General features: G+C 38.1%; 2 protein-coding genes across 4 annotated transcripts; both read left to right on the top strand.

The window, feature by feature from the left end:
• Positions 1–1963: 1963 nt before the first annotated feature.
• Positions 1964–21246, top strand: LOC104229111 (beta-amyrin synthase-like). 2 transcript variants are annotated; one of them, XM_009781689.2, is made up of 19 exons: positions 1964–1997; positions 2966–3197; positions 16066–16251; positions 16390–16479; positions 16661–16858; positions 17210–17294; positions 17475–17641; positions 17819–18007; positions 18106–18219; positions 18390–18509; positions 18586–18708; positions 18802–18900; positions 19111–19167; positions 19290–19336; positions 19434–19577; positions 19672–19849; positions 20086–20166; positions 20252–20335; positions 20924–21246. In XM_009781689.2, exons 2-19 carry the CDS (start codon positions 2997–2999, stop codon positions 21044–21046), a joined length of 2286 nt encoding a protein of 761 aa, XP_009779991.1. In that variant the 5' UTR covers positions 1964–1997; positions 2966–2996; the 3' UTR covers positions 21047–21246. The 2 variants fall into 2 exon arrangements, with proteins under 2 accessions (XP_009779991.1, XP_070003975.1); XM_070147874.1 differs by lacking the exon at positions 1964–1997 and adding an exon at positions 2373–2540.
• Positions 21247–41892: 20646 nt separating this feature from the next.
• On the top strand, positions 41893–50071 carry LOC104229110 (beta-amyrin synthase). 2 transcript variants are annotated; one of them, XM_009781686.2, is made up of 19 exons: positions 41893–42116; positions 42789–43027; positions 44414–44599; positions 45076–45165; positions 45355–45552; positions 46042–46126; positions 46250–46416; positions 46498–46686; positions 46775–46888; positions 47059–47178; positions 47281–47403; positions 47513–47611; positions 47740–47796; positions 47906–47952; positions 48037–48180; positions 48264–48441; positions 48842–48922; positions 49026–49109; positions 49703–50071. In XM_009781686.2, the coding sequence occupies exons 2-19, from the start codon at positions 42827–42829 to the stop codon at positions 49823–49825; spliced, it is 2286 nt and encodes a 761-aa protein (XP_009779988.1). In that variant the 5' UTR covers positions 41893–42116; positions 42789–42826; the 3' UTR covers positions 49826–50071. The 2 variants fall into 2 exon arrangements, with proteins under 2 accessions (XP_009779988.1, XP_009779990.1); XM_009781688.2 differs by lacking the exon at positions 41893–42116 and adding an exon at positions 42159–42651.
• Positions 50072–60948: the final 10877 nt, after the last annotated feature.

Below are 60948 nucleotides of genomic sequence, written 5' to 3'. Positions count from 1 at the left end.
ATAGGATATTCTCTTGAAGAATGTGATGTAACCGTTTCCTTTGACCTGAGATCGTCATAGTAATTGACAAGTTATTTATTGTGCTTTGATACTAGACACCTATGGCCCTAGGGCGATAGTTGAAAGGATATTGAGTATGATTAAATGCTTGTAGGATTAGTGATTGATCAAGATGGAATCTGTCAACTCTTGGTAATGAGTTTAAGCTCCATGTTGTCATGAAATATAAACAACCAAATTAAGACATTGGCCAGGGCAATTGAATGAAAGAAGAAATGAGTTTCTTAGGTCATTCAATGGTCGATTATATTTGACGTGAACACATAGTTGGTCGCCTATTAGGATTTGACAGTTGAACCATATCCTAGGGTGATCCAGAGTTATAAGGACAAAAGGAATTACTACATTATTCTTCTACTGGTTCTTGAGAGTAAATTGTATACTTTATATTATCCGGTTGTTAAGGAGTGTTGCTAGACGCCACCCTTGATTAGTATATTGATGTGGTCAATTTACTACCGGCTTAGTATTGAACCTATGGGGTCGCACACTAACGAGTGTTCTGATCTTTGCTAAAGGATTAATTAACTTATTATTTGATAATTAAATTAAGGAATTTAATTAGTCAAATACATTTAGTTGTTAGTCCAAATGAAATATTATTATATTCTTTGCTAGCACAGAGAATATAATTAATATTGTGAACAAATTGATGTTTTCTATTTGGAATAGAAAATTAAATTATATCTCTTGGTTGAAATATATATGTGATATATATTTGATACTCGTAATTATTATTTATATATAAAGGTTATATATTTAATATTAATTTATTCTTACAATCCAATTTTGAATTGGACATGAAATTCCATAAAGGTTTTCCTACGATTTCATTAAACATGGAAATTAAAGTCCATAAAAAGGACGTCTGACAACTCAAACGTGCTTTCTTGTTTACAATAGGAAAATTCCAATGTTTGGAATTGGACTTCATGGAAAGTCCATGATTCTCGGCAGTCACGTTACCCGTTGAGAATGGGATTGCGAATTTTCATACAAAATCCCATAAAGTTTATTTTGGAAAAAACTTTTACCCTAAGTAAATCATTACCTCAACCAAATAGGAAAAGAGTTTGTAGGTGATGCTATATAAAGGGTGATGGAGAAAATTTGCCGAATAATTTTTCCATGAGAAGAAAACCCACTTTGTGAAAGTGAGAGTGTAATACAAAGCCAAGAGAGAAAATACAATTGCAAGAAAAGTGTTTCTTGTTCTTCTAATTTGAGTTGAGATTTTTGAGAAAAATTTCAACACAATATTTTGTTCAATTTGTTCGCGGGTTTCATCGATCAAAGAGTTGATAGCAAGGATCAGTCTCAGTGTGGATACACATAGAGTCTTCGCACTATCGAAGAATTTGAAACAAGACTTTCTTCACCAGGTACGTCTTAGATCCGATCTATTGATATGTAAATAAATTTTAAACATGAAAAGATCTGCCTAGTTATTGTCTTCCGCTGCGTGTTACGAACACCTATACGCAATCCTTCATATTTTTCCGGATTTTGAACAGTATTTTCGTTCAGATTTATCTTTATATAAAAAGTGGCTAAACTTCTATTACTTTTGAAACTGTGACTATTTTTTTCATGACCACTTGTAAATCTGGCTATTTTTAAATTTCTCCCGAATAGGACTTCATACCCTATGCTAGGTTATCCACATATTCTCGTGGACGATATCTATGATTGTGAAATTCAAAAATAAATACTTGCAACAATGCATATATCACTCATTTTCCCTTAAGTTGAAATTCAAAATGTCCGCTGACTGCCCTTACTTTGTATAAATAGTTGCATATATCACTCATTTTGCCCTCACAAATTCATAATTTGTTTTCTTTCAAACCTACAAAACTTTATAGTCCTTTTTGTATTGCTTTCTTGCCATTCCTCCCCTCCCCCCCCCCCCCCACACACACACAAATAAAGACTTGGTGAGTCTTTGTTGAAATCTTTCCCTTCTTGAATAATATCTCTCTCCTTTTTTTTCTTCTTTTTTTTAATTCTTTTCACCATGCATTATTTTGATCACTTCATTTTCACTTTGCATGAAACCTTATTTAGACATGTATAGCCTGTTTGGCCAAGCTGCAAAAATCAGCTTATTTTGAGAAGTGTTTTTCTTAAAAGTAGATTTGGTGAAAAGTAATTTGTGTTTGGTTAATTAATTTGAAACGCACTTCTGAGTAACAATTAGTGTTTGGCCAAACTTTTAAAACTGCTTCTAATAAGTGTATTTTCTCAAAAGTACTTTCGGAGAGAAGCTACTTTTTTCTGCTGCTCCAAAACTGCTTCCGCTTCTCCTCAAAAGCATTTTTTTTTTCTTTCAAAAGCTTGATCAAACACTTCAACTTCGAAAAAAAATACTTTTTTGAAAAAAGAATACTTCTAGGATTGGAGAAGCTTGACGTAAGAGGTTATATATTAAAGCCTTTTCAATGACACTAATGGTTTGAATGAAAGGTGTTGTGCATGGGGTTAGTACGATCCTTTAAAAAAAATTATCTTTTTTCCATTACATAAGAGATCGTGGAAAAGGAAGGGGAAACGGGACAATGACAGTACCAGCGAGGCCAGAAATTTCATTAAACGTGTTCAAAATTTAATACATATGTAAAAACTAATATTCAATCTATATTTTCATATTTAACTGATCATTCTTCGCTGTCTACATCCTCTGCCACTGAATAATGAAAATTTAACTCATACCAATATTGTGCGAGATTCTCACCGATACCACAAAATTTTAAATTTTGGTGGTGTAAGATATTGTCTTGACATATTGTTAATTCGAAAAATCACCTACATTGTATGTGAGATTCTTACTGATACTATTAGACTGTAAGTTTTAATGGTGTAAGATATTGTCTTGACATATTCTTAATTATATATTTTTTCTCAGTAAGCTAGAAGGTTAGAAGAAGAAATTAAGAATGTGGAAATTGAAGATTGCACAGGGGCAAGATGGGCCATATTTGTACAGCACAAACAACTACGTTGGACGTCAAATATGGGCTTTTGATCCAAATGCTGGAAGCCCAGAAGAACGGGCCGAGATCGAAGAGGCCCGTCAACATTTTTGGAACAATCGCTATAAAATCAAGCCTAGTGGTGATCTTCTTTGGCGAATGCAGGTAAATAAACTTATTCATATCCGATGTTATATCAATCAAATAAATATATGACATATATTTTAACATATTTATCACGAATCATAGTTAATTATGTGTTGTATTTAAGTGCCCACGAAGTTCAAGAAAGTAATGTAAACTTTTGGATACGACGGTCTTAAATATAAGATATGAAACATTAGACTTAAAAGAGTTATTCCTTCCATTTTATTTTATGTGTCTTAGTTTGATTGTCTGCAGAATTTAAGAAAGTAAGGGTAACTTTGAATTTTTAAAAATGTGAATAAAAAACTATTTTTTTAATATTTTATCTATATACTATATTAAAAGTACTGAAGGTTATTAAATATTTCCTTATTGGACTAAGTAAGAAGTCCTAATTTTTAGACTTTGGCCATCATACCATATTAATAAATAAGAAAACGTGAGTTTCTTACCCCCAGTAGAATACTATTTAGGAAATAATTTTTACCTACAATAAAGGACTAAAATGTAAAACTAATATCTTTTCTTTTCATTTCAAACTTGGTCTTTATTACACAAAAATATATATTTTTTGAAGTCCTTTAATTTATGTTAAATATTATAAGAAACACTTCATTTAATTATTATTTTAAAATTTTAGAGCTTAAAATTAATTAAAATTTACTTATTAATTTGTTTCTTATTTGAAATATGAAGAAAGTTAAAATTTATTTTTTCTATTCATATCGAACTTTGTATAAGTCTTACACGTAAACTATATATAAATGATAAAATAAAGGAAAAATAAAAAAAATAAGAAAGAAGAGGTACGAGTTGTTGGACAATAACGTCGATAGTTCACTTTTTATAAATATACAAGGCAATTGCACTAATAATATAATTTAATATTATACTTTTAACTTTCAAAAGTTTTAAATGCACTGTTATAATTATGATCAATGTTGAGCAAAAAATAATAAAAGGCACAAAATTAACAAGATAATTTATGAGATTCTTTGATTTTTAATCCTTGATACATTTAATATGAGTGGGTGTATTAAAGCTTTCAATTGTACATTATATTACTAGCTTGCTTTTCTTTTTCTGTTTTTTTAATGTCTTTTTTTTGGTTTATTATAGCACTTTGATTTAGTGTTTATTTAAAGTTCATAGATTATTAGTTACCTGCTTACATGTTGTAAGTTGTATACTTCAAGATTATTTAGATTTTCAAAGTTCTTGCCCGCAAAATTAAAATTCTGAAATTATAAACTTGGAACAATTTTTAGGCTGAATTACTGATATTGAGGACTTCTAAGATAGTTTATTTAACTATTGAGTTAGTTATAAAAAATTAATATTTATGATCATATTTAGGAACTTACACTTTTATACTTTTATTTTATAATTTAATATTTTTTTGTCACGATCCCAAACTAACCCGGTCGTGATGGCGCCTATCGTGAAACTAGGTCAGCCAACTCATTTCCAAAAATAATCCGTATTTCATTTAAAAACTTAAGAAAAACCTTTTCAACTGAAATCCGATAAAGATATAAAAGCGAAAAAATACAAGCCCGACCTCGGGAGTCACTAAATCATGAGCAAAATACTACAATTGTTTGAAATAAAACAAGACTAACATAGTTTGAGAATAGCCAACAAATACACTAAGAGGAAGATAAGGAAGGAGAAAGGCGGGACTGCGATCGCCGGCAGCTACCTCGCTATCTCCAAGGAAAGTCCACAACTGAAATGATCAGCAACCGCTACTGTGGCCCGAGATACCTGGATCTGCACACAAGGTGCATGGGGTAATGTTGGTACACCAATTCAGTAAGTAATAAGTCCAAACTATGGACTGATAGGTAGTGACGAATCAAATCTCAGAAGGTAATACACTTAAACTGTACAAAAAAGTAGACATGCTTGCAGTTCAAGTAAAAACTCAACAATAAATAAATACAGTCTGAACAGTATGGAGTATAAAGCTCAGGAAAATCTCTATGTACCAATGCACAGATAGTATGATCAATGTTCCGTATACCTCCTCTCACAAGTTCTCAACCACTCGGTACTGTATATGGCTATCCGGTCCAGGGAAGATCCATCTCAGAATATATACACATCACTAACCGCAGTCATCCAGTACCGAGGAAGGCCATTCCAGCCTTATGGAGAAAATCCATCTCCAGGTATAAATACGTCGGATAAGATCCATGTCCAGGGAAGATCCTTCCCTCAATATCATAAACTACGCTCATTATGGGTGTGTTACAGACTATGGAGGGGCTCCTACAGCCCAAACACTATCATAATCATCAACATAACCGCTGTGGCGTGCAGTCCGATCCCATAACTGTTACTCACAATAAGGCTCTCAGCCTCACTTAGTCATCACTCTCCAGTCTTACACACACGGGCTCACAATGTCATGATACTAGCCCGAATAATGATATGATTTGCCAAATAATAATAATCGAGACTCATGCATGATATAAAATGCATGAACAAGACTGAGCACAGAATACCAATGAAGCTAATGATATAACAGCAAGAAACGACCTCTCGGGTCTCAACAGTATCGGCGTGAAGCCTTAACATGATAATTAGCATGATTTACAGCACATTAACTTAATCACATAATCACAACACAGATATCAGCAAGAAAGAGTCACTAAGCGGTGCCATGGAATGATCGCGGCCGTGATTCTCACGGTGCACGCCCACACGCCTGTCACTTGGCATTTGCGTCACCTCAATAGTAATCATAGAACACATAGTTTGGGGTTTCGAACCCTCAAAGCCAAGTTTAGAAGCGTTACTTACCTCAAACCAAGCCAAACTCTAGCCCGCAACGCCCTTGCCTCTTGATTCAGCCTCCAAATGCCCCGAATCTAACAAAAATGAGTATATTATCATCAATATACGCTAAAGGAATGAAACTCATACGAAATTATAAAATTTACTCAAAAATCCAGAAATTGGCCATACCCGACCCCCGGGCCACGTCTCGGAATCCAATAAAAATCACAAAACTGGAAAACCCATTCGCTCACGATTTTACCCATATCAAATTCATCAAAATCCATCGTCAAAAGGTTATCCAAATCCCAAAAATCAATTCTCCAAATTTTCTTCCATTTTCTCCAATTTTTACCCCAAATTCTCAAATTAAATGATAAGAATCAAGACATAATTATGGAATTTAACCCAAAACAAGTGAAGAACACTTACCCCAATCACTCCTCTGAAAATCCTCTCTAAATTCGTCTTCTCCCGAGCTCTCTAATGAATTTTTGAAAATATGAACTAAACCCTTATTTTGAACTTAAAGATTTTGCTCAGGTGCGCCCTTCTTCGCGAACGCGGTCAAAGACGCGTTCGCGAAGCACAAAAATCCACTGCTCAACTTTCCTCTATCGCGAACGCGAGTACCCTCTCGCGAACACGTAGCTTCACCTGCCAGACCCTTCGTGAACGCGTAGAAAAAATCCTAGGGGTCCAAATGCTCCATCTTTCCTCTTCGCAAACGCGTTCAACTCCTCACGTTCACGGTCCTTCACTGGCCATACCTTCGCGAATGCGAGCTCCCCTTCGTGAACGCAAAGAACAAATCTCTGCAACAAAAATACCAGAAAATCTGCTATCTTTCCAAAGTCTAAAATGATCTGTTAACCACACGAAACTCACCCGAGGCCCTCGGGACCTCAACCAAATATGTCAACACATCCCATAACATCATTCAAACTTGTTCCAACCTTCGGAACACTCAAACCTACATCAAAACCTCAAATCACTATCGGATTCAAGCCTTAGGATTTCCAAAATTCCGAATTCCGCAAATGATTTAAAAACCTAGCAAACCTCACCCGAATGACCTGAAATTTTGCATACATGTCACAAATGACACAACGGACCTACTCCAATTCCCGGGTTTCCATTCTGACCTCGATATCAAAATTTTCACTGCCGACCGGAAAACGCCAAAATTTCAATTTCGCCAATTCAAGTCTAAATCTACCACGAACCTCCAAAATATATTCCGGTCATGCTCCTAAGTTCCAAATCACCTGACGAAGCTTTCCAAACCATCAGAATTCACATCCGAAACCTTCTACTCATAAGTCAATATCCGGTTGACTTTTCCAACTTAAACTTACTCAAAATAGACTAAGTGTCTCATTTCTCTATAAAACCACTCCGAACCCGAACCAACCAACCCGATACCACATAATACAACTGAACAACACATAAAGAAGCAGAAATGGGGGAAACGGGACGGTAACTCATGAAACGACCGGCCGGGTCGTTATATCCTCCCCCTCTTAAACAAACGTTCATTCTTGAACGAGTCAAGAAACATACCTGAAGCCTCAAATAGGTGAGGATATCTGCTCCGCATCTCCCGCTTGGTCTCCCAGGTAGCCTCCTCTACGGTTTGACCTCTCCACTACACTTTCACTGAAGCTATATCCTTTGATCTCAACTTTCGGACTTGTCGCCCCAAAGTAGCCACTAGCTCCACATTATAAGTCAAATCACCGTCTAACTGAACCGTGCTAAAATCCAAGATATGAGACGGATCGCCAATATACTTCCGGAGCATAGAAATATGAAATACCGGGTGCACACTTGACAAACTAGGTGGCAAGGCAAGCTCATAAGCCACCTCCCCAATCCTCCGAAGCACCTCAAAATGCCCAATGAACCGAGGACTCAATTTACCCTTCTTCCCAAATCTCATAATGCCCTTCATGGGTGAAACCATCTGTAGAACCTTTTCCCCAACCATGTATGACACATCACGGACCTTCCTGTCAGCATAAATTTTTCGTCTTGACTGCGCTGTACGAAGCTGCTCCTGGATCACCTTCACCTTGTCCAAAGCATCCTGCACCAAGTCTGTACCCAAAAGCCTAGCCTCATCCTGCTCAAACCAACCAACTGGAGATCTATACTGTCTCCCATATAAAGCCTCATATGGAGCCATATGAATACTCGACTGAAAACTGTTGTTATATGCAAACTCTGTGAGCAGTAGAAACTGATCCCATGATCCCCCAAAATCAATGACACAAGCGCACAACATGTCCGCCAATATCTAAATAGTGCGTCTGGACTGCCCGTCCGTTTGAGGGTGAAAAGTTGTGCTCAACTCGACCTGAGTACCCAACTCTCGCTGCACGGCCCTCTAAAACTGCGAAGTGAACTGAGTACCTCTATCTGAAATGATGGAAATTGGGACACCATGCAAGCGAACAATCTTTCGGATATAAATCTCTGCTAATCGCTCTGAAGAATAGGTAGTACACACAGGACTGAAGTGCGCGGACTTGGTCAGCTGATCCACAATCACCCAAATAGCATCGAACTTCTTCAAAGTCCGTGGGAGACCAACTACAAAGTCCATGGGAATCCGCTCCCACTTCCACTCTGGAATATCTAACCGCTGAAGCAAGACACCCGGTATCTGATGCTCATATTTCACCTACTGACAATTGAGACACCGAGCTACAAATCCCACAATATTCTTCTTCATCCTCCTCCACCAATAATGCTGTCTCAAATCCTGATACATTTTCACAGTATCCGGATGGATGGAATACTACGAGCTATGGGCCTCCTCCAGAATCAACTCCCGAAGCCTATCTACATTGGGCACACATATTCGGCACTACATCCTCAATACCCCATCATCACCAATAGTCACATATTTGGCATCGTCGTGCTGAACTCTATCCTTAAGGACAAGCAAATGAGGGTCATCATATTGGCGCTCTCTGATGCGATCAAACAAGAAAGACCGAGAAACCACACAAGCTAAGACCCGATTGGGCTCCGAATTATCCAACCTCACAACCCGATTGGCCAGGGCCTGAACATCAACTACAAGAGGTCTCTCCCCAATAAGAATATACGCCAAACTGCCCATACTCACCGCCTTCCTACTCAAGGCATCGGCCACTACATTGGCCTTCCCCGGATGATACAAGATAGTGATATCATAATCCTTTAGCAGCTTCAACCATCTCCGTTGCCTCAAATTGAGATCCTTCTGCTTGAACAAGTGTTGGAGGCTACGATGATCAGTAAACACCTCACAAGACACACCATACATATAATGCCTCCAAATCTTTAACGCGTGAACAATGGTAGCCAACTCTAGATCATGAATAAGGTAGTTCTTCTCATGGGGCTTCAACTGACGAGAAGCATAAGCAATCACTCTACCCTCCTGCATCAACACACAACCAATACCAACTCTAGAAGCATCACAATACACTGTATATGAATCTGAAGCCGATGGCAAAACTAACACTGAAGTTATGGTCAAGGCAGTCTTGAGCTTCTGAAATCTCGCTTCACACTCATCCGACCACATGAAAGGCGCACCCATTTGATTCAACTTGGTCAAGGATGATGCTATAGATGAAAATCCCTTAACGAACCGACGGTAATAGCCCACCAAAACCTAAGGAAGCTGCGAGTCTCTATGGCTGAGGACGGTTTGGGCCAACTCAGAACCGCCTATGTCTTCTTCGGATCAACCTGAATACCCTCAATGGACACCACATGCCCCAAGAAATCCATTGAACTGAGCCAAAACTCACACTTGGAGAACTTTGCATAAAGCTTCTCCTCCCTAAACCGTTGCAATACCGCTCTCAGATGCTCCGCGTGCTCCTCCTGACTACGCGAGTATACTAGAATATCATCAATAAATACAATAACAAACGAGTCGAGATATGTTCGAATCACGATGTTCATCAAATGCATGAATGTTATTGGGGCATTGGTTAGCCCAAAAAACATCACAAGGAACTCATAATGACCATATCAGATCCTGAAAGTTGTCTTAAGAATGTCCGAGTCTCTGATCTTCAACTGGTGATACCCTGAATGGAGATCAATCTTAGAGAACACCCTTGCTCCTTGAAGCTGGTCAAATAAACCATCAATACGAGGCAAAGGATACTTGTTCTTGATTGTAAATTTGTTCAACTGCCTATAATCAGTGCACATCCTCATAGTGCCATCCTTCTTCTTCACAAATAGAACAGGCGCACCCCACGACAACACACTAAGCCGAATAAACCCCTTATCAAGGAGTTCCAGAAGTTGCTACTTCAAATCCTTCAACTCCGCCAGTGCCATATGATACGGTGGAATAGAAATGGTCTGAGTGCCCGGCACCAAATCAATACCAAAGTCAATATCCCTGTCCGGTGGCATGCCCGACAGGTCTGCAGGAAACACATCCGGAAAGTCCCTCACTACCGGAACTGAATCAATAGTAGGAGCCTCTGCACTGGCATCCCTCACGAAGGCTAAGTAAGAAAGATAATCCTTCCCAACCATCCGTTGGGCCTTCAAAAATGAAATTACTCTACTTGGAACATAATCCGTCGAACCTCACCACCCAATCCGTGGCACCCCCGGCATAGCCAATGTCACTATCTTAGCATGATAGTCCAAAATAGCACGACACGGAGATAACCAATCCATGCCCAATATCATATCAAAATCAACCATACTAAGCAACAAGAGATCCACTCGGGTATCCAAACCCCCAATAGTTACCATACACGACCGATATACACGATCCACAATAATAGTATTGCCAACCAGAGTAGAATGGATGAAATAAGATACTCGCGGGCCGTGTCCAAATAATAAGCAAAATATGATGACACATATGAAAAAGTAGAACCGGGGTCAAATAATACAGAGGCATCTCTGCGTCATACGAAGACAATACCTGTAATCACAACATCTGAAGCAATAACATTTGGTCTGGCTGGGAGGGCATAGAAATGGGTATGACCACCACCTAATCGACCTTCCCCTCTAGGGCGACCCTTAGCTGACTGACCTCTACCCCGAGCTGGCTGGGCGGGTGGGGAAGTAACTGGTGCTAAAGCCGAAGGCTGACTCCTTTGCTGGGATGAACCTCCCGTAAGACGAGGACAGAACCTCTTGATATGACCCAAATCTCCACACTCAAAGCAACCTCTCCCAGCAAATGGCGGTGGGGACTGAAGGGAGCCCCGAGCACCGAGATGCCCACTAGAAGAACTAGGCATGGATGAGCCTTGAACTGATGGTGCCTGAGTCAAACTCTGAGCTGGAAGGGCACTGAGAGATGAGTGACCCTGATGTGAACTATGATAACCATGGCCAGATAATCCATCACGGTAGCCCAAACGGGCTGGCTGAGCATGTTTGAATGGACGGCCTCTACCGTGCTGAAACTGACCTCCACAAGGAACACCACCAAAACTACCAGATCCCCGAGGCCTCTTGGCCTCCCTTTCAACTCGCTACTGGCAGCGAACCGACTCTATCTCTCGAGCAATGTCAGCCACCTCCTCAAAAGAAGCGCAGACACCCTCCTTCTGGTCATAAGAATCTATAGATGATAAGCGAGACCATCCACGAATCTCCTGATTCTCTCCCTGTCTGTAGGAACCAACCAAACAGTATGATGGGCTAACTTAGAAAACCTTATCTCATACTGCGTCATAGTCATATCATCCTGACATAACTGCTCGAACTGCCTGCGTAGCTCCTCTTTGCGGGACTACGACACATACTTATCCAAGAAGAGAGCGGAGAACTACTGCCAGGTAAGGGGCGCTGCACCAACAGGCCTATGCCTCTCATAAGCCTCCCACCAAGTCAAGGCAGCTCCAAAAAACTAAAAAGTAGTAAATGAGACCCCACTAGTCTCCAGAATACCCGCTGTATGTAACATCCTCTAACACTTGTCCAAGAAACCCTAGGCATCCTCGGCATCTGCACCACTAAGAGTCGGAGGCTGAAGTCTACCAAACCTCTCCAATCGACGTTGCTCATCATCAGGCATAACTGGAACCACATAATCCTGAGCAGGTTCAACCGGTTGGGCTGGTGGTGCCTTCGATGTCTGGAGTCCCTACACAACCTGCTCAGGTGTACGAGCGGCAGGAATCTGAGTGCCTCCCCCAGCCTGAGAAGTAGCTGTTGTAGTAGTAATTGCGATCGCCTGAGCAAAACTGGTGCACACGGTCAGAATCTGAGCCAAGGTCTTCTAGAGACCCGGAATAACAATAGGCACAGTCGGTGCCTGAACTGGTACTATTGGAGCATCCCCTGCTGAAGCCTGATCATGAACTGGGGCAGCTGGTAGATCTACAGGTGCGGCCCTAGCTGCTGTACGGGCTATACCCCTGCCCCTACCTCGTCCTCGGTCGTGTCCTCGGCCTTTAGTGGCCCTAACTGGTGGTACTGGTGGCCTTCTGTCCTGACCGGTAGCACGTGTCCTCACCATCCGTGAGAGAATAGAATAACAGAAGTTTAGTACTAGAATCAACAGATTCACACGACATGAATTCAAGAATGTGAAGTTTTTCCTAAAGGTTCTGTAGCCTCCCGAGGATAAGTGCAGACGTTTCTGTACCGATCCGCGAGACTCTACTAAACCTTCTCATAACTCGTGAGACCTATGTAACCTAAGCTCTGATACCAACTTGTCACGACCCCAAACCGACCTGGTCGTGATGGCGCCTATCGTGAAACTAAGCCAGCCAACTTATTTCAAAATATAATCCAAATTTCATTTAAAAACTTAAGGAAAACTATTTTTCAACTAAAATCCGATAAAGATATAAAGTTAAATTCAATAAATTGGAAAAATACAAGCCCGACCTCGGGTGTCACTAAGTCATGAGCAGAATACTACAACTGCTCGAAATAAAACAAAACTAACATAGTCTGAGAATAACCAACAAATACACTAAGAGGAAGATAAGGAAGGAGAAAGGCGGGACTACGATCGCCGGCAGCTACCTCGCTATCTCCAAGAAAAGTCCACAACTGAAATGATCAGCAACCGCTACCGTGGCTCGAGATACCTGGATCTGCAGATAAGGTACATGGGGGTAACGTGAGTATACCAACTCAGTAAGTAACAAGTCCAAACTATGGACTGATAGGTAGTGACGAACCAAACCTCATCAGGTAATACAATTAAACTGTACAGAAAAGTAGACATGCTTGCAGTTCAAGTAAAAACTCAACAGTAAATAAATACAGCCTGAACAGTACAGAGTATAAATCTTAGGAAAATCTCTATATACCAATGCACAGATAGCATGATTAATGTTTCGTGTACCTCCTCTCACAAGTGCTCAACCACTAGGTATTGTATATGGCCATCCGACCCAGGGAAGATCCATCCTGGCATATATACACATCACCTGACTGCAGTCATCCGGTACCGAGGAATGCCATTCCAGCCTTATGGAGAAGATCCATCTCCAGTATAAATACTTCGGACAAGATCTATGTCCAGGGAAGATACATCCCTCAATATCATCAACTGCGCTCATTGGGGGTGTGTTATAGACTCCGGAGGGGCTCCTACAGCCAAACCGCTATCATAATCATCAACATAACCGCTGCGGCATGCAGCCCGATCCCATAACTGTCACTCACAATTAGGCTCTCAGCCTCACTTAGTCATTACTCTCCAGTCTCACACACACGGGCTCACAATATCATGATACTATCCCGAACAATGATATGATGTGCCAAATAACAATAATCGATACTGTGGCATGATATAAAATGCATGAACATGACTGAGCACATAATATCAATGAAGCTAATGATATGATAGCAAGAAATGACCTCTCGGGTCTCAACAGTATCGGTGTGAAGCCTTAACATGATAATTAGCATGACTTACAGCTCATTAACTTAATCACATAATCACAACACATATATCAGCAAGAAAGAGTCACTAAGCGGTGCCATGGAATGATCCCGACCGCGATTCTCATGGTGCACGCCTATATGCCCGTCACTTGGAATTTGCGTCACCTCAATAGTAATCATAGAACACATAGTTCGGGGTTTCGAACCCTCAGAACCAAGTTTGGAAGCGTTACTTACCTCAAACCAAACCAAACTCTATCCCGCGACGCCCTTGCCTCTTGATTCGGCCTCCAAATTCCCCGAATCTAACAAAAATAAGTATATTATCATCAACATACGCTAAAGGAATGAAACCCATACGGAAATTATCAAAGTTACTCAAAAATTCCGACATTGGTCAAACCCGACCCTCGGGCCCACGTCTCGAAATCAAATAAAAATCACAAAATTGAATAACTTATTCACTCACGAGTCTACCCATATCAAATTCATCAAAATCCGACGTCAAAATGTCATCCAAATCCCAAAAATTCATTCTCTAAATTTTCTTGCATTTTCTCCAATTTTACCCCAAATTCTCAAATTAAATGTTAAGAATCAAGAAATAATTATGGAATTTAACCCAAAACAAGTGAAGGATACTTACCCCAATCATTCCTCTAAAAATCCTCTCTAAATTCGCCTTCTCCCGAGCTCTCTAATGAGTTTTTGAAAATATGAACTAAACCCTTATTTTTGAACTTAAAGATTCTGCCTAGGTGCGTCCTTCTTCGCGTTCGTGAAGCACAAAAATCCACTGCTCAACTTTCCTCTTTCGCAAACGCGAGTATCCTCTCACGAATGCATAGCTTCACCTGCCAGACCCTTCGCGAACGCGTAGAAGAAATCCTAGGGGTCCAGCTGCTCCATCTTTCCTCTTCGCGAACGCGTTCAACTCCTCGCGTTCGCGATCGTTCCATTGGCCATACCTTCGCGAACGCGAAGAACAAATCTCTGCAACAAAAATACCAAAAAAATTGCTATCTTTCCAAAGTCCAAAATGATCTGTTAACCACCCGAAACTCACCCGAGGCCCTCGGGACCTCAACCAAACATCCCAACACATCCCATAACATCATTCAAACTTGTTCCAACCTTCAGAACACTCAAAACAGCATCAAAACGTCAAATCACCATCGGATTCAAGCCTAAGGATTTCCAAACTTCTGAATTCCGCAAATGATGCAAAAACCTAGCAAATCTCACCCGAATGACCTGAAATTTTGCACACACGTCACAAATGACACAGTGGACCTACTCCAATTTTCGGATTCCATTTCGACCCCGATATCAAAATTTTCAGTGCCGACCGGAAAACGCCAAAATTTCAATTTCGCCAATTCAAGATTAAATCTACCACGGACCTCCAAAATACATTCCGATCATGCTCCTAAGTCCCAAATCTTCTGACGAAGCTATCCGAACAATCAGAATTCACATCCGAGACCTTCTACCCATAAGTCAACATCCGGTTGACTTTTCCAACTTAAGCTTACTCAAAAGTGGCTAAGTGTCTCATTTCTCTACAAAATCACTCCGAACCAACCAACCCGATACCACATAATACAACTGAACAACACATAAAGAAGCAGAAACGGGACGGTAACTCATGAAACGACTCGCCGAGTCGTTATATTTTTAAAATAAATTTATATTCATTGTGACAGAATTCACGCGCATCCTGCGTATACTAAAACTAGTAGTCTTAAATATGTCATGTGAGAGGTTGGAATTAAAGACTTACTACTAAATATAAAAAGTGAATATTCTTTGTAGGACGAGAAACATAAAGTATGACATATAAATTGAAGGCATAATACATAAATAAGCCCTCAAATTTGGCCTTAGTTGGCAAGTATACTATCCAACTTTGAGTGCGTACACGTAGACACCTCAACTTATATAAAGTTGAACACGTAACACAAATGCTGATGTGGCACTGACATGACACATAAATTTTGGAGGTATCTAGATGCTTATTTTGTAAGTTGGAATGTTCAACTGGCAAAATGGAGCTAAGTTGAGGTGCCTAATTGTGCATATCCAAAGTTGGAAGGCGTATTTGCAGTTATGGCCAAGTTTGAGGGCGTGTTTATGTATTATGCCTAAATCGAAAGAGAGTGAATTCTTGTTACATATAGCTTCTTAAATACACATATGGATGCAGTTTCTTGGAGAGAAGAATTTCAAACAGAAAATTCCAGCAGTAAAAGTAGAAGAAGGAGAAGAAATTACAGATGAAGTTGCCACAACTGCATTGCGTAGAGCTGTTCATTTCTTTTCAGCATTACAAGCTAGTGATGGTCATTGGCCTGCTGAAAATGGCGGTCCTTTATTCTTTCTTCCACCTCTTGTAAGTTTTTCATTTGTACTTAAATTATGTAATCAATTTTTATTCTTCAGATAGTGTTGTATTTTTACCTTTCTTTAATTGAACCATGGATATGCTAAAGCTAATTCTTTGCTCATTTTCTTGGGACCCAAAATTCAGGTTATATGTATGTACATCACCGGCCATCTTAATATTGTTTTCCCAGCTGAGCATCGTAGGGAGATTCTTCGATATATATATTGTCACCAGGTGCTTGACTTAATGTTTCAATGAGTATATCATTCTACCCAAGTTTGCTTTGCAAATTCCCATATAGTTTAAGTAAATATTTAACTTATATACGCTGATAATATAAATTTTTTTTACCTTTTAGATAGTATAGACTGTTAGTGCATAGAAGTTAAACTCATTTCTGAATTACTGACTTCAGAATGAAGATGGTGGATGGGGTTTGCACATAGAAGGTCACAGTACAATGTTCTGTACAGCTCTGAGTTATATTTGCATGAGGATCCTTGGAGAAGGACCAGATGGTGGTGAGAACAATGCTTGTGGTAGAGCAAGGAAATGGATTCTTGATCATGGTAGCGTCACTGTGATTCCTTCGTGGGGAAAAACATGGCTCTCGGTATGATTAAATACCCTAATGGAGTAATTGTTAGACGACTGTATATTATAGTAGGATATAAGTTATATACAGAAATTTTACTCTATCAGTGTGTATTAACTTGTTGGAGCAGGTAACCGATCTTATTTTCTACGTTACTAATCCCACTTATTTAAACTTATTGGTTATATGCTACATACGCCCCTGCACTTATTGTGGACAGTTACTTGTAGTTATCATTTAGGTGACCTAATTCTGTAAAAAATCCTTTTTATGGTTAGTGTATAATACTCAGTAAATTATAACATTTAAACCTTGTAGAGTTATGTTAATGCTTTCTTGTTGCTGATAAATCTTCCTTCTTTCATTCAGATTCTTGGAGTTTTTGAGTGGTTAGGAACTAATCCAATGCCACCCGAATTTTGGATTCTTCCATCCTTTCTTCCCATGCATCCAGGTTGGTCAATCTTTTTCTTTATTGCTCATGCATAAGTACACATCCTAAAATTTTCAGTTCATTTTATTGTAGATATTAATTTACAAGATTTGCTACGCAATGTTTTCTGGTGATGCCATTTTTTTTACAAGTGTCTATCAATCGATCTACCAAGTATCTTGATTCTTATATTTAATGTAGCAAAAATGTGGTGTTACACTCGAATGGTCTACATGCCGATGTCTTATCTCTATGGGAAGAGATTTGTTGGTCCAATCACACCTCTCGTTTTGCAATTGAGGGAAGAGTTATATGATCAACCATACCGTGAGATTAACTGGAAAAAAGTTCGCCATTTATGTGCAAAGGTATGACTATTAAGGGTCTTTGGTTACCGAGATTAGAAAAATAATCTCGAGATAGAATTTGATATTATTTATCCCTGTATAACTTTGTCTACGGACCAAATGAGTCCTCAGTGTTGAAGTTAGTGTCTACATTGTACCATCTTCTACAAATGCTCAAATACAAAGTTGTTTCTGTAGGAGGATCTCTATTACCCCCATCCATTGGTTCAAGATTTGATGTGGGACAGTCTCTACATATGTACCGAGCCTCTATTGACTCGTTGGCCTTTCAACAAGCTGAGAAATAAAGCTCTTGAAGTTACCATGAAACACATACATTATGAAGACGAGAGTAGTCGATACATCACAATCGGATGTGTGGAAAAAGTATGGAAACTAATTCATTTTGAACAGATTACAAAATTACCTGTATTTTGTTAATGACTTCAATTGTTAGACACTAATGTAACACTTGGATTGTGTAGGTATTATGCATGCTTGCTTGTTGGGTTGAGAATCCCAAAGGCGATTGTTTCAAAAAACATCTTGCTAGGATCCCAGATTATTTTTGGGTAGCTGAAGATGGAATGAAAATGCAGGTTGGTAGATCTGAATTGTATTATTTTACTAACCACAATGAGCTAAAAATAGGATCTCTTTTACACTTAACGTGTGTTCGTGAAATAAAAACTCCATCCCCCTTTTCCTATTTTGAAGTGATGCAAACAATTGTTATTGAAATTGGCGAGTATTTGTCATCGGATTGCAGGGTCTTGGTAGTCAACTATGGGATACTACCTTTGCTATTCAAGCACTATTGGCTAGTGAGATGAATCATGAGATATCAGATACTCTTAGAAAAGGACATGACTTTATAAAGAAATCTCAGGTTTGGATGTCTAAATCATGAGCATAACAACTCTTTCAAAATATGGACCTTATTAATGTATGTGACTTGTTTCTAGGTGAAGGACAACCCTTCTGGTGATTTTAGAGGGATGTATCGGCATATCTCAAAAGGATCATGGACTTTTTCAGATCAAGATCATGGATGGGGAGTATCTGATTGCACTGCCGAGGCATTAACGGTATCTACTATTCAATGAAATAAGATTTTAACTTCTTGTAATTGCTCAAAATGTTAAGATGAAAAATGTTAAAATGTTAAGATTTCCCTCTAGTGCTGTCTTCTCTTCTCTACAATGCCCTCTGAATTAGTTGGTGATGCAATGGACCCTGCGGGACTGTATGACGCTGTGAATGTTATTCTTTCCTTACAGGTAAACACTGAAAATTGTGTCCTAAAATCATTAGTCGTTTTGAAGTTGTTTTTCAGCTTGTAAAAAATTCCAAGAGAAACCTATATCTTACACCGAATAGAGAATCCAATACATGTCTACCTGTGTTATAAATTCATCTTTTTTGAATTTAGTCGCTCGTCATTTGAATCATTTCTAGTAATAATAAGAACCATTTAAATAAAATTGCAGAGCAAAAATGGGGGTTTATCAGTATGGGAGCCTGCGGGGGCCTCAGAGTATTTGGAGGTAACTTTTCACGTTATAGGAATTTTGTCTATTGGCTTCATTTCAAGGATGTTAAAAACCTTCAACAGAGTCTTCCAGAACCTGAATAATTAACTTTCTTGTTCTGTTTTATAATCTGACAGTTGCTCAATCCTATTGAATTTTTCGCAGACATTGTTATTGAGCATGAGTAAGATTTATTTCTCTAGTTTCTCTCTTTCCCTTTAGATTTTTTCCCATTGTTAGTCTCCATTTTACAGCTTCACACTGATTAAATGTCAATCCAGGTATGTTGAGTGCACTGGCTCATCAATCCAAGCACTTGTTCTGTTTAATAAGCTATACCCTGGACACCGAACCAAGGAGGTTGACAATTTCATTGACAACGCTGTTAAGTATTTTGAAGATGTACAGATGCCTGATGGTTCATGGTATATGATATGACTCGTGCGAGCCCTTGAACTTGCAACATATAGTTCCTTTCTGCTCTATCGATACACATGACATGATTAATCATGTCAACAGGTATGGTTGCTGGGGTGTGTGCTTCATATATGCTTCCTGGTTTGCTCTTGGAGGGCTTGCTGCAGCAGGCAAAAGTTACAGCAACTGTGCAGCTGTCCGTAAAGGCGTTGAATTTCTGCTTAGAACACAAAGGTCTGATGGTGGTTGGGGAGAAAGCTATCGTTCTTGCCTTGACAAGGTAATGTAAAAGCAAAAAAGGCTATGTAAAACAACAATAACAACAGCTACGTCTCAATCTATACATTGTTATTAAATCTATATATGCATCGTGCTCCATTTGGAGCCCTTTCATTCCAATACTGAATAATTTAAGCCAAGGTTTCTATTAACATGAACTTTTCCCCAAGAGGAGGAAATGTAAAGATGACGGTGGAAAAGACAACTGTGACTTAGCTTTATATTTGATCAAAATAGGTATACAGAGAACTTGAAACAGATAACTCAAATCTTGTACAAACTGCATGGGCATTAATGGGATTGATTCACTCTGGCCAGGTGAATTCCTTGTAATTTATTTCACAATCACAGTAAAAAATTTCTTCTTCAAAAGAGTTATTTACCAACTTCTCCATTTGGACAGGTTGATAGAGATCCGAGGCCCCTACACCGTGCGGCAAGGCTGTTGATTAATTCTCAGTTGGAAGATGGTGACTTCCCACAACAGGTAATTACTCTGAAAATTACAAGCTAAACTGTTGAAAACATAATTAAGTAAATAAAAGTATGTTCTCTCTAACAACTTAAGTTTTTAGATTAGATGGTCACGCACTTCAATATAAATAAAGGAAAAAATTCTTCAGCTGTTAAAAGATCAAGCTGTTAAGTATTGGAATGAGATAGACTCAAATTGAACAAAACGGACATAGATGATTCATATAGTCAACTCAAACTAGTTTAGAAGCTGGTCGTATTTGATTGATATCGATTACCTTATATAAAGGAACAAGTTGTTTCAGACTGGCAAAACAATATCTAAAAGAACAAGGGCAACTCGGTGCATCAAGCTTTCACTATGCGCGGGGTTCGGGGAAGGGTCGGAGCACAAGGGTCTATTGTATGCAGCCTTACCCTGCATTTCTGTAAGAGGCTGCTTTCACAACTCGAACCCCGTGACCTCCTGGTCACATGGCAGCAACTTTACTAGTTACGCCAAATCTCTCCTTCAATATCTAAAAGAACAGATATTACTAAAACCAGTTTTATCAAAAATTGCTTTTATCTGACTTGTGATTTACTTCATAAATATGTGCAGGAAATGACTGGAGTTTCTATGAAGAATTGCATGTTGCACTATGCTTTATACAGAAACATATTTCCAATGTGGGGTTTGGCAGAATACTGCAAAAATGTCGTATTACCATTACAAAACAACTAAATATATTTGAACGCAGCATTCTCTAAAGAGAGATATGAAAGAAATCTGCCTAATATAGTATGCCATTTGATCCTTATAAAAATTTCCAGAAATAATCTAGTTTAGTTTTTGTTGTGTTAATGTAAGTGATGTAACAATGTCAAAAATCATAGCCTAAGCTATTTTTGTATGCATTATTCGTGATTTAAGAAAATTACAACTAGAACTATGGACCACATTAGTGATGAGATATGTCTTTGATCAACCCTTAATAAAAAATTTTGGGTTCGAGTCTTGAGAATGAATTTTTTTTTGATAGGGAACTCCTTTAATAGGCTCTATGCAGCATCGCTAATCACTAATCTGATTAATCTGTGAAAATAGCATGGGCTAGTCAGTTTTCGGACTGGTAATCGAAAAATAGCCAGTGTTTATAAACTCATTGAAAAATAATCACTATTTTATGCAGAGATAAAATTTGGACAAAAATACCCTAGTTGAAACACGGAAAGTTTCAGCATAATATGTTGGATGCATATAAACTTCCAGCATATTATGTTGGAACTCCAACAATTATGTTGTAATCTCATATGAAAAAAATTCAAACTTCAGCATATTATGTTAGAACTTTTTTCAGATTTTTAACGGTGTTTTTGTTGAGATTTTATCTTTATATGGTTAAATTTCAATTACTTTTGAAACTGTGACTATTTTTCAAATATCAGTTGTAAATCAGGCTATTTTTTATTTTTTTTCGCAATTAATCTGGATTAGTCTGACCAATGAGTACTATTAACCTGACGCACTTGGTCACTTATTGTGGAGCGGAGGGAGTAGTTTTTTTCTTTTTTTATTCTCCTAGTATACTCAAGCCGTGGAAACAACTTCTTGCAGATATGCAGCGTAAAGCTGCGTACAATAGACCCTTGGTCCGGCCGCTGCCCTTTTTACTTCTTAGTATATTTTCCAACTAGAACCATGGACCACATTATTAGTCTTATAGCCTGTTTGGCCAAGTTTTTTTCTTGGCCAAAAGAGCTTTTTTTTTTTTAAAGTTAAGGTGTTTGGCCAAGCTTTTTAAAAGGAAAAAAAAAGTGCTTCTGAGTAGAAACAGAAGCAGTTTTTGAGAAACAGAAAAATGGAGCTTCTCCGCAAAAGCACTTTTTTGAAAAATATACTTAGAAGTACTTTTTAAAAGCTTGATCAAACACTAATTGTTGTTCAAAAGTGCTTTTCAAATTAATTAGTCAAACACAAACTGATTTTCAACAAAAGTACTTTTGAAAAAAATACTTCTCAAAATAAGCAGATTTTAGAAGTTTGGCCAAACAGGTTATTAGTATATTACCCCTAAGTGGCAAGAAACCGTGGTTCCTCCTTTAATAGGCTCTACGCAGCAGCATAAATTAATCACATTAATCTGAATTAGTCGGATCAATAAATATTAAATTAGTAAAAGACATAGTAATATTATTGGAAACTTGTACAACGGTTTCTTTCGTTGATTTAATACAACATCCAACTTGTAACTACCATAAAAAGGAGAATTAATATAATACTCATTATTCCCCTCCCCAACTACCCTTTGTTGTTTTCATACAAGAAAATTTTCAATCACATAGTATCACATGATACATGAACAACAAATTTTTATGGTTTCAAGTAAAGGACACATGGACGGCGGGGATCATTCATGCACTTAATACTTTCTTTATATCTGTATTAACTCTTGCCCCACCACGAGTGACAGATTGACAGGCAATGATTCATATCAAAGTATTCTAGTACTCACGCATTATTTGTTTAAATGATACTCAATCGGTTTTGATTTATGTGAACTTATTTGATTAGACATCAAGTTTAAAAAAACAAAAAAGATTTTAAATTTATGGTATAAAATGAGGCACAAATATTATGTGTGGCTATAAATCATTGCATAAATGTAAATTGTTTTTAAATATGGAAAGAAATCATTCTTTTTGGAACTATCTAAAAAGAAAATAGTTTCACATAAATTAAAACGGAAAAAGTATTATATTTAGCGATTGTTCAGGAATATGATGGTCCACGTGCAGGGGCGGAGTTAGAGTGTCGGGAGCGGGTTCGGCTGAACCCAGTAGCTTTAGTTGGAACCCTGTATTTGTCTTAAAATTTTCATTAAATATGTACGAATTATTAATTTAGAATCCAATAACATTAAACTATTAAAATCCTGAACTCATAAACTTAAAATTCTGACTCCGCCTCTGTTCGCATGCATGCTAGGATTCCTGGTTCCTTCACATATTTAGTGAACTAATGCACGGTAGAAACTACAAAAGAAATAATTTTGCTAGAGAAAAATAAAGGCTTGAAGTTGGTTCGCTAAGCAAGAGGAGAGAAGGGTTAACAAGGATTTCACATCTTATGTTATTTTTTTTCTATCTTCCTAATAAGTTCTCTGTCTATTCTCGTGTAACGACATTTATGATTGTAAAGTTCAGTAATGAATAGTTGTAATAATCATATTCACTAACAATCCTTAATTTGTATAAATAATTGCATAGATCATCAAAGTCGGAGCTAGAGTTTTAATTTTATGGGTTCGGAATTGTAATCCTTTTAAGTTACTGAGTTCTAAACTAATAATTTATACATTTTCGATAAATATTTAAAGACAAATACAAATTTTGAATAAAAGTTACTGGGTCCGACCGGACCCGTTCTTGCTCATGGTGTTATAGCTCTGCCCCTGTAGATCACTCATCCCCCACCCCCCAACCCCCACACACACACCAAAAAAAATCATAATTTTTTAGTATTGCCTTCTCTTCAACACCTCCCCCCCTCACCCACCCAAATATCAGGCTCAAATTATATATCTAGTTGGAAATGTGTTTTATTAAAGTCAACTGTTTGGATTGCAATAATTAAACCTAGGATCATATGGTCAAATTTATTTGGAGGCAAATGACTTATACCTAATTTGTCTGCAGATGCACTTATAAAAGTTAGGTAACTCCTCACTGGTAATAGCCAATGAGATATTTATTAATAATAAGGTAAAATTCCTCAAGCCTTTGTTTCCTTGCTATATTGACATTTTTAATTTGTTTTAATAAAATAAGGAGATGATAAAAGAAATAAGAAAAAGGGAATGCTAATGAATAGTAGAGGTGTGTGTACTACACAATAAAATTTAAAGAACAATTTTGTGAAAGTGAAACTTTAAGTGATACATGGTAAAAACAATGGCGATATTAAAAATTTCTTAAAAATGTTCAAAATTAAATATATATATATATATATATATATATATATATATATATATATATATATATAAATAATATAAATTTCATGAAAAATATAACTTTTTAGTTAAGATCGGTATTTGATTGACCACCCTTCGTAAGCTATATATATCTTGGTCTATCGGAGAAGGTGCAACCACTAAATTACAACTATAGTCCAATTTAAGGGTGCAAATAGCACATGCTAGCCAATTTTCAGACTGGTAATCAAAAAATAGCCAGCATTTGCAAAGTCATTGAAAAATAGCCATTATTTTGCTAAAACACGAAAAGTTTCAGCATAACATGCAGGATTATGGAGCTCTTACGTATAAACTTCTAGCATATTATATGTTGGAACTCTAGCACACAAAAAGTTCTAGTATAATATGCGGGATTATGTAGCTCCTGCATATTATGTTGGAACTCAATACATTATGAAATTCCAGCACATTGTGCTAGAAGCTCAAATATAAAAAAATCCGAACTCCAGCATTTTATGATGTAATATTTTCGAATTTTTAAATGTGTTTTTGTTCAGATTTTATCTTTACATGAAAAAGTGGTTAAAAATTGTTTTTTAAACTATAACTATTTTTTAATTATCAATTATAAATCTGACTATTTTTTATATTTTCCCCGATTTAAGGGGATTGAGGCAGGAGTTTTTGTTGATAATTAATGTACAATATAGTCTTGTAAAATATCCAAATATAGAATAACCACAATACATTTTTATTAGAATTTTTTTCATGTCTTTATCTAAGTACTTCATAAATCACAAGTCTATATCTGTGTTAGTATGTGTCATAATCCTCTTTCATTTGAGTCATCATAATATTGCACTTGAAAATGACTTTTAGTTCTATGGAATTTTGGAGCGTTCCCATTATATTTTCCTAAAAGATCACAAAATTTTCTATGCTTAACCGCCTAAATTTTTATAGTCTGACCTTTTAATCTTAAAAGTTTCGAAAAATGAAAAAGAAGTCTTTTAAAATATATTTATGCCAGAGTATCGAAATTCGACTTCTTTTTCTATATTATTTCCACCTCTGGTACTTTTTAACAAAACAAAAGGGCTTGAGGCTAATAATGTGACGACCCGGCCAGTCGTATCATAAGTTACCGCTCCGTTTCCCCCATTTCTGCTTCTTTATGCTTTGTTTATCCGTATTATGTGATATCGGGTTGGTCGGATCGAATTCGGAAAGGATTTGATAAGCTTTGAGACACTTAGTCTCTTTTAAAAAATGTTAAGTTGGAAAAGTCACCCGGATGTTGACTTATGTGTTAGAGGGCTCGGATGTGAATTCCGACGATTCGGTTAGCTTCGGGAGGTGATTTGGGACTTAGGAGTGCGATCGGAATGAATTTTGGAGGTTCGGAGCAGATTTAGGCTTGAATTGTCGAAGTTGATATTTTGGCGATCTCCGGTTGGTAGGCGAGATTTTGATATAGGGACTGGGATGAAATTCCGAGAGTGCAGTAGTTCTGTTGGGTCATTTGGGATGTGTGTGCAAAATTTCAGGTTATTCGGATGTGGTTTGGTTGGGTTTTTGATCAAAAGCGAAATTCGGAAGATTTTAGAAAATTAGGCCTGAATCCGATGTGATTTTGGTGTTTTGATGTTGTTTGAGGTGTTTTGAAGATTGGTACAAGTTTGAAAAAGGTATTAGGATATGTTTGTGCTTTTGGTTGAGGTCCCGGGGGCCTCGGGGTGATTTCGGTTGGTTAACGGAGAAGTTGAGATGTTATTGCAGCTGCTGAAATTTGCTGCTTCTGGTGTTTTCGCACCTGTGGTTTGGGGACCGCAGGTGCGGTGCCACAGATGCGGAAAAGGTGATCGCAGAAGCGGATAAATGCAGGAGAGGCAGGAAACACAAATGTGGTTGTGGGGACCGCACCTACGAAGGCGTAGATGCGGAATTGGCATTGCAGATGCAGTTTTGGCTGAGATAAGTGGAAGCCGCAGAAGCGGCTCATTTACCACAAATACGGTAGCGCAGATGCGGCTAAAGCACCGCAGATGCGGAAATGACTGGGGTCAGAATGTTATATTTTCTCCTTCGCGATTTTCAGAGCGTCTCTTCACTTGTAAGCACGAATTTTGGAGCTTTGGGCGATTTCGAAGAGAGAAATCAAGGAGACTTCATTAAGGTAAGGATTTTGGGCCTAAAACTCATTTCTAAGGCAGTATTTCATGGATTAAGGCTGTAATTAAAGGAATTAAAGGGCTAAAAATTTGGGGATTAAGGTTTGAGTTTAAGAGGCCTTTAAATAGGGATTGAGGGGTCATTTGAACTCCGATTTTAGTGTTCTTGATATGTATAGACTCGTGAAAGGATAAGGATTCCGTTGATGTAAAAATTATCGAATTCCGAAATATGGGCCCGGGCTTCGGGTTTTGGTAATCTCGGGATTTTTTGTATTATTTGATTGTTTTCGTTTGGGCTTCGTTCCCTTGGCATATTTTGACATCCTCGTTCTAATTTTTGGATAGATTCGACAAGCGGGGAGGCCGATTCGAGGGGCAAAGGCATCGCAAAATAGTATTTTTACCAGTTTGAGGTAAGTAACCATTGTAAATCTGAAACTGATGGTACAAACCCCGGTATTTGACTTGTTTTGATAAATGCGGTGACACACATGCTAGGTGACGAGCATGTGGGCATGCACCGGTAGGGATTGTGACTTGGTCCGTCCCGTAGCGACTATTAAGCCGCATATTTGATTTGGAACCTTATAGTATTTCGTACTTTAGTCATTTATACTATATTATGGGTTGTATGCCATGTTTGGGACCTTGTGCCGACCTGTTGATACCCTTAGGGACATTTTTACAGTTTTTCCTCACTTTATTTGCTGAAAACATATCCTCAGTCATGTTTTACCTGTTTAAAAGTTTAAAACTGGTTTTATCACCCTACTTCTAATTGTGAGGACTGTTTGGGCCGAGTTCCTAAGTTTTATTGTTATGCCCAAGAGGTTGTGAGGTTAGGGACTGAGAGAGGTTGAGAACCAAATAGTGCGGATATTATATGTATATATTACGGATCGGGCTGCACGCCGCAACGGTACTCATATGGATCGGGCTGCACGCCGCAGCGATATATATATTGGATCGGGATGCGCGCTGTAGCGATATGACGCTTGGGTCGTAGGTGTCCCTCCGGAGTCTATACAACCCCAGTGAGCGTAGTCGATTATAAATTATGGATCGGGCTGCACGCCGCAGCGGTTACTATGATTTCTGTTATTATGAGATATTAAAGAGTCGAGTGCTGAGAGTGAGTACTGAGTGACGAGAGTTGAGTCACGAGTGACTGAGAGGTTGCCCGAGGGTCCATATTCTGAGTGATTCCTTGCCCGAGGGACCCTGTTGTGATGTTTTCACTAATTTCACCCTCCTTTCGAATAAGCCTCAGTTGGATACATATTACTAAGTATCTGATTTCAAATGCTTTAAACTGGAAATGTTGATTTTATGACGAAATTGATTTTAAATAGTAAAGTTGATCTGTTATTCTGTTGATTATTCAGTTATATGTTTTTGAACTGCTCGTCACTACTTTCAGTCCTTATTACCTTAGTTACTTACTGAGTTGGCGTACTCACGTTACTCCCTGCACCTTGTGTGCAGATCCAGGTGCCCGAGCGACCGAGTGAGGGCCTTCAGCTGATTCAGCATTGCCGGAGATTTCGAGGTAGCTGCATGGCGTCCGCAGCCCTGTTTTCTCCCTCCTCTCTTGTTATCTTTCCACATTTTCTAGACTATTGATGTAGTAGTTATTCAAACTTGTATTAGAGGCTCTAGACTCGTGACACCAGATTGTTGGGGCTATGTAGTTTCCTGTTATTTCGACTTTCCGTATATCTTTTGTTGCTTTAACGCTTATAATGAAATTTGGTATTTAAAACTTATGTTAGAAAAATGGCTTAAATGTTAAAGGAAAAAAGGTTATGGTTAATTGATTAGTTAGCTTGCCTAGTAGTGTGATAGGCGCCATCACAACCGGTATTTGGGGTCGTGACAAGTTGGTATTAGAGCCTAGGTTACATAGGTCTCGTGAGTCATGAGCCGGTTTAGTAGAGTCTCGTGGATCGGTACGGAGACGTCTGTACTTATCCTCGAGAGGTTGCATAACCTTTAGGAAAATTCTTCATATTCTTGAAATTCTCGTCATGTGAACTTGTTGATCCGAATATTAAACTTCTTTTATTCCATTCTCTTACAGATGGTGATGACACGAGCTACCGGGCGGGGTGGACGACCACCAATTACACTAGTTGGGGCCACCAGAGGCCGAGGCCGTGGTGGGGGCAGAGCAGCTAAGGCAGCACCTGCAGGTCCACTAGTTGCCCCAGTTCAGGGTCAGGTCCTAGTTGTGGACGCTACAACAACACTAGCTCAGGCACCAACTGTGCCCATTGTGATTCCAGGCCTTCAGGAGGCTTTAGCTCAGATCTTATCAGTGTGTACCGGTTTGGCTCAGGCGGTTTCAGTTACTACGGCCGCAGCTACTTCTCAGGCCGGGGGAGGCACCCAGACTCCCGTTGCTCGCAAACTTGAGCAGGTTGTACAGGGACTCCAGACACCGGGGGCACCTCCAGCCCAACCGATTGCACCAACTCAGGAGTTTGTAGTACCAGTTATGCCGGACAACGAGCAGCGTCGACTTGAGATGTTTGGTAGACTCCAGCCTCCGACCTTTAGTGGTGCAGAGGACGAGGATGCCTAGGGTTTCTTAGATAAATGATAGAGGATGCTTCGTATAGCGGGGATCCTAGAGACCAGTGGTGTAGCTTTTACCACCTTCCAGTTTTTCGGGGCTGCCTTCACTTGGTGGGAGGCGTATGAGAGGCGTAGGCCTATTAGTGCAGTGCCCCTTACTTGGTAGAAGTTCTCTGCTCTCTTTCTGGAGAAGTATGTGCCACAGTCTCGCCGAGAGGAGCTGCGCATGGTAGTTCGAGCAGTTGCGTCAGGGAGAGATGACTGTGACGCAGTATGAGATGTCGTTCTCTGAGTTAGCCCATCATGCGGTTTGGTTGGTTCCCACAGATCGAGAGAGGATTATGAGGTTTGTTGATGGTCTCACATATCAGTTTCGGATTCTCATGACTAGGGAAAGGGTGACAGGTACTACCTTCGAGGAGGTTGTTGACATCGCCCGTGAGATTGAGTCGGTTCGCCGCTAGGAGCGAGAGGAAAGAGAGGTCAAGAAGCCTCGGGGATCTGGTAGCTTTAGTGGTGCTCCTTTGAGGGGTCAGTTCCAGCAGGGTAGAGGATGTCCCTTCAGAGAGGCTCATTCAGCTCGCCCAGGGTATCGTGGGGCATTACTGGGTCATGGTTCCAACAGTTCTCATCAGGGTCACTCATCATTCAGTGCCCTCTCAGCCTAGAGTTTGTCTCATGCTCCATCAGTCCAGGGTTCTTCCATGCCAGGTCCTTCTACTGGTCACTCCGGTGTCAAGGGTTTCCTTCAGTCCCCATTTCCAGCACCGAGAGTGTGGAGAGTTTGGGCATATAAGGAGGCAGTGTCCTCATCTTCGTGATGGTCAGTATCAGTAGAGGGATCAGCCCTCGACTTCTGCTCTAGTTAGTTTACCACCCGTCCAGCCAGCTAAGGGTAGAGGTTAGTCAACCAAGGGTCGCCCTAGAGGGGGAGGTCGATCAAGTGGCGGTCAGGCCCGTTTCTATGATCTTCCGGGTAGATCAGATGTTGTTGCTTTAGATGCCGTAATTTCAGGTATTGTTTTAGTCTGTCACAGAGAAGCCTCTGTATTATTTGATCCTGGTTCCACCTTTTTATTATTGTGTATGGTGGATTTCGATATCATTTTGGGCATGGACTGGTTATCTCTATGTCATGCTATTCTAGACTGTCATGCCAAGACAATCACATTGGCTATACCGGGTGTGCCACGGATCGAGTGGCGAGGTGTGGCTGATTATGTTCCCAGTAGAGTGATCTCATTCTTGAAAGCCTAGCGTATGGTTGGGAAGGGTTGTCTTTCGTATCTAGCTTTTGTGAGGGAAGTCGGAGCTGAGACTCCTAGTATTGATTCTGTCCCAGTTGTGAGGAATTTTCCCAATGTGGTTCCTGCAGACCTGCTGGGCATGCCACCAGACAGGGATATTGATTTTGGTATTGACCTGGTGCCGGGCACTCAGCCCATTTCTATTCCGTTGTATCGTATGGCACCAACGGAGCTGAAGGAATTAAAAGAACAGCTTCAGGAACTCCTTGATAAAGGGTTCATTCGACCTAGTGTGTCACCTTAGGGTGCGTCGGTTCTATTTGTGAAGAAGAAGGATGGCACTATGAGAATGTGCATTGATTACAGGCAATTGAACAAAGTAACAATTAAGAATAAGTATCCTTTGCCTCGCATTGATGATTTATTCAACCAGCTTCAGGGAGCGAGAGTGTTCTCCAAGATTGATCTCCGTTCAGGTTATCACAAGTTGAAGATCAGGGACTCGGATATTCTTAAAACAGATTTCAGGACCCGATATGGTCATTATGAGTTCTTGGTGATGTCTTTTGGGCTGACCAATGCCCCATAAGCGTTCATGCATTTGATAAACAGCGTGTTCCGGTCTTATCTCGACTCGTTTGTTATAGTCTTCATTGATGATATTTTGGTGTATTCGCTTAGTTAGGAGGAGCACGCGGAGCATTTGAGAGTTGTGTTGTAGATATTGAGGGAGGAGAAGTTTTATGCAAAGTTCTCCAAGTGTGAGTTTTGGCTCAGTTCAGTGGCTTTCTTGGGGCACGTGGTGTCCAACGAGGGTATTCAGGTTGATTTGAAGAAGTTAGAGGCGGTTCAGAGTTGGCCCAGACCGTCCTCAGCCACAGAGATTCGCAGCTTTCTTGGTTTGGCAGGCTATTATTGCCGGTTTGTTCAAGGATTCTCATCCATCGCATCACCCTTGACCAAGTTGATTTGAAGTGTGCTTCATTTGTATGGTCGGACGAGTGTGAGGAGAGCTTTAGAAGCTTAAGATAGCTTTGACCACAGCTCCAGTGCTAGTTTTGCCATCAGCTTTAGGTTCATATACCATGTATTATGATGCTTCGAGAGTTGGGATTGGTTGTGTGTTGATGCAGGAGGGTAGAGTTATTGCTTATACTTCTCGTCAGTTGAAGCCCCATGAGAAGAACTACCCCGTTCATGATTTGGAGTTGGCTGCCATAGTTCACGCGTTGAAGATTTGGAGGCATTACTTGTATGGTGTGTCTTGTAAGATGTTTACTGATCATCGTAGCCTCCAACACTTGTTCAAATAGAAGGATCTCAATTTGAGGCAGCAGAGATGATTGGAATTGCTTAAGGATTATGATATCACTATATTGTATCATCCGGGAAAGGCCAATGTAGTGGCCGATGCTTTGAGCTAAAAGGCAGTGAGTATAGGGAGTTTGACATATATTCCAGTTGGAGAGAGACCTTTTTCAGTTGATGTTCAGGCCTTGGCCAATCGGTTTGTGAGGCTAGATATTTCGGAGCCCAGTCGGGTATTGGCTTGTGTGGTTTCTCGGTCTTCCTTATATGATCACATCCGAGAGCGCCAGTATGATGATCCACACTTGCTTGTCCTTAAGGACAGAGTTCAACATGACGATGCTAGAGATATGACTAATAGAAATGATGGGGTGTTGAGGATGCAGGGCCGGATTTGAGTGCCCAATGTGGATGGGCATCGGGAGTTGATTCTGGAGGAGACCCATAGCTCGCGGTATTCCATTCATCCAGGTGCCGCGAAGATGTATCAGGATTTGAGGCAGCACTATTGGTGGAGAAGAATGAAGAAAGACATTGTGGGATTTGTAGCTTGGTAGCTCAATTGTCAGCATTTGAAATATGAGCATTAGAGACTAGGTGGCTTGCTACAGCGGATGGATATTCCCGAGTGGAAGTGGTAGAGGATTACTATGGACTTCGTTGTTGGACTTCCGCGGACTTTGAGGAAGTTTGATGCTATTTGGGTGATTGTGGATCGACTGACCAAATCCGCGCACTTCATTCCAATGTGTACTGCCTATTTTTCAGAGTGGTTGGCAGAGATCTATATCCGGGAGATTGTTCGGTTGCATAGTGTCCCGGTTTCCATCATTTCAGATAGGGGCACTCAATTTAATTCGCAGTTTTGGAGGTCTGTGCAGCAAGAGTTAGGTACTCAAGTTGAGTTGAGCACAACTTTTCACACTTAGACGGACGGGCAGTCCGAGTGCACTATTCAGATATTGGAAGACATGTTGTGTGCTTGTATCATTGATTTCGGAGGGTCATGGGATCAGTTTCTACCACTTGCAGAGTTTGCTTATAACAACAACTACCAGTCGAGTATTCAGATGTCTCCATATGAGGCTTTGTATGGGAGGCGGTGTAGATCTCTAGTTGGTTGGTTCGAGCCCGGTGAGGCTAGGCTATTGGGGACTGATTTGGTACATGATGCTTTGGAGAAAGTGAAGGTGATTCAAGAGAGGCTTCGTACAGTACAGTCGAGGCAAAAGCATTATGCTGATAGGAAGGTTCGAGATGTGTCCTACATGGTTGATGAGAAGGTTCCGTTGAAGGTTTCGCCCGTGAAGGGTGTTATGAGATTCAGGAAGAAAGGGAAATTAAGTCCTCGGTTCATTGGACCTTTTGAGGTGCTTCGGAGGATTGGAGAGGTGTCTTATGCGCTTGCTTTGCCACCCAGCTTGTCGAGTGTGCATCCGGTATTTCATGTTTCCATGCTCCGGAAATACATTGGGGATCCGCCTCATGTTTTGGATTTCAGCACGGTTCAGTTGGATGATGATTTGACATATGATATGGATCCAATAGCTATTTTGGGTCGTCAGGTTCGAAAGTTGAGGTCAAAGGATATAGCTTTAGTGAAAGTGTAGTGGAGAGGTCAGCCCGTGGAGGAGGCTACCTGGGAGATCGAGCGGGAGATGCGGAGCAGATATCCTCACCTATTTGAGGCTTCAGGTATGTTTCTTGACTCGTTCGAGGACGAACGTTTGTTTAAGTTGGGCAGGATGTGACGACCCAACCAGTCGTCTCATGAGTTACCGCTCCATTTCTCCCATTTCTGCTTCTTTATGCTTTGTTTATCCGTGTTATGTGGTATCGAGTTGGTCGGATCGAATTCGGAAAGGATTTGGTAAGGTTTGAGACACTTAGTCTCTTTTAATGAAGGTTAAGTTGGAAAAGTCAACCGGATGTTGACTTATGTGTTAGAGGCTTGGATGTGAATTCCGACGATTCAGTTAGATTCAGGAGATGATTTGTAACTTATGAGTGCGATCGGAATGAGTTTTGGAGGTTCGGAGTAGATTTAGGCTTGAATTGGTGAAGTTGATATTTTGGCGATCTCCGGTTGGTAGGTGATATTTTGATATAGGGGTCGGGATGGAATTCCGAGAGTTGCAGTAGTTTCGTTGGGTCATTTGGGATGTGTGCGCAAAATTTCAGGTCATTCGGACGTGGTTTGGTTGGGTTTTTGATAAAAAGAAAAATTCAGAAGATTTTAGAAAATTAGGCCTGAATCCGATGTGATTTTGGTGTTTGATGTTATTTGAGGTGTTTTGAAGATTGGTACGAGTTTGAATAAGGCATTAGGATATGTTTGTGCTTTTGGTTGAGGTACCGGGGGCCTCGGGGTGATTTCGGGTGGTTAACGGAGAAGTTGAGATGCTTTTGCAACTGCTAAAATTTGCTGCTTCTAGTGTTTTCGCACCTGCGGTTTGGGGACCGCAAGTGCGGTGCCGCAGATGCGGAAAAGGTGATTGCAGAAGCGGATAAATGCCTGGGAGGCAGGAACCGCAGATGAAGTTGTGGGGACCGCACCTGCGAAGGCGCAGATGCGGAATTGGCATCGCAGATGCGGTTTTGGCTGAGATAAGTGAAATGACTAGGGTCAGAATGTTATATTTTCTCCTTCGCGATTTTCAGAGGGTTTCTTCACTTGTAAGCACGAATTTTGGAGCTTTGGGCGATTTCGAAGAGATAAATCAAGGAGACTTCATTAAGGTAAGGATTTTGGACCTAAAACGCATTTCTATGACAGTATTTCATGGATTAAGGCTGTAATTAAAGGAATTAAAGGGCTAAAAATTTGGGGATTAGGGTTTGAGTTTAAGAGGCCTTTAAATAGGGATTGAGGGATCATTTGGACTCATATTTCAGTGTTCTTAATATGTATAGACTCATGGGAGAATAAGGATTCCGTGGATATAAAAATTATCGAATTCCGAGATGTGGGCCCAGGGGTCGGGTTTTGGTAATCTCGGGATTTTTGGTATTATTTGATTGTTTTCGCTTGGGCTTCGTTCCCTTGGCATATTTTGACGTCCTCGTTCTGATTTTTGGATAGATTCAACGCGCAGGGAGTCCGATTCAAGGGGGAAAGGCTTCGCGAAGTAGTATTTTTACTGGTTTGAGGTAAGTAACCATTGTAAATCTGGAACTGAGGGTACAAACCCCGGTATTTGACTTGTTTTGATAAATGCGGTGACGCACATGCTAGGTGACGAGTGTGTGGGCGTGCACCAGTAGGGATTGTGAGTTGGTCCATCCCGTAGCGACTATTAAGTCGCGTATTTGATTAGGAACCTTATGGTATTCCGTACTTTAGTCATTTATACTATATTATGGGTTGTATGTCATGTTTGGGGCCTTGTGCCGACCTGTTGATACCCTTAGGGGCATTTTTACTGTTTTTCCTTACTTTATTTGCTAAAAGCATATCCTCAGTCATGTTTTACCTGTTTAAAAGTTTAAAACTGGTTTTATCACTCTACTTCTAATTATGAGGACTGTTAGGGCCGAGTTCCCTAAGTTTTATTGTTATGCCCGAGAGGCTATGAGGTTAGGGACTAAGAGAGGTTGAGAACCAAATAGTGAGGATATTATATGTATATATTACGGATCAGGCTACACGCCGCAACGATACTTATATAGATCGGGCTGCACGCCACAACGATATATATATATTGGATCGGGTGCGCACCGCAGTGATATGACGCTTGGGCTGTAGGAGCCCCTCCGGAGTCTGTACACCCCCAATGAGTGTAATCGACTATAAATTACGGATCGGGCTGTACGACGCAGTGGTTACTATGATTTCTGTTATTATGAGATATTAAGGAGCCGAGTGCTGAGAGTGAGTATTGAGTGAAGCTTGAGCAAAGGAGGACATTTCAGATAAAATGGGACATGTAAAAGCCATCAAGGAAGGAAGAATGCTTGCCTTGAAAGACCCTGTTTTAGAGTGAGTAGTCATATGATGAGTTTCGGGTGAAGAAAGAGTTGGCGTAGAATGTGCATTAGATGAAGAATCACATGCAATAGGAAAGAGAGAAGAGCAACTCGAAGTGGATACAATAGGTTGGTTAGTAAAAGTTACGTGATCTAAAGGTGATTGAGAATTAGAAGGAGAAGGAATGCTTGGTGAAGAATGAGAAAGGCTGGAAATATTCTCGTGATTCAAAGGAGTTTGAAGACTCCTATTTGAAATGTGATGCTGCAAATTAGGTGAAGTAAGATGACTGTTCCCATGTAACATAGGACTCTGCAAAGTTGGAGGAAGCAGAAGATTTTTCCTATTTGAAATGGGTTGTTGCGAAACAGAAGGGGGGGGGGAATTCCACCAAGACATGTGATATGGATAGGATATTTAGTATTAGGTGAGGTACTTGGAGTAGGAGTAGGAAATAGAGTCTGAAACGGGACTGAGTCCTCAACAAAATGGACATGCCGAGAGATAATAATTCTATTTGAGCAAGGATCCAAACATTTAAATCCTTTGTGTTTATCCGATGAACCAAGAAATAAGCAAGGTTTTGATCGAGGTTGAAACTTAGAACAATGATTAAATGCCACAAAGGGATAACATAGGCACCCAAATACACGAATTAAATTATAATCTGGCACATGACCATAGAGTAGTTCAAACGGAGATTTAAAATGTAGCACTGGAAGGGCAGTAACATTAATAAGGGAGACAACATATAAACAAGCATCAACCCAAAATTCTAAAGACATAGATGCTTGAAAGATAAGACATCGTAGGACATTCGCAATCTTGTTCGCCGCCTCGACGCATTCCCTTCTCTCCCCGGTATCGTCCCACACAGAAAGAAAGAGCGCAGAGCCCCGGACCGACCTGTAGGTACGCTAATGTAAAGCGAGGAGTTGAGCCTGAACTGGCGAACCGAAGTCACTTTCGGAACGATGTTTTCGCTCGGCCCTACCATTTTGAGCAGAAGTGTGAGGACAAGAAAAACGATGGACTATGCCATTTTGTTTAAAGAATGAACTAAATTTTTTGTTAATGTCTTCCCACCTCCATCAGATTGGAAATAAGAAATAGAGGTGTAGAAAATATTTTTAACCATTGCATAAAATTCTTTGAATTTATCAAAGGATTTAGATTTTTCGCGCATCAAGTAGACCCAAGAGAATTTAGTGTAATCATCGAGGAACAAAATATAATAACGATATCCCGAATTTGAGACAGTAGGACTATGCCATACATCTGAATGAATTAAAACGAACGAAAAATTTGCATTACTACTTGATAAAGGAAAAGACATTCTAGTTTGTTTACCTAAATGGAAAACATTACAAGAATTATTGTTGATGGAAGAAGATACGGATTAAATTTTTAGAAACTAACGAACTAAGAGACTCTCGACCAGGATGTCCCAAACGTCAGTGCCAAAGATGGAGGAGGCAGATGGAGTGACACGTAGAGGATAAAGAGACCCAGAATTGTTACAGTGGAGCAACGATGTTATGGTCTTCAAGTCCTTGACAAAAAACCAGAGTTAGTAAATTCAATAAGACAATTATTATTAGCACATAAGCGTTGAATAGAAAGCAGATTTTTATCAAGGGATGGAACATATAAAACTTTCTTTAAGAGAAGAGGCTTAGAAGTTGTTGGAAGGATAGAGGAACCAGTAGATTTAATTGAGAGAAGAGTACCATCTCCAACCATGATTTGAGAAGGACCATAATAAGGAGTGTGAGAAGTAAGAGTAGAAGGATCATTTGTCATGTGCGCAAATGCCCCAAAGTCTGGGTACCAAACTGTTGGTTGAACCTCTTCCAAATTCATTGCAGCAAATGGTTTAGGAATATTGTTAGCCACAAAGGAATGGTTGAACCTGTTTTTGCACTCCAACACAGTGTGATTATAATGAAAACAAATTTGACATTGTTTAGTAGGAACGAAAGGTGGTCTACCCAAAATACCACCAGACCATGAAGAGTTGTGATATCCTCGATCCCTACCATATTGTCCCTTGTTATTTTTGCCACGACCTCGTCCATGGAAGTATCCTTTTGTAGGCTGATTTCCATTGAAAGAAGATGATGAATTAGAAGTGGTATACTCTTGAGTTGACGCAAGCAACACAGTTTGAGCATTTGACTCTTCAGAAGCATTTGCATTAATATGAGCTTCTTCAGTGAGAAGTAGTGGTCATAATGTAATGAAAGAAAGAAGTGAGCCAGTAGCATTTAATCCAGACACAAAGGTATGATAAGATGAAGGCAATCCTTGCAAAGCTTGAGTGGCTAAATCATTATCAGTCAGAGGTTTACCAATTGCCCTGAGAGAGCAGGCATTAGAGTGAAGTTGCTGAAGATAATCTTTCATAGAAAGGGGACTTTCTTGAAATTTTGGAATTTCGACTTAAGGTGAATGGATGAGGAAGAGACTTGATCCAAATATAGTGAATGTGAGGGTGTCCCAAGCCTGTTTAGATGTCTCACAAGCATAGTTCAAAAGTGTGTCAAGAACAACAGAAGAAAGTGTTGTATTAATCCAACTTAATGCAATAGTATCGCATTGAATCCATAGCTTGTAATCAGCGTGGTCTGGTGATGGACATGGTATGGTTCCATCTACTAAGAAAAGAAGGTTGCGACTTTTAAGGACTGAGAAAAACTCTCTTTCTGGTGAGGTAATTGGCATATGTCAATTCGATAGGAACAAAACCTTTGATATTGAAAACTGTTGGAGGGGGGATGGGGATGCCAAGAGAAGATTGATTCATGGCGGTTTGAGCAGAAGAAGAAGAAGAATTTTCTGGAGCCATTGAAGGGGATCGTTTAGGACTCTTGATACCAAGATGAAGGTTGATAAACTGAGAAGCGTCAAAGTGTGAGTCTTGCTCACCTTTCCAGACTTATATTTAGAAGATAAAGTACAACAATATATGAAAAAGATAATTACAAGAATAATTCAAATAAAGTCCTAATACAACTAGTTGACTAAAAGATAACGCTAATAAGTTGTGGGTGCTCACTCAATATTTGTCTAAATTATAATTGCTTATGCAAATTTATTCAATCTGGTCAAAGACACAATTGACAATGTAGATCCCCACTGGTAGCAACTTGCATGTTGAGGTAGATACGAAAGTTTAAACTCTATGAGTTCAACTTCTAAAAATTTTAACAGTAAACCTATTAATTTATTATTACGAGTTCATACTTACTTTTTATTTTAACGCTAATAAATTTTTAAATATAAATTTATATACCGCATAGATGGACTCGGTGCTATAAAGTTGCATTTACCTCCGCTTGCATCGTAATAATTTTGGCATCAGACGGCATGTGTATTGGACAAGGATATTTCTATTTTAGGAATGATTTAATGCTATCTTTTCTAAGTATTTAATAGTAGAATGTACTCTCCTTCCTCTACCCAAAAAAATAATAATATATTTTTAGTAACAAAATTGGTTGGGTATTTCGAACTAATGAAAAAAGTTTCCTCTTTGTATCATAAAAATAATAATGGCACGATCGATTAGCTAAACTTAAATATAAATAGTCAAACATAGATTAAATGATGATTGAAACAAATTAATGGAAAAATGACATTGTATAGTCATTGTAAAAATAATAGTCAAAATATACATATATTTTTTTGTATGTTATGTACATATTTTGTATGTTATATACAAAAATTATATAAATTTTATACACTTTTTCGACTACCAAATATAAATAATTTTTGACACGGACTAAAAATGATAATACCCCAAATTAATTTGGTCCCTACATACATTTTACAAAGAAGAATAAGGATATCGAAGAAGCCACGAAAAGGAAAGTGAAACTTATATTTTTTTGCTTTCGTGTCTTTTCATGTAAATTATTATTAATTTATGTTTTTTGTAAATAACGTAAGGGAATTAGGATATTTTTAACAATTTTTTTTTTTTGATTTCTTATCACACACTTATGGCTCGTTTGGCCATAGGAAAAATTTCACTTTTTTCATTTTTTTTCTTCTGAATTAGTGTTTGATCATGAAAATTTTAAATTTTACTTGTGTTTGTATTTATATCCAAACACAATTTTAATTTTCAAATACTATTTTCACTTGATATCTTTTTTTACTTTTTTTTTTTTTTTGAAATTTCACATTTTTTATGTCCAAACGCCCTTTTATTAGGCTACTTAATTATTTTAAGTATTTTTACCCAAAATATGTAACCAATTACTTATTTTGAAAAATAGTTTCAGTACTTGCTATCACAAGTAAAATATTACTTATTCATCTTACAATATCAATGCGATCACGTGTCAATTTCGGCGAAAGATAATTTGGAATAAACTATAATAAATTATCCGCAAAACAACAAGTTAATCTAATTAATTCTTTAATAAGGTAAGTGGTTGGGATACACGCAGTACATTCTTTGCTCTTGTTTTATACTAGACTAGATGCTATAAATCTTGTCTTTCAGTTATTATATGCTACAAATTTGTTTTATCTAAAATTCCAATGCCTCTAAAAAATGGAATTTAGATCTTGCACGTTGAAAAATATACTACATAAATTAAATGTGAATATAACACGGACTAGTCAGTTTTCGGACTGATAATTGAAAAATAGCCAGCTTTTGCAAAGTTATTAAAAAATAGCCACTATTTTGCTGTAACACGAAAAGTTCCAGCATAATATACTGGAGATTGATACATCTGTGTATGAACTTCCAGCATATTATGCTGGAACTCCAGCACACGGAAAGTTCCGGCATAATATACTGGAGATTGGAGCATATGTGTATGAACTTCCAGTATATTATGCCGGAACTCCAGTATATTATGCTGGAAGTTCACATGTAAAAAATTCGAACTCCAGTACATTATATGTTGGAATATTTTTCGGATTTTGAACAGTATTTTCGTTCAGATTTATCTGCACATGAAAAATGGCCGAATTTCAATTACTTTTGAAACTATGGCTATTTTTCAATTACCACATGTAAATCTTACTATTTTTGAATTTCACTCAAATTAAATTAATAGAGAGTTCTACATATATACCAAATATATATAAAGTTTTTCCTTACTACAGTTTCATTTCAACTTTTGCCCATTATTGTTGTGTATATCTGTCAACTTAATATTTCTAATAATTATATATGATTTTTGTAATCTATAAGAGATTATATGAAGTGTATTATTTTGGTAATGTATTAATTGAGAAATTAAATGAAGTGTACCAATATAGGAACTTTTAAAACAAACATGTTGGTCTCCTTTTATCTTGGCTTACTTTTTAGATTTAAGTTGTCTATATAACTACTAAAAAAAACGAATTTCTGGCGAACGTCCCGTCGAAAATTGAGTTATCATAAAGGAATTTTCGACGAAAAATATGTCGAAAATTTGCCTTTTTAGTAATTAAAGGCCTGTCACTAGCATGAAAATGATAAATATCTAATATTTGTTGGTGGTTAAATGATAGACTAAAGAATACATTGGTCAATATTAAAAAATCTTTTTATTTATTTATTTATGTCACTTTATTATTAACAAACTTCGCACCATGCTTCGAAATTTAGAGCTACCAACTTGAAAAGAAAAGTGAAAATAAATTCAATCAATTCTTATAAGTTTACTTACATATATATATATACTATTTCTGAAAGGGAGCGTTGGTATAACTGGTAAAGTTGCTGTCATGTGACCAGCCTCTTGAAAAATACAGGGTAAGGCCAGGGGCGGATTTAGGGGGGCGCAAGGGTGTTCATCCGAACACCCTTCGCCGAAAAATTACACTGTATATATAAGGCAAAATCAGTTTTTTATCTCTATATATTAAGTTTTGAACACCCTTAACACAATCCAAAAGTGTAGTTTAGTGGTCAAGGGGGTTCAAAATCTACATAAGGTCATGGGTTCAATTACCACTAGCTACGGAAAAAAAAATTTGAACCTCCTTCGTGGAGATCCTGCCTCCGCACTGGGTAAGGCTGGGTACAACAGACCCTTGTGATCCGGCCCTTCCCTGGACCCCGCGCATAGCGGAAATTTAATGCACTAGGCTACCCTATATATACTATTTTACACTTGATATTATCACTAAATCAAATAATTTAAACTCTACAAAATCGAAGATTAATTCTGCAACAAAAGAAGATAAGACAAAAAGAAAGAGGAAAAAAGCCAATAAATGGCATATTCATTATCATAATATAATGAAAAATAAACTAATTACTTTCCTTAATTTTGTATAAATAGTTGCATAGATCATTCACGTTTTTCACAACACAATCATAATTAATTTATTAGCTCCTGAAACCTACCAAACAAAGGTATCCTTTTTCGTATATTGTTTTCTCTCCAAATTCCCCCTAAAAAACTTGGTGAGTCTTTAACAGAAAATTAACAAATTTACCAGATTTCATTTCATCCCTTTTACACCTACACTCTTTCAGCAAATATTCCTCTTATTTAAGTGAGTCATCTCCTTTTATTTCCATATCCATTAATCTCTACATAACGTGCAGGTATAGAAATCTCTCTCTCTCTCTCACACACACAAAGCATTTTGGTTCACTTCATCTTAATTTTGCATGATATTTTTTTGAGACTTGTAGGACCTTTTTCATGGGTTTGATTAAAAGGGGTAGTAGGTTTTGTTAAATTTCTTTCGTTACGTGGTCAGTGAGAATTTATATAGTCGAAATCAATTTATTTCGGATTGAGATATAACAGCAATAGTAGTAGTTATACATGGGAATCGGAGATAGTGAAGACCGAATTCACAACTATTGTGTGAGAGATTCTAATTTATATTATTAGATTATAAACCTTGATTATGTGGTAGTACCAGAGGCGGAGCCAGCATTTCAGTCTTATGCATGAGTTCTGGATTTTAGAATACGATTTCAAGTGTTAGAGTTCTAAATTTAGTATTCGTACATATTTGATGAATTTAAATAACAAATGCATTGTTTGAGCAAAATCTATTGGAAGGCTTGTGCCTCTGCCCCTATGTTGTACTGTCTTGATGCACATGAAAGTTACGGCCAACGAAGGGTGGTCAGTTCAACATTTTTTGTCGGAAAATTATATTATTTATATAAGTCAAACGTTACTTCTTATATATATAAAATATTCGTAGTGAAATTTCTGACTTCGTCACTAACTTGACGTATAATTTATTGGTTTTTTCTTAGAGCAACTCGGAGAGTAAAAGCTAGAAGAAAGTATAAAAATGTGGAAGTTGAAGATTGCAGAAGGACAAGATGGACCATATTTATACAGCACAAACAACTACGTAGGACGTCAAACGTGGGAGTTTGATCCAAATGCTGGAACACCAGAACAACGAAAGGAAATTGAAGAGGCTCGTCAACAATTTTGGAATAATAGGTATAAAGTCAAGCCTAGTGGAGATCTTCTTTGGCGACTGCAGGTAAATAATCCGACGTTTATACCAACTCAATGAATATATACCGTCTATCTTTATATATATAGTTATTGCTATAGTTAGTAAAAATAGGATATACTAGCCAGTTTTCGAACTGGTAATTAAAAAATAGCAGCATTTGCAAAGTCGTTGAAAATAACCACTATTTTACCGAAGCACGGAAAGTTCCGATATAATATGCTGGATTATGGAGCTCCTGTGTATAAAGTTCCAGCATATTATGTTGGAACTCCACCATACGAAAATTTCCAGCATTGATATGCTGGATTATGGAACTCCTGCGTATAAACTTTCAGTATATTATGTTGGAACTCCAACATATTATGAAATTCCAGTACATTATGTTGGAATCTCATATATAAAAAACTCGAACGCCAGCATATAATGCTGAATTTTTTCCCGAATTTTTAGGTGTGTTTTTGTTCATATTTTATCTTTACATAAAAAAATAGCTAAATATCGATTACTTTTAAAATTATGGCTATTTTTACAATTACCAATTATAAATCTGGCTATTTCTGATTCTCCCGGTAATTATCACTTAAGTTGTCTGCAACTTTAAGTAGTAATTTATTTTATGAAATTTTTTGGTTTTCTTACTCTAGTGGTCTCCAAGAACACAACATACTTGTGAAAGACTTTCAATTAATTTATTTTAATTGTACATTGAGTTAATAATTTATCTTCTCTTCGCTTTCTCAACAAATTATGAGTATTTATTTGACTTGCTTCCAAGTCCTTTATTGTTTTCTTATACTTTATGTCCAATCAAAATATCACCATATAACTTTGACAGGGAGATTTCACTTTTAATCCCTGAAATATCAATAAATTCTTATTTTGGTCCTCATGATATTTGGATAAGCAAATTTAACCTTCAGTTATACGAGATATGCACTTTTGATCCATCTACTTGTGATTTTTCACAAACTTAAGAAATTATATACCATTATATCATTTGACTACCCAAAGCTGTGGGTTCGAGGGAACCCAATAACCCCACCTTACCCCTACTCTACTCTAGGGTAGAGATATTATTTCCAAATACGAGACTTACCCTAGGGTAGAGAGACTGTTTCCAAATAGACCCCCGACATTTTCCCTCCAAGAACTTCCCACCTTGCTCTTTGGGAGACTCGAACTCACAACCTCTCGGTTGAAAGTAGGGGTTGCTTACGATCAGAGCAACCCCTCTTGTCTTATTTGTTTATGTAGTAATATTAAATTTAGACCTCAGTTAACAGACAGAGGAAGTCGTTATTTTAAACTACAGAACCCTATAAAATTTAAATTCGGGCTCTGTTACTCTTTATTGTTAAGGCAATATGTTGTAAAAATAATTTAAATGACATATTTTTCCTATGTATGCAGTTTCTTCGAGAGAAGAATTTCAAAGTGACAATTCCAGCAGTAAAAGTAGAAGAAGGAGAAGAAATTACAGATGAAGTTGCCACAACTTCATTACGTAGAGCTGTTCATTTTTTTTCAGCATTACAAGCTAGTGATGGTCATTGGCCTGCTGAAAATGCTGGTCCTTTATTCTTTCTTCCACCTTTGGTATGTTTCGTTTTAGATTTCGTTGAATATATAGAGACACCTAAAATTGTCACGATTTTTCATTTAGACATGCGAGGCTTTGTTTCGATTTAACATATGTAGTAGGCCCAAATTGTACCAATCAGACACATTTACCACTGCTTTGGAATACCTCAAGCTCGTGCTTTCAAGCGCTCCTTACATTGAATAATTAGCCAATTAAATCACTTCGGTCTGAAAGATGAACATAAGAAGAAGTATGGAAAGCGAAAAGCGGTGTGAAATTGACATGTTCCAAGTGTAATCAACAATGTAAAAGGATTTAAAATTGTCTCTGTTTATTTTAATAAGTATGTTGTAACATGTTACTTTGTCTACGTCACTTATCTCACATTATGAATCTGTAGTTATGTTTAGGTTATAGTGTAAAAAAATTCCTGTACGTTGTATTGAAGAAAGCTAATTCTTTGTTCTTTTTCTTGGGGAAAAAAATGCAGGTTATGTGTATGTATATCACAGGTCATCTTAATACTGTATTCCCAGCTGAACATCGGAAGGAAATTCTTCGGTATATATACTGTCACCAGGTACTTGACAAAATGTTCCAATGAATACTATATATATTATTCTACCAAAGTTTGCTTTGCAGATTCCTAAATAATTTAACTTATATACGCAGACAGTATAAAATGTTTCACTTTTAGACAATGTACACTTGTTAGTATATAAAAGTTAAACTCATTTCTGAAATACTAACGGCCTCCTGGGTTATTCAGAATGAAGATGGTGGATGGGGTTTGCACATAGAAGGTCATAGTACCATGTTCTGTACAGCATTGAGTTATATTTGCATGAGGATCCTCGGGGAAGGACCGGATGGTGGCGAAAACAATGCTTGTGCTAGAGCAAGGAAATGGATTCTTGATCATGGTAGCATCACCGCGATTCCTTCCTGGGGTAAAACATGGCTCTCGGTATGATTATACTAAGAACTCTTTTAGAGTATTATAAATTAGGATTTAGCTTATATGCACTTACCGTGGACATACTTTTTTAACACTATTAGTGTATCTTAACCTGTTGTAATCTGCCTTATTTTCTAAGTTACTGATTCCTACTTATAGTAGAGTGTTACATGTCGTTATATTTATTATATATTAGGATTTAACTTATATACATGATGGTCTGAAATTTTTTACATTATTAGTGTATTTTAACTTGTAGCAGGTAACCTGCTTTCATTTCTATGTTACTAATCCCACTTATTGTGGACAGTTAACTATAGTTATCATTTATGTGACCTGATAGTGTAAAGTTCTTTTACACAATTAGTATATAAAAGTTAAACTCAGTAAATTATGTCATTCTCCATTGTAAAGTAAACATTCAAGTGTCACATATATATATATATATATATATATATTCCTTCTTTTTGCTGAGAAATATTCCCTTATTTCATTCAGATTCTTGGAGTTTTTGAGTGGTTAGGAACCAACCCTATGCCCCCTGAGTTTTGGATTCTTCCATCTTTTCTTCCCATACATCCAGGTTGGTCAATTTTCTATTGGACGTCCTAAATATTTAGTTCATGTTGTTGTAGATAATAATTTTCAGGATTTGCTATGCTACATTTCGATCTACCTCGTATTTTGACTCTCAATTTAAATGCAGCAAAAATGTGGTGTTACTGTCGAATGGTCTACATGCCAATGTCTTATCTCTATGGGAAGAGATTTGTTGGTCCAATCACACCTCTCATTTTGCAACTGAGGGAAGAGTTATATGATCAACCATACAATGAAATTAACTGGAGAAAAGTACGCCATTCATGTGCAAAGGTATAACACTGCATCAGTTTTGAAGATAATATGTACATCAACATCCCTTTAAAATGCTCAAGCACAAACTTGTTACTGCAGGAGGATCTTTATTACCCTCATCCGTTGGTTCAAGATTTGATGTGGGACAGTCTCTACATATGTACCGAGCCTCTATTGACCCGTTGGCCTTTCAACAAGCTTAGAAATAAAGCTCTTGAAGTGACCATGAAACACATACATTATGAAGACGAGAATAGTCGATACATCACCATTGGATGTGTCGAAAAAGTATGGCAGCTAATTCATTTTTATCAGATAACAAAACTACATGCATTTTCTTAATGCCTTGACTGATGTCACACTTTGGATGTTGTAGGTATTGTGCATGCTTGCTTGTTGGGTTGAGGATCCCAACGGCGATTATTTCAAAAAACATCTTGCTAGAATCCCAGATTATTTATGGGTAGCTGAAGATGGAATGAAAATGCAGGTTGGTAGATCTGAATTATACTATGTCACAAACCACAGTAAGTTAAAATAGGATCTCTTTTGCACTTAACGCGTGTTTGTAAAATAAAAATCTAGTCTCCTTTTTTACTTCTTTTAACTGATGCAAAGAATCGTTGCTGAAATTTCCAAGTGTTTGTTGTTGAATTGCAGAGTTTTGGTAGTCAAGAATGGGATACTGGTTTTGCTATTCAAGCACTATTGGCCAGTGAGATGAATGATGAGATAGCGGATACTCTTAAAAGAGGACACAACTTTTTAAAAGAATCTCAGGTTTGGATGTTTAAATCATGAACTTTTGTTCTTTGTATTTGACTGTTCTCTCAAAAAATTCCTTTTCAACTGAGCCTTATTAATATAAGCGACTTCTTGCAGGTGAAGGACGATCCTTCTGGTGATTTCAAAGGAATGTATCGGCATATCTCAAAAGGATCATGGACGTTTTCAGATCAAGATCATGGATGGCAAGTCTCTGATTGCACTGCTGAAGCACTAAAGGTATCTAACTTTTCCATGCAATAAAATTTCCACTTCTTGTAATTGCAGAAAAAGTGATCAGATAATGCTCGTAAATTTGCCTGAACTCTTCTTTCGTTTGTTTCTCTAGTGTTGCCTTCTCTTCTCTACAATGCCTCCTGAATTAGTTGGTGAGGCAATGGAACCTTCTCGACTGTATGATTCAGTGAATGTCATTCTTTCCTTACAGGTAAACACTGAAAAATGTGTCCTCAAATCATTAGTCATTTAAGCTGAAGTTATTCTACTTCTTCAAAAATTCCAATAGAAACCTATACTTTACATTAGTAATAAGATCCAATTTAAATGAAATCGCAGAGCAAAAATGGGGGTTTAGCAGCGTGGGAGCCTGCAGGGGCCTCGGAATATTTGGAGGTAACTTTTCTGCCATGTAAAACTATCGTTACGTTTGAGTTTGAAGTTCATGATTTAGGAATTCTATCTCCGTGCTTTAACTTTCTTGTTCTGTTTTATGCACCGACAGCTGCTCAATCCTACTGAATTTTTCGCGGACATTGTGATTGAGCACGAGTAAGTGTACTTTCTCTAGTTCCTCTCTTTCCCTTTTCCTTGTTAGTCTCCATTTTACATGCCGCTAATTAAATGTCAATCCAGGTACGTCGAATGTACTGCCTCATCAATTCAAGCACTTGTTCTGTTTAAGAAGCTGTACCCTGGACACCGAACAAAAGCGATAGACAATTTTGTTGCTAATGCTGTTAAATATCTTGAAGATGTACAGATGCCTGATGGCTCATGGTATATTACATTTTTCTTCCGAAACCCCTTGAACTTACAACAGATAGTTCGACAACATATGACACGAGCAATCATGTTAACAGGTATGGTAACTGGGGTGTGTGCTTCACATATGGTTCCTGGTTCGCGCTTGGAGGGCTTGCTGCAGCAGGCAAAAGTTACAGCAACTGTGCAGCTGTCCGTAAAGGCGTTGAATTTCTGTTACAAACACAAAGGTCTGATGGTGGTTGGGGCGAAAGCTACCGTTCTTGCCCAGACAAGGTAATGTAAAAGCAAAATAGCTATGTAAAACAACAGTTACAACAACTACGTCTCAATCTGTATGTAGTTAGGGTCGACCATATGAATTCTCAATAATCATACCGGTCCATTTTGGATCCCTTTCATGCCAACAACAACAAAAAAAAACCACCCAGTGTAATCCCATAAGTGGAGTCTGAGGAGGGTAATTTGTACGTAGACCTTACCCCTACCTTGTGAGGTAGAGAGGCTGTTTCCGACCCTTTCATGCCAACATTCAATAATTTAGAACAAGTTTTCTAACATTGGAGGTTTTCTATATTTTCTATTAATTCGCGTACCCCTTAGAGAAGAGGAGGAAAAATTAAAGATAACTGTGGAAAAGACTACTGTGACTCAACTTCGTATTTGATCATAACAGGTATATAGAGAACTTGAAACAGCTAAATCAAATCTGGTACAAACTGCATGGGCATTGATGGGATTGATTCACTCTGGCCAGGTAAATTCCTTGTTACTACTAGTAAATGCTAATTTATTCCAAAATCATAGTAAAACATTTTCTTCTTCAAAATAGTAATTTACCATCTTTACCATTTGGACAGGTTGGCAGAGATCCAAGGCCGCTCCACCGCGCAGCAAGGCTGTTGATTAATTCTCAGATGGAAGATGGTGACTTCCCACAGCAGGTAATTAGTCTACAAATTAAAAGCTAAACAAAGGATAAAAGTCGTCACCAAAGGCCCTCGGGGATTTCTCGATTATTAAACAACAACAACAACAAACAAACAACCCAGTATAGTTTCACAAGTGGGATCTGGGAGGGTAGATAGTACGCAGACGTTACCCCTACAATGAATATAGAGAGGTTGTTTCCAATAGACCCTTGGCAAGAATGAGAATAGAGCAGTAGCAACAAGCAGTAACAAGAATAAGATAAAAGAAAACAAGGCAAAAAGAACAACATGTAGTGATTAGAAATCTACAATATTTGAATACAAGACTGCCGCAAATAACACTGGAATCGTCTCGAAACACACTCAACTACCTACTAACCTACAACCTTAATCCTCGATCTCCACACCTTCCTATCAAGGATCATGTTAAAGCAAAGTCATATCTTGTCTAATCATCTCATCCCAATACTTCTTTGGCTTACTTCTACCTCTCATAAGACCCACCAAATCCTTACGAGGGCATCCATGCTTCTAATTTCTCGGTTATTAAAAAAAAATGGTCTTATCGAAATATTATCTTATTTGTATTTAATATATATGTGCAGGAAATTACTGGTGTTTTCATGAAGAATTGCATGTTACACTATGCAGCATACAGAAATATATATCCATTATGGGGTTTAGCTGAATACCGCAAAAATGTCCTATCACCATTACAAAACAACTAAATAGTTTGATTTGACTGCAGCCTTCTTCAAAAAGAGAGAGATATGACAGAAATCTGCTTAATAGAATATAGTTTGGTCCTTATTGTTTACCCCCCAAAAGAATGTATTTTATTGTTTGTTGTGTTAATATAAATGATGTAAAAAAATAAAAATTCATAGCCTAAGCTAATGTTATTATTTTGTATACATAATTTGTGAATAAAGGATATTACAAAGAAAAAAAAAAGTTGCCTTGCTCTTGTTTCATCCCCGCCTCTTTTTTTTTTTTGCTTCACATTGGGCTAAGTGCAACAATAGTCACTTTTAAGCCAGCTATTTAAAATATATTCACAATTTACAATATATTTAAAAATTAGCAAATTCACCCAAAATTTCTGAAATACTAATTTAAAATTCAGGACATAAGATTTGAACTTCAGGATACAATTTTCAAACTTTAGGACACGATGTCCTGGAGTTTGAGTTTTGTGGTTGAAACCCTAGGAAGTCGTATCCTGAAGTTTGAGCGAAATTGGCTAATATTTAAATACATTGTAAATTGTGAATATATTTAAAATAACATGCTTAAAAGTGGTCATCTGGTGTCATTTCCAATTTATGGTTTGCTCAACATTAGGTTAATTATGCCCACCTCTTACTACTACGTATTATTTAGTAAATTAGTTAGTAATAATGTACTACTACATGCTAAGAGAACGAAAGATATCACCGAAGCGTATCGTGGAATGGTAAAGGTTTTACCGTCTTGCATATCAGTCGATTTTGCAAAATTTTGAATGAAAAGTAAAAAAAAGAGCAGCGCGATGCACGAAATATCCGCATTTCCCCCGGGTCCGGGGAAGGACTGCATCAAGGGGTGTGTGATGTAGACAATCTATCCTGATGCAAGCATAACAGAAAATTTTGAATAAAAAGTAAGTGTCATAAATTCCTTATGGATAGTGACTACACTATCACAAACTTACTTGTTTTATTTATATATTTATATTCTTCCAACTATTAAGCCACAATTTCTTGCCATTTTTATCTAAATTAAGCTGATATTCTTTTTGTTTCCAAAGTGATAACAAAATCCCTCCTTTTAAGCTTCCCCACCAAATCTCTCCATTTTTTTAGCACCTCACTTTCTTGTGAATCTTTCTAACGAATATATGCTTTAATAAATTCAAGATTAAATGTGATTAAATATATTTGATTTGATGAAAATATATATGTACCTCAAATGCTGCTCTAGTTCTAAGATCTGTAAATTATGGCCATGGGAAATCACTTTCTTGAATTCTTAATTCTTATGGCACCTTTTATTGTCATATGGAGATCAACTACAGTGAATAAACCTAAGAATCTCACATTTTCTTCTTCATCTCAAAGGGAAGTGAATTTTACTGATCTGCCGTTCGACATTATAATCAACAACATCAACAGATTGCCATTTAAATCTCTTCCAAATCTGCCTCGTTAGCAAATCATGGCGTTCTCTATTATCCACACCCGAAATCGCCATTCATATCAACGTAGTTTCTCAAAAAGATTACACACTATTGAGTTACAATGATGTTACAAGCCCCCGTGATGTGATTTGGAAATTCAAGATTCCAATAGAATTGCTATCTCTATATGTGCTATTGAAACCTGTTAATGGTATACTTTGGATTTGTGGACCTTTATATTCCCATGTCTCTTATGTCTACTTATGGAATCCTTTTGTTGAAGTTTGGCAAAATGCCAAAGTCCCACATTGGTTGGGAGTTAAGTTTGGGGGGATTTTTCCCCTATAAAAGAAGGCCTAATGTTTAGGATTGAAACACACCTCTCATTTGCCTTCTCATCTGTTTAAGGCATTTGTATCTTCTCTCTTTAGTATTATTTCACTTGTATTTTTGGAGTGGAATAAAATATTGGTTGTGTCCGAGGAGTAGGCAAAATTAGCCGAACCTCGTAAATTCTGGTGTTCCCTTTATTATTGCTTTATTGTCTTATTTATTATTTGGTGGCTGTCATAATTTTTGGTATAGTAGTTGTGACTTATTCACACTCTATACATTTGGCTTCCGCAACAATTGGTATCAGAGCCAAGGTACTGTCTAAGTATGCTCTGTGGTTGCAGCATAGTCTGATCTTCCACATCAGAAAAGATTTATCTTGGTAACTGAGTCAAGGTTCTGTCTGAGTATGCTCTGTGGTTGCAGCTTAGTCTGATCTTCCACACCAGAAAGGAAATAATCTTGATTTGTGTCGTCAGCTATTAAATAATATTTGTGTCAAAGATGGGAGACAATAAACAAGAAGAATCTACATCAAGTGTCAACAATACGTCATCATTGGCATCTTCGCTTATGACAAGAATTGTGTCAAATGCGAAATTTGCGGTCGAAATATTTGACGGGTCCGGACATTTTGGGATGTGGCAAGGCGAGGTTCTAGATGTCCTTTTTCAACAAGGGCTAGATCTGGCCATTGAAGAAAAGAAACCAGATGTTATTGGAGAAGAAGATTGGAGAATTATCAACCGTGTTGCTTGCGGTACCATTCGATCCTACCTTGCTAGAGAGCAGAAATATCCATACACAAAGGAAACTTCTGCAAGTAAATTATGGAAAGCACTGGAGGATAAATTTTTGAAGAAAAACAGTCAAAATAAATTGTACATGAAGAAGAGACTGTTTCACTTCACCTATGTTCCTGGTACCACGATGAATGAACATATCACCAGTTTCAATAAGTTGGTTACAGATTTGCAAAATATGGATACAACTTATGATGATGGTGACTTGGCCTTGATGTTGTTGGCGTCACTTCCTGATGAGTACGAGCACCTTGAAACTACTCTACTCCATGGAAATGACGAAGTTTCTCTCAGAGAAGTTTGTTCGGCTTTGTACAGCTATGAACAAAGAAAGCGAGAAAAACAGAAGGGCGGAGAAGGAGAAGCACTATTTGTGAGGGGTCGTCCTCAAAATCAAACGAGGACAAAGAAGGGAAGATCCAAGTCAAGATCCAGACCCAGCAAAGATGAATGTGCCTTTTGTCGAGAAAAAGGGCACTGGAAGAAAGACTGTCCGAAGTTGAAGAATAAGGCCAAACATAACAATGGAAAGGCCATTATGGATTCAAATGTAGCTGATTGTGATGATTCAGACTTCTCATTAGTTACAACAGAGTCATCAACATCTTCAGACATATGGTTGATGGACTCGGCTTGTAGCTATCATATGTGTCCCAACAGGGACTGGTTCGTGGAATTTCAAGAAGGAGAATATGGAGTCGTCCACACAGCGGATAACAGCCCTCTTACCTCATATGGCATTGGTTCAATACGATTAAGGAACCATGATGGAATGATCAGAACATTGATAGATGTTCGATATGTACCGGATTTGAAGAAGAATCTCATCTCTGTGGGAGCCCTAGAATCAAAAGGGTTCAAAATCATTGCAGAAAATGGAGTGATGAGAGTATGCTCCGGTGCACTAGTGGTAATGAAGGCTAATCGGAAGAATAATAATATGTATCGCTATCGTGGCAGTACAGTTATTGGGACAACGACAGTGACATCCAGTGACGACAAAGAGGCAGAAGCAACCAAGCTATGGCACATGCGCTTGGGACATGCTGGAGGAAAATCCTTGAAAACTCTATCAGATCAAGGATTGTTAAAAGGAGTAAAGGCTTGCAACTTGGAGTTTTGTGAGCATTGTGTCAAAGGGAAACAGACAAGGGTTAAATTTGGTACAGCGATCCATAATACTAAAGGCATTTTGGATTATGTACACTCTGATGTTTGGGGTCCTTCCAAAACACCTTCATTGGGTGGGAAGCACTATTTTGTAACCTTTGTTGATGATTTTTCTCGAAGAGTGTGGGTGTATACAATGAAAAACAAAGATGAAGTGCTGGGAATTTTTCTCAAATGGAAGACGATGGTGGAGAATCAAACAGGCAGGAGGATCAAGTGTATTCGCACAGACAATGGAGGTGAATACAAAAATGATCATTTCAATAAGGTCTGTGAAAATGATGGCATCGTCCGACACTTCACTGTTAGACATACACCACAACAGAATGGAGTGGCAGAACGTATGAACCGGACCTTGCTGGAGAAGGTACGGTGTATGTTGTCCAATGCTGGCTTGGGCAAAGAATTTTGGGCTGAGGCAATTACATATGCATGCCACCTCATTAATCGTCTACCATCTGCTGCTATTGATGGCAAAACACCATTTGAAAAATGGTACGGAAAACCTGCTGTAGATTATAACTCTTTGCACGTGTTTGGCTCAACTGCATATTATCATGTGACGGAGTCAAAATTGGATCCAAGGGCAAAGAAGGCTATTTTTATGGGAATTACTTCTGGAGTCAAAGGATATCGCTTATGGTGTCCTATGACAAAGAAAGTAATATTCAGCAGAGATGTTACCTTTGATGAATTTGCTATGGTAAATAAGGTAACAGAAGATACCAAACAAAATGAAGGTGCTTCTAAGCAGGTGGAGTTTGAGGGAAAATTTATTTTTCCTACACAAGAAGCAGAGGAGGAAACAAATGAAGATTACCCTCTGGAAGGAGAGCCAGTAGAGGAGATTCCAACTCAGGAATCTCAACAACAACTTGAATCAATAGCAACCAGCAGGCCAAAAAGAACAATAACGAAACCTGTTCGTCTCATAGAGACGGTTGCTTGTGCAACCTCAATTGTAGCTGATGATGTTCCTACTACTTATAAAGACGCTGTTCAAAGTTCAGAAGAAGATAAGTGGAGGATTTGCCATGAATGATGAGATACAGTCCCTTCATCAGAATCATACATGGAGATTGGCCAATCTCCCGAAGGGAAAGAAAGCAATTGGGTGCAAATGGGTATTTGCAAAGAAGGAAGGATTTCCTAACCAAGTAGATGTTCGCTACAAAGCAAGATTGGTGGCCAAAGGATATGCTCAAAAGGAGGGAATTGATTACAATGAAGTGTTTTCTCCAGTTGTAAAACATTCCTCCATTAGAATTATGTTGGCTTTGGTAGCACAATTGGATTTGGAACTAGTTCAGATGGATGTAAAAACTGCGTTTTTACATGGAAACTTGGAGGAGGAAATCTACATGACTCAGCCAGAAGGATTCAAAGTTGCTGGAAAAGAAAATATGGTGTGCAAACTTGAAAAATCGTTGTACGGATTGAAACAATCTTCTAGACAATGGTACAAGCGATTTGACGAGTTTATGTTGCGGCAAGGGTACAAGAGAAGCAAATACGATCATTGTGTGTATTTGCACAAGCTTAAAGATGGTTCATTTGTATATCTTCTCCTATATGTTGATGATATGTTGATAGCTTCCAAGAATTCGGAAGAAATTGATAAGTTGAAGATTCAACTGAAGAAGGAGTTCGAGATGAAGGATTTGGGTGAGGCAAAGAAAATTCTTGGCATGGAGATAATTAGAGATAGACGTTCAAAGAAACTCTGTTTATCTCAAAAGGAATATTTGAAGAGAGTACTTCAACGTTTTGGCATAGATGACAAGACTAAGCCAGTTAGTACTCCACTTGCTTCCCATTTTAAGCTAAGTACTACTATGTCGCCAATGGATGAAGCTGAACGAGAGTATATGTCAAAGGTACCATACGCAAATGCTGTTGGTAGCTTGATGTATGCAATGGTTTGCACAAGGCCTGACATTTCACAAGCTGTTGGAGTTATTAGCAGATATATGCACAATCCAGGGAAGGAGCATTGGCAAGCTGTGAAGTGGATTCTACGGTATATTCATAATACTGTAGATGTCGGGTTAGTTTTTGAGCAGGAAGACAATCAGTTTGTAGTTGGATATTGTGACTCAGATTTTGCGGGTGATATGGACAAACGAAGATCAACTACTGGTTATGTGTTTACTTTTGCAAAGGCACCAGTTAGTTGGAAGTCTACTTTGCAGTCAACAATTGCTTTGTCTACAACAGAGGCAGAGTACATGGCTATTACAGATGCTGTGAAAGAGGCAATTTGGCTTCAAGGATTGCTAAAGGAGCTTGGTGTTGAACAAAAAGGTATCACAATTTTTTGTGATAGTCAAAGTGCTATTCAATTAGCGAAGAACCAAGTTTATCATGCAAGGACGAAGCACATTGATGTTCGGTATCATTTCGTACGAGAAATCATAGAAGAAGGTGGAGTCACGGTGAAGAAAATTCATACTACAGAGAATCCTGCTGATATGCTGACAAAGGTGGTGACTGCGGTCAAGTTTCAACATTGTTTGGATTTGATCAACATTGTTGAACACTGAAGATTGAAGATGAAGACACAACCAAAATTTGTTATTGAGAGAGAATTGAAAATGTGGAATTTTGCCAAGGTGGAGATTTGTTGAAGTTTGGCAAAATGCCAAAGTCCCACATTGGTTGGGAGTTAAGTTTGGGGGGATTTTTCCCCTATAAAAGAAGGCCTAATGTTTAGGATTGAAACACACCTCTCATTTGCCTTCTCATCTGTTTAAGGCATTTGTATCTTCTCTCTTTAGTATTATTTCACTTGTATTTTTGGAGTGGAATAAAATATTGGTTGTGTCCGAGGAGTAGGCAAAATTAGCCGAACCTCGTAAATTCTGGTGTTCCCTTTATTATTGCTTTATTGTCTTATTTATTATTTGGTGGCTGTCATAATTTTTGGTATAGTAGTTGTGACTTATTCACACTCTATACATTTGGCTTCCGCAACACCTTTAACTAAAGAATTCAAAGCTTTGCATGCCTAGGCCAAAAATTCATATGGGATTTTACCTTTGGCTTTGGTTTTGTTCCTAAAACCAATGATTATAAAGTAGTGAGGATAGTAAGTCATGAGAGAAAGCCCGATTCGTGGATTCACGAAATTTACTCTTTGAATCGCAATTCTTGGAGAAGGGTTCATAATTCGTGCTCGGATATTTTTGTAACTATTGATTTGGAGAAAGAAGTGATCACTGAGGTGGGATTATCTAACAGAAGGGAACATACTGAAGAAATAACTACTTGGAGAAATGAAGTGGATAATGCTATGTCATTGACATATCCTGAAGATGGTCTGGCTCTATGTCATAGTAAATATGGCCGGGATCATTCTAGGAGAGGCCATTCTAGCAGGCCAGTTCCCTCAACATGATCTTTCACAAACATCATAGTCACGAATAAATTGCTGAACTTTTTTCCTTAGAAGGGCATCCCGATGCACTAAGCTCTCGCTATGCGCGGGGTCCAGGGAAAGGCCGGACCACAAGAGTTTATTGTACGCAGTCTTACCCTGCTATTTCTGCAAGATGCTGTTTCTATGACTGTTTGAACCTTTTTCCTCAAATCCTTGCAATAAAAGCTTGTCTGAATACGATGAAGTACTGTCTTATGAAGATTTTCATGGTTGCTACTATGGAATTGTTCAATAATCACCTTCAGTGAGGGAGATTCCTCGTCAAGATAAATACGTCGTTTGAAATACAACACTCCATCTCGAAAACTCCAGGAACCAATAGCTTCACCATCTTGTACTAAGTGAAACAAATGTTGGACGTTGGGGCTATTCGAATGCTCTTCCTTAATTCTTTCTAGCCACCCTGGAACTAGTAAAGTAATGACCTTCAAACTGCCATCAACATCAGAATTTCTTAGGAAATGTGCATCAGCCGCGATATTTTCTTTCCCTTATTCTTGCATTCTTTTTGAGCATTTGTGCAAGATGTTTAGCTATCTTTCCATAGCGTTGAATGAATTTCCTGTAATCGCCACAAAGTCCCAAAAACTCCCTCATGGCATTAGGAGTTGTTGCTTTTGGCCATTTGGTGATAGCTTTAATTTTTTCAGGATCTACTACAATACTATTGTTAGTTATAATATGGCCAAGATACTTAACTGACCTCAAGCTAAAAAGACTTTTTTTTGGGTTGACAATCTATGAGTTCTTACAAGTGATCCAAATGTTTTAAATGATCTTCCAAACATGTACTATAAATTAGAACTTCGTCAAAGAAAACCAAAATAAATTTTCGGAGATGATGTTTGAATACCTCATTGATAAGAGAGTGGAAAGTAAATGAAGCATTTGTAATGCCGCATACCATCACCAAGAATTCATAATGTCTTGCTTTCTCGACATCAGATGGATGAACTTTAACCTGGTGATTATTGATTAGCAAATATTCAATTTAGAAAAAAATTGCACTCCGTGCAACTCGTCTAGTAGTTCATCAATAACATAAATGGGAAATTTGTCCTTCGTGACTCGGTTTAAGGCACAATAATCAACACACGTCCTCATTTCCACAAGGCGGAGAAAGAAAAAGAAGTGTCTATATATCTAGTACATGGCCCTTTATGAAAAAAGAAAAATAAATCTATCTTCAATACTATATCAGCCATTATTTATACAAAAAAGCACTGTTCGGATAAAGAACGTTGCGTATTAAAAGCATCAAAAATTCAAAATTTTAAAAACGGATAAAATTCCATTTGGTTTTTGTTTTGTAGCCCAACTAATTCGGATTCGGGGATAAAACGTTCCTTACTAAATATAACTTTATTCTCAAGAATCGAACCTGAAATTACTGGTTTGATTATATCTAAGTGGATATCCTTTTTGCTTTCATGTCTTCACTACCAAAAGTCTATCTTTCTAGCACCTCACTGTTGCGGAAGTCAAATGTATATATAGTGTGAATGAGTCACAATTACTATACCAAAAATTATGACAACCACCAAATAATAAATAAGACAATAAAAAGACAATAAAAGGAATACCAGAATTTACGAGGTTCGGCCAATTTTGCATACTTCCTCGGACACAACCAATATTTTATTCCACTCCAAAAATATAAGTGGAATAATACTAAAGAGAGAAGATACAAATGTCTTAAGAAGATAAGAAGGCAAATGAGAGGTGTATTTAAATCCTAAACATTAGGCCTTCTTTTATAGGGTGAAGTACCAACCCAATTTTACTTCCCAATAACAAATTTTGGTTGTATCTTCATCTTCAATCTTCAGTGTTCAACAATGTTGATCAAATCCAAACAATGTTGAAATTTGACCGCAGTCACCACTTTTGTCAGTATATCAGCAGGATTCTCCGTAGTATGAATTTTCTTCACTGTGACTCCACCTTCTTCTATGATTTCTCGTACGAAATGATACCGAACATCAATGTGCTTCGTCCTTGCATGATAAACTTGGTTCTTCGCTAATTGAATAGCACTTTGACTATCACAAAAAATTGTGATACTTTTTTGTCCAATACCAAGCTCCTTTAGCAACCCCTGAAGCCAAATTGCCTCTTTCACAGCCTCTGTAATAACCATGTACTCTGCCTCTGTTGTAGACAAAGCAACTATTGACTGCAAAGTAGACCTCCAACTAACTGGTACCTTTGCAAAAGTAAACACATAACCAGTAGTTGATCTTCGTTTGTCCAGATCACCCGCAAAATCTAAGTCACAATATCCAACTATAGATTGATTGCCTTCTTGCTCAAAAACTAACCCAACATCTACAGTATTATGAATATACCGTAGAATCCACTTCACAGCTTGCCAATGCTCCTTTCCTGGATTATGCATAAATCTGCTAATAACTCCAATAGCTTGTGAAATGTCAGGTCTCGTACAGACCGTTGCATACATCAAGCTACCAACAACATTTGCGTAAGGTACCCTTGACATATATTCCTGTTCAGCTTCATCTTTTGGCGACATAGTATTACTTAGCTTAAAATAGGGAGCAAGTGGAGTACTAACTGGATTAGTCTTCTCATCTATGCCAAAACGTTGTAGTACTCTCTTCAAATATTCCTTTTGAGATAAACAAAGTTTATTTGAACATCTATCTCTTATTATCTCCATGCCAAGAATTTCTTTGCCTCACCCAGATCCTTCATCTCGAGTTCCTTATTCAGTTGAATCTTCAACTTATCAATTTCTTCTGAATTCTTGGAAGTTATCAATATATCATCAACGTATAGGAGAAGATATACAAAAGAACCATCTTCAAGCTTGCGCAAATACACACAATGATCGTATTTGCTTCTCTTGTACCCTTGCCGCAACATAAACTTGTCAAATCGCTTGTACCATTGTCTAGAAGATAGTTTCAATCCGTACAATGATTTTTCAAGTTTGCATACCATATTTTCTTTTCCAGCAACTTTGAATCCTTTTGGTTGAGTCATGTAGATTTCCTCCTCCAAGTTTCCATGTAAAAACGCAGTTTTTACATCCATCCGAACTAGTTCCAAATCCAACTGTGCTACCAAAGCCAACATAATTCTAATGGAGAAATGTTTTACAACTGGAGAAAACACTTCATTGTAATCAATTCCCTCCTTTTAAGCATATCCTTTGGCTACCAATCTTACTTTGTAGTGAACATCTTCTTGGTTAGGAAATCCTTCTTTCTTTGCAAATACCCATTTGCACCCAATTACTTTCTTTCCCTTCGGGAGATTGGCCAATCTCCATGTATGATTCTGATGAAGGAACTGTATTTCATCATTCATGACAATCCTCCACTTATCTTCTTCTGAACTTTGGACTACGTCTTTATAAGTGGTAGGAACATCATCAACTATAATTGAGGTGGCACAAGCAACGGTCTCTATAAAACGAACAAGTTTTGTTATTGTCCTTTTTGGCCTGCTGGTTGCTATTGATTCAAGTTGTTGTTGAGGTTCCTGAATTGGAATCTCCCTCTCTACTGGCTCTTCTTCCAGAGGATAATCTTCATTTGTTTCCTCCCCTACTTCTTGTGTAGGAAAAATAAATTTTCCCTCAAACTCCACTTGCTTAGAAGCACCTTCATTTTGTTTGGTATCTTTTGTTACCTTATTTACCATAGCAGATTTATCAAAGGTAACATCTCTGCTGAATATTACTTTCTTTGTCATAGGACACCATAAGCGGTATCCTTTGACTCCAGAAGTAATCCCCATAAAAATAGTATTTTTTGCGCTTGGATCCAATTTTGACTCTGTCACATGATAATATGCAGTTGAGCCAAACACGTGTAAAGAGTCATAATCTACAGTAGGATTTCCATACCATTTTTCAAATGGTGTCTTGCCGTCAATAGCAGCAGATGGTAGACGATTAATGATGTGGCATGCATATGTAAT

This window comes from Nicotiana sylvestris, chromosome 6, assembly GCF_000393655.2.
Source record: "Nicotiana sylvestris chromosome 6, ASM39365v2, whole genome shotgun sequence".
NCBI lineage: Eukaryota > Viridiplantae > Streptophyta > Magnoliopsida > Solanales > Solanaceae > Nicotiana > Nicotiana sylvestris.
The sequence above is the reverse complement of the archived record's forward strand: the minus strand, read 5'-3'. Positions and strand labels throughout refer to the sequence as shown.

What these genes read in the sequence shown, in the direction of transcription:
- LOC104229111 (XM_009781689.2), top strand. Translation starts at nt 2,997, where the DNA reads ATGTGGAAATTGAAGATTGCACAGGGGCAAGATGGGCCATATTTGTAC. An exon ending in GATATATATATTGTCACCAG is followed by an intron (nt 16,480 to 16,660) that starts GTGCTTGACTTA and finishes TACTGACTTCAG; the next exon opens with AATGAAGATGGTGGATGGGG. An exon ending in GGGCCTCAGAGTATTTGGAG is followed by an intron (nt 19,168 to 19,289) that starts GTAACTTTTCAC and finishes ATAATCTGACAG; the next exon opens with TTGCTCAATCCTATTGAATT.
- LOC104229110 (XM_009781686.2), top strand. Translation starts at nt 42,827, where the DNA reads ATGTGGAAGTTGAAGATTGCAGAAGGACAAGATGGACCATATTTATAC. An exon ending in CCATTGGATGTGTCGAAAAA is followed by an intron (nt 46,687 to 46,774) that starts GTATGGCAGCTA and finishes TGGATGTTGTAG; the next exon opens with GTATTGTGCATGCTTGCTTG. An exon ending in GACATTGTGATTGAGCACGA is followed by an intron (nt 47,953 to 48,036) that starts GTAAGTGTACTT and finishes ATGTCAATCCAG; the next exon opens with GTACGTCGAATGTACTGCCT.